The 62,215-nt window shown below is 44.9% G+C and overlaps 1 protein-coding gene across 1 annotated transcript; it reads left to right on the forward strand.

The window, feature by feature from the left end:
* Positions 1-19,279: 19,279 nt before the first annotated feature.
* On the forward strand, positions 19,280-48,105 carry jag1a (jagged canonical Notch ligand 1a). The gene is made up of 26 exons (XM_036531145.1): positions 19,280-19,603; positions 20,173-20,472; positions 28,384-28,441; positions 30,841-31,098; positions 31,673-31,733; positions 34,847-34,977; positions 35,115-35,234; positions 36,767-36,880; positions 36,972-37,085; positions 37,716-37,829; positions 38,195-38,241; positions 38,614-38,787; positions 39,179-39,329; positions 40,231-40,395; positions 41,148-41,261; positions 41,728-41,841; positions 41,929-42,042; positions 42,345-42,461; positions 42,954-42,981; positions 43,338-43,423; positions 44,129-44,242; positions 44,632-44,741; positions 44,894-45,133; positions 45,770-45,901; positions 46,275-46,425; positions 47,136-48,105. The coding sequence occupies exons 1-26, from the start codon at positions 19,532-19,534 to the stop codon at positions 47,600-47,602; spliced, it is 3,666 nt and encodes a 1,221-aa protein (XP_036387038.1). The 5' UTR covers positions 19,280-19,531; the 3' UTR covers positions 47,603-48,105.
* Positions 48,106-62,215: the final 14,110 nt, after the last annotated feature.

Consider the following 62,215-nt stretch of genomic DNA (forward strand, 5'->3'; position numbering starts at 1 on the left):
TTTTAGCAAAGGGAATGTATTCCATGTGTCCACCCCATATGTGGATGGATCTAATGAAGTTTTCTTCAAGAGTTTTTCCAGTGTTGTTTCCCAAATCCTATGATATGAGAATGGTGAGACTGATATTCTTATTTACACGTTGGCAATGCAAGATTATGTCATACCCAATGTTTCACTGATGTTTCCTGACGTTGTTTTTTCACATTCGTCAGATTTGGTGAGTCCCAACTTAACTCTATGTGACGAAAAAAAGCAAAGCAAATTTGCGTTGTTCATCAATTCAATTTGTCTGCTCAAATCTGCCATTGAATGCAAAAAAATATAAAGGTAAAAGTACAATATGATAGTCATTTTGATGAAGAAAGTTACAACTACAGTAATGGCAAGTGTCGAGTTGTCAACACCGTAAATTAGTTGATGTTTTATCTTGTGGTTTTGATTAGATGAAAGCTGCCAGGCAGCAAGGAACATAGTAGTATCTTTGATGAGCTCTTTGTGATTGGTGAAACAGACTGACTGAGCAGAATTTCTTGAGTGGTGTCGCAGTATGGTTTGGCTGTTACACCCTTTTGGTTGCTCTGAGCTCTCTAGCACTTCCTCTATACAGCTGGGCCCCTGTGTGCACAGTGGTTACATTACAAAAAAAACACAAGCAGGGGTTTAGGTTCCAGGCTCACCAAAAGCTCACCTCCTAATTCATCAAATGAATAATTTATTCAAAGATAATGAAATTCTAACTTGTTACTAATCTTTACTGACTTTGAGGATAAGACAGATGTGAGAATGCCGATTGTGAGGGAGGAGCCTTCACCAGTCCTCCTAAAACGGTGCACACGCGTGTGTGCATGCGTACATGCATGAAGCAACCATCTGATTCTAGATGCATGTCGTTACCCTGACATATCTGCTACAAAAAGTCCACAGTCAACCGATTCTGCACAACACCAGTTGTCGAAAAAATATAGTGTGAACAGAGGTCTAACTGTCTTTCATCTCAAGACCTTTATCAAAGTCCGACCAACACAAGGTTAGATATGAGCCAGGCAAAATTATGGGAATATCGTAAAATGCTGTTTATATCTCAAGATTTAACATGATCTGTCAGTTCCAGACCTGAAAAGAATCAGTTGCTTGATGCTGGATTTGCAAGATAAATTTCCCATTTGTGCCATGTGCTGTAAAGCCCTTAGAAGGAGCCAATTCTTTATGTACTTCTCTTTCATGTTATCTTTGGTTATTTTTTCCAGTCCAGTGATATTTAACATGCATCCAAAATGTGCACAGTACTCTTTCACGTGATTCACATGCTGCTTCAAAAAAAAAACATATCTCTCTGATCAATGCATTCCGTGCAACACAATCAGACTGCCTGTCCAAAACAGTTATGTTAGATCTGTCATTATTTCTTGGCTTATCAATATTAAATGCATATCTTTTGCTATGGGAACATGCTTTTTTCTTCTTTCTTGGGTTATTTGATCTTGAAAAGGAAATCCAACACAAATTTTGACAGCAATTTAAACTGAAGATGCCTTCAAAGCAAACAAAGACACCCCAATCCTGATGACTAGATCAGTTTTCAGAATGGGTTTGGAATCCAGCAGCCACCAGGAGCAAGTAATTTTTGTTACATGGCCGTCATTTTGTGGTCACATTCCGAGCAGTGACGGGGTGTGTGCATTACTGAAACATAAACACCCGCCATACTTATCTGCCTACACTCCAACTTCATGCTTGGGCAACGTTAGGGGTTGTAATTGCATAATATAATCCATCCCATTGAATAATATAATCCATTTCCAGCTGCCTTTTTCAATCACAACAAGGCCAGAATTTTGGTGTTCAATCTTGTTGTTGAAGTCAAATATATGGGCAATCTCTCACATTCACCTCTCCAGAGGCTTTAGGGAAAATCTCATTTTACGTAGACTATAACTAGTGAAATTTCAATCCGGTACCATAGCCTAAATGTCAAAACTAGATGCTTTCCCAGCGTGTATTGAAGCATTAATATGAAAATGTTCATGGCTGTGGGACACACCAAAATTTGATGTTCTAACAAAATGTAATGTTCAAAAATTCAAGCAATGTTCGAGCTGGAATGCTACAATGCTACCTTGCACAAAATTATCTGTTTATTTAGTCTTACTTTGATTTATATCCAGTATTCAGTACTCTCCATATTCATTCATAATGCTGTATAGGGACAAAAGCCATGACTGGATTGTTTTGCTTAATATTTATGAAAAATGTTTTAGCTTTAAATCAGTAGTGTTGCAAAGACTGCGTTCATGTTGTTCCAAGATCATTTTATTCCAGAAAACACGAAGCTAATCTTGTGTCATTTTAACAGTAGCACCACCAACTTGCTTCAAACACCCCATTACTGTAAAGTACTTTCAGATTTTATGTTGTTATGAAAACTCTTGTTTGGCATCCTGTTGGGTCTGTAAGTATGCTAAATAGCATGGCCACAGCCTTACCTAAAGAGGGAAAACCAGTGATGCAGGCCTTAACGTGGGTGGTGAAGCTTCATTCTTTAAAATGTACGTGCAGTGTATGTGTAGTTGGATGGAGAAGTGGCTCCTACACATCAAAGGTGATAGGAGAGCCGTCCATAACACCAACAGCATTTGCGATTGTGATTGACTGCCTGTGAAGACCTATGCCATTAAAGCCTAAACTACCAAAAAAAGTCTGCAGGTTTATCCAACTCACATATTTATGGAATCGTAAGTGCACATAAATGCATGTACTACAGAGAATGTATCCCATCCATTGTCATGTTACAAAAGTTTCGGAGGGAACCATATAACTATGAGAACTGAGAAGGGTCACAGTGTATTACTGTATTATTCATTTCAAACTACATCCAAGCCAGACTCCTCATTTTTATTTGATTGATTGGTGAGTAATTGATGTCAACTTGCTACTGGCTATAGCCAGACTCATGTTACATTTAAAGGGCATGAATTTTAGTCTCATAAATCAGTATGTTTATTTTCGCTGCCAGTGTCCCTTTAGAAGAAGACATTTTTAAGCACATGCAAAGTAAACATTATCTCTTTTGTGAGAGACTTTCTTTTGGTTCACTTCCCAGAGGAAAGAACAAAGAAAGAATCTGTATAAATGAAGGACTGCTAATCTCTGTCCTCATGCTTACTGTACAAGCTCAGGAAAGTTGAAAAGGAGGTCATCACAGTTTCCCCTGACAAATCAAAATTTGCCATGTGAATTAGCCTGTGGTTTACAACTATAAACTGTATTCTGCCAAAATTAGTGAGGTTAGTTCACAACAAGGAACATTCTAGGTTCCTTGTTCTCCACTGGTTGTGCCATGCCATATCGAGTGAAGTATGGTAACTAGGACACAGCTTTCAGCGGCCCTGCAAACAACAGTTCTGTGGTTTTATACGACATTATTGGGAGGTCAGGTGGAAGGACAGCGCATTTGGTGATCTTTTGCTCAATTGCCACATTTGAGTGGGCTTACTTCCAGTAGAATTGTTTTAACCTCACTGTCATAGCGCTCAGATGCTTTGTCTTGATAAACTTCTCTTGTGAATCCAACAATCTTGCAAATTATGATAAAACTGAAGTCCATTGGCCTCATGATACTTGAAGCAAAACGTCTTACACAGACATGTCAGAAAATTTATTTTAAACGAAAAATTTCCACGAGGACACACACATAATTTCTGTTGCTTCCTTCCATTTTATCCTTATTCAGTCTGTATTCATGTCATTTTAAGATGAGAAGGCATGTTAAAATTCTTTCCATTTTACATGTTTGAGTGCTTCGGCAAGGGCTATTCCATGATTGGTAATGAAGTGATTGGGCTCTATGTGAAGAGTCATAAGATTAAGGTACATTATATACTATAACCACATACCACATATACCATTTTTTTTCATTCATTAACCCATCCTTTGTGGGGCAGATGAAGATGAAGATTGCACTCAAGTATCTGAGGTATTAAGTTTTTTTCCCCTGACACCAAACAGCTTTTTACCTCTCACTTGGGGTTACACTGGTGTAAAGAATTATGTAACCATTCATAATAATTGCATAGCTCCTTCATAACACCACTTGGTGTACAGATTCATGGGATGAATTCAAAAGTTCATAGGAAACCTGACAGGTTCTGCTTGTCATGAGTTAAGAATATCTCAACACTTGTGTGTAGCATTCATAAGGAATCATGAAGCATTATGGGTGAAGTACATGGCATAATGCAGGTGTTATGAGAACCCACATAACACTGTTAAGCAATGCTCTGCAAGTAGTGAAAACTGCAGACTTATTTTATTAGTAGTTTAGTTAATTCAGTCGCTCTAAAGTAATGTTATGGTTTTCACTTTCCAAGGTTTAGAAAACAATAAATTCAATCCTCTTCCACTTGCTTGAGTTCCACAAAATAGCCTTACATGAGTACATGGACAGTTTAAAGTGCAGTCCGTTCCACTTTGGCAAGTCCTCTTCCTTAAATCTGTACAAATGTTCCATGTCTCAAAGAGAGCCGGTGGATTTTGTTTTCCTTAAAACAAAGTGGAAGGTCTAAGTTAGATTTATGAATACTGACAGAAGCATTTGGAAATAATCATCGAAGTGTCATGGAAAAATGGCTACGTCATGAGCCACAGGAGATTCAGACGTTTTTTGCCAGTATCAATATTTTCATTTGGGGCTCACAATGCCTTTCCTTTGACAACATGTTTAAGTCTCCTTGTAAGTTGCAGAAATCCCCTCGGTGAAAGCACATGCTAGCACTCAGCCTTTTGTAACGCACGATGCAGGCGGATATTCATGCAACGTCTGGCTGGCTTTGCCCTCGTCAGAACAAAATGAAGGGAGGCACAAAAATAGAATTCTCTTTGGATCTCATTTTACACATCATAAATTTGATGGTCTGTTTTAAAACGTGCAGAGAAGCCAGTGTGCTATATGAGACAGCAGCCTCAACACCTTTATGGGTGCCGTTGCGTCACACAGGGGCTTTTTCCATCCACCTTCAACCTGAAACATCACTGACAAGGACTGAACCCGTCTAATATCAGCTGTTCCAAACTGGGTTATTTGTCATTAAAGAACACAGTTCGAACTGGGCTTCTTAAATTTACTCGACCTATTTAAATCTGATTTGTGTAACAGACAAAAGGTATGGAAAATCGTGTCACTCACCCCGGTGAATTTGCACTCGCTCTGATATTGACAATCTCCTGTTATGAAATTTACAGAGACAGAGGAGGTGACAGAAGGAATTCTTTCAAGCCACGATTAAACATTTATGTATGAAAGGCCAACTGAATTTTGTTTAATTGTGTCCATTAAGCGCTGCTGTTACTTTATGCATATAAGAAATGTGCATTGACAGGCTGGTTTTAAAAGCATATGAAAAAATCACCTGTTGTTGACATTGTTATGAAATATGGTCTCATATGCAAATTTGGTCATCATGGGGAATCCCCAGAATTTGGTTGTTTTTAGGTTTTGGTGGAAAAAATCCTTTATGTCAGCTGTCCAAAAGTTTGTTATCCAGTCCTTCTGACATTGCTGTTAAATGCACTTGCCTAATGGCTGGAAAAAGCCTCACAGACACGCGCGGAGCAGGTATTTCAATCCCAGCATGCTCCTGTGAGAAAGAGGTAAAAAAAAAAAACTGCTGCATTGCAGAGAAAACAGAAAAGTTTAGTGCCCTTATAAATGGGGGGGATAATTTTAGACTCAAACTGTTCGCAGCTAGCTGGGGGCCGTCCCACGTCTGAGTGAGCATGAGGAAGGGAGGCTGGCTTGTTTGACATTTCCCAGCCGGTTTCTCACGTCCCCCCCCCCCCCCCCACTCCCAGACTGACAGCACGAAGGAGAGCCTTGGGGGGGGGGGCGCTAAGGCGCAGAACATTCCCCTCCAGTCTGGACATGGCAACGTAGCTGGCTTTTTAATGGACTCTGTGGCTTGCCCCCGAATACTTCATCTTCTCTCCGCGAACAGTCCGCGTGCCCTTTGCCTGTTGAATTTGCCTCAATTTGCACTCCATTGACGGTTCATTAGCAGACTGTCTCAGCTCATTTGCTGAACAAATACACCAGCGGACGGGCACGCAGACGGTGTCGCAGCAAAAGGCAGCCACAGCTGACACAGAGCCTCTACTGGAAATCTGAGAGTCAGTCCTATTAATGCAGCCATACTTGTAATCAGGGGATTTGAGAGGGCTTCACACAGAGCAGTATTTTGAGGAAATATGTGAACCTATAGGAGCCCGCACAGCACAGATTGACACTGCAGCCTCACACCATGTGAATGGATGAAGCTGCGCTCATCTGGAGTGTTGACGACTACAGGTTTTTGGGTAGTGCTGATGATGGATATTCGGCCAAGGAACAAGGCCCTCCAGCTAGTAGGAAATGGAGGGAGTTCCAATTAAAGAACATTACATTTTCAGCTTAAGGTCAGTGCATTCACCTTGTTGACATCTGTCACACGCTTCACTGAGCCAGCTCACATTATGCCAGCGTCACTGCTTTTCCCAACATAGCAACTGGTGGTGACCATAATCAAGCCTAGAATGGACCATCTCAGATCTAATTCACACTGTTGGCCGATCAAGTCTCACCAAACAAGCTCGTTCTGCAAACAGTTTGAAATTCAAAGAATGCATATATGATGCTGTTTTTTTTTTTGCCGGTTTATTTCTTTGAGTTTGCCCCATCAAGACTCTGTCCTGCTCACTGCCCCAGCTGGAACGAGAAGGCACTGGAAGTACGCAGTGATGCTGTTTTCCCACACAGCTTTATTAATATAATTTTTCACGGTTGGCTCCAGCATACAGAGAGAGCACTTATCTTGATGAAGTGAGCATATTCATCCCTGGGAAAACAGAGAGCCAATTGATTTTCTTCCCCCTTCGCTCTTATTAAGTTAACATTTTTCGGGCCACGCCATGACATGCTTTCTATTTTTTTATTTTTTTTTTTTTGCTGAGTAACTGGGGGAAAACCAGGAGCCTGGTGACGGAATGGAACCGCAATGCGCTCGCGTGGACGAGGCCGCAGGATGGAGAGGTGCAGATCGGGTTGCGTTTTTGAACCCGAAGCAAAGCCGGAGCAGGGGGTCGACCCCGGCCGCTGCGGGCCAGCCGAGCTGCCGGGGTAGCGGAGGCTCGGGCGGCCCTCACATGTGACACCGTAAGATAAGCAGATCACCACTGCTGCGCACAGAGGTGATCTGCAGCTCAGACGCCTCGCGGGGATTAGAAGGTGTGACAGTGCAGCACGACAATCTGCAGGGCCCCATTCATAAATCTTGCCCTGCAGTCCCTTTCGCTCTGATGGTTCCATACACACACACACACGCACGTACGCACGCACGCACACATACACACACACACACACACACACACACATATACACATACACACACATGCCTGGGCTTCTGTCAGTGGGCTCAAATTATGTTTTTCAGAAAAAAAGTAAGAAATGTAAAGTACTGTATTAACATGTGTATAGGTCCGGGCACTAGTGAGTCATAGCAGTTAGGGAGTTTAACATGTAACAGAGAGGTTGTAGGTTCACAACCCAGATGGGATACTGCTGTTAGGCCCTGGAGAGAGGCATGGAAGTGCTTCAGTATGTACACAGTTGAATGAATGGGACAATACATCAACTGTACATCTACATCTACATCTACATCTACATACGAGTGTTTAGTACATAACCAAGTATATAACATGAAGTGTATTTTACGGACTAGGGAAGGAATTTTAGGGACCAGTTAAAGCTGAGGAACAACTGAGGAATTTGTTGCCTCCCCTGAGGGGAGAGTCTAAAACACAGATGTGATTTTCACAATGAATGTTGCAGTGTCAAAAGGATGCTGAGAGCCAAAAAATTTTTGTAGTAAATAGCTCATATCCAAATCTTGAGCTCAGTCCTGTTCTTTAACGCAACATGTGACCATGTCTTATGTAATTGTGGCCATTCAAAGCCTGAGGAAGGGGTCGGTATGTTGCTGTTACTATCAGATTAGAGCAGGCCTGGGGCAAAAGAGGGCTGGCTGGTGCATGTCTCCTCTCTCCCATACTAACTAGGTGGAAGTGGCAGCAAATTAGGCCTAAATTTACGACCATTTACATAACATTATCTGCTGTCCCTCCAGCAGTAGGGAGGGTGGCAGCGGGCCTGCGCCTTTAACCCCCGAATGACCCAGCTATCGTCTGCGCTCTTTAACACTAGGAGTGAAACCTTGCCAAACACAGGCGCACAGCGACCACCCAGAGCCGCCGCCAACCTTTTTCTTGCTGGCAGTTTGAGCATCTTTGGCATTCCTCACTCTGTCACGAAAAGCAGAGATGCATCTCGCTACTTAAACCATGCCAAACAAGTTTTTTTTTTTTTTTCGTTTTTTAAACAGCATGACCCGTGTTCTGTGCCATGTTTCAAATTGTATCAACAAATTGTCCCGGCTCACCGAGCCGCACAACTGCGCCAGAGGAATTGGCAGCCTTGGAAGGTTTCTTCTGCACAAACTGGGCCCCCGTCTCTCCTGTTGTCTGACATGGCAGTCCACCAATACGCTGTAATGTTTGATCTGCCGTCTCCCTGTTTCAGGTCGGAGAATGCTTTTCTGCACAGAGAGCACACTTCTGGTACAGCTGTGGATTTATACAGAAAATAATTAGAGCAGCTATGAAAAATGTCTCCCTGTTGCCGGGCCCAGCCCAGACCAATGCCTTGTCCTTACTGTAGGGTTTTCCCCGTCATAAAACTTAGCCTCATTGTTTCATGGAAAGAAAAATAAACCTGTGAGTTTAACTCTTCTTTCTTACATCCACCCCTAGACTGGTTATCATGTTTTACATAATTACTCAAAAAGGTAGTGGAGTGGTTATGTAAGGCATGCAAGACTGGTCAATCATTTTTTATAATTCGTGGGTTGGCTTCACTTTGTCGGACATTCCCTGGCTTGGTGAATTATCAATAGTCAAAGTCAATGTAAGTCTGACTCTGGCACTGGGAAAATTATCCAGAGTAATGTAAAATGGCCTTGCAGGATCATTTGTGCCTGGAACAGCTTGTGTAAAAGGCCACTTTCCCAAATAAAGACCAGATTCTTCCGCCCTGAGATACACTGGAAGCTCACAACAGCTGAGGACCATCTTCCCCGGCACTCCCTCACTCTCAAAATGTCATTTGGTTTACAATCAGTCATCTGGCCAGCTTCACCGCTGACGTCCCCACCTTCAGAGGCACCCGGAGAACAATCGCCTGGGGAGTAAGGTGCTCCAAGACAGGCAGGGGGTCAGTTCACATACGTGGTCCCCTCTGCTGTGGGCTGAGCCCCTCGTCTCCAGGATACTGCTCACCATCCCACAGCACATTCAGTTAAAGCTGCATTTGGCTGGCCTTGAAAAACACAATGGTCCTCTCACAGAGCAGCCTGAGAACTCTCTCATTGGAAAGGACATATTAAATATACACAGGCGCGTTATTTTTGGAGCGTGATTTGTGCATCACAGTTTCCGAGAGATATTCCTATTTTGTAAATCCCCTTTTTAATTGGATTTTTTTTTCTATTTGTCTGCCAGCAATTCCCCCAATTCCTGTTTCCTTAAGTCCAGATGCCTGTGTTTTTGAAGCCACTGATGCGCCAACTCATATTTCCCAGTATTTATTGTCTACAGCCAGCCAGCGCGACAGAAGCCCTTGCCAAAAAGAAGGAGAAACTTGTTAAGCCTATCACATCCGCACATGTCTATAGAGAAAAAACACAAATCCTGCAAGTGAGGAGTTCTTAGTGGAGCGGCTAATTTACCAAAACGGAAGAAAATCAGACAGTCATCTTTCTCTGTGGCTTGGAGGGAATGCTCTGTGTTCTGTCAGTGTACATCACTGCTAATTAAATAAATACCCTACATTAATAATAAGAAAAAAAAATCCTTTCTTGCTTTTTTCTATGACTATAATAGAAAAAACCTGCCTGTTCACATCATGGTGGCTGGACAGTCAAAATGGATTTGGGGAATATGTTCAAAAATATAGGAAAAGCAAGTTTGTGCTCGTGTGACGCTGGGGTTATCCCCTAACCTCTTCCTAATTAGTACATCTTTTTGAAGTCTTTGTTAATTGACAAATGAATCGACAACTGAATGCCCTACCAAACAGCCCATTATTCAAAGCTCCCTTTTTATTGTAAGGTCTGCACTGTCTTCACTGCTGGCTGCAAGCCACAGGCAGCCAAGCAAATTTTCAAGAGCCAAATCCAACGCACATCACCCACTATCACTGGCACTAAACCGTTTCCTGTCTCAGTTCTTCCAATACATTCATAAGATCCTCAAAAAGAGTTGACAGTGATTCTGCCAAAAGGAGCGAGAATAAGCTTTTTCTAAACCCCAAAGGAGTCCCCGTGCCATGGTGCACACCATGCCGCCTTTTTGATCAACCGTTGCAACAAAAGCCCAAGTTCGTAGCCTAGGCATGATTCCTAGGTACCTCCAGCAAGGGGGGGGGATCTCCCTCTCATTAAGGACATAATCTGTTCCACTACATTCTTGTGAAACGGACTAATCCATTGGTCCAGCATGCCTCAGTGGCAAACGGTAAAGGGAGAGAGGGCAGCAGCTTAAGTGACCGGATTGGAATATGGTATTGAGTGTCAGACAACAAAAGAGGCCAATCTCCCCTCCTGCCATTTAGTCTTTGTTTGTGGCATGAATTTAGCTAATCATGCACACGAGTGCCGCCGGCTGCGGCGGGAGAAAGCGCCAAGCTGGGCCACAAAGGCATGCCCATCAGATGAGCCGTGAGAGAGAGAGAGAGCGAGAGAGAGAGAGAGAGAGAGAGAGAGACGCTGAGCTGTTCACACACAAGTTAATTACTGCCCAAAGGCTGCCCGCCGATGACTTGTTGATCATTACTATAATCACATTACTGCGTTGCGCCCATGTCTCATAGAAAGGATCCTGCTCTACTTCAACCCTCTCTGTCTGCCACCAGCCCACCCAATCAAGTTGGATCTCTCCGCATGCTCTACATCCATCTGAAAGACCTAGCAGCACCCTCCCCAGTATATGACATTAGACTGAGTTCAGCCTGGAAGCGCATTTGCGAACAGTATACAGAGACCTGGTGGCAGGTCTTTTAGCACGCTTAACCAGCAGCAATCCTAAAGCCAAGAGAGCTGCAATCCACTTCCTGGGTTTCTCTGCACCTCAAATGTTTTTTCCTCACAGTTGATTTAGGGTTGTTGCCAAGGATGTATCTAGGGGCTGTCAGGAGTGGATGGCAAGGATTGAGGGATGCTTGTAAATTTTCACAAATCAGTTAGGCTATGGCAAGAGGGAAGCATCGGTTTCACCTTCAGCATGATAAAGGTTATGATGGTATCATAACTGCTCAATTTGTCAAGATAAACAGAAGCATCCTCTTTTCAATTTAGGTTCAAAGGAAACAAATGTATCTTAAACTCTATAGCAGTATACTGTGTGGATTGGCACTGTGTTCACTATATTGTACTATACTGTATTGTATTATAAAGATAATGGAAATCATATGGATAATGCTTCCTGTTTTAGGTCATACCCAAAACACACACTGTCACAATCACATCACATATGCATACACATGTACACACTTGCACGCACACACACACACACACACACACACACACACACACACAAAATGCACATACACTTACACACTTATAAAAGCGCACAAACCATAGTAACCTCTCAGGTTTGATTTACAGATCCTTTTTTAATATATTTGGGCTGGGAGGGACTTTCAGACTACACTTGACCTTTAAAGCTCCTCATACCAGTCATTTCTTTTTGAAACACTGAGTTCAGTTTAGTTCACACCGTCTGGTTTAACTTGGAATAGCATGGCTTGTTTTAACATCTACACATTTTTTGTGATCAAAACAAAAATTGCATAGGTCATATCTTCAGCAGAAGCCTTCTCAGACAACTAAGCAATCTGACAAAGCAAGCAATATGTGCGCAGCCACAACCAAATCCCACGCTGAGAAACACTTTCTTCCCCCTATCAGTTTGCCTTTAATGAACCCAAGTATGCCTGTTAGAGAAGAATGATTAATCTCAAATGTCCTCAGAGACATGTGCGTAACAGGCTAATATGCGTGGGGGAACTGAATAGATATAACATCTGATGAACAGCTTGTAATGGTGTGTCATGGGCTTGATTCCTCCAGTGATTTACTGACACGTCTAGAGAGTCTTATCTCGTCATCCTCATAAGCGCACATGACCTGAACAGTCAGAGCGCCTCTGATTCACAGTGCTCACTCCCGTGGGATTACAGACCAGCACATACGCCACCTGCACAGAAACTGACATCAGCGTGGAAAGCCTGCTAAAAGCCACAAAATCCCAGGCAAAGGGCCTCATGGGCCGTTGGTTCTGTGTGGAGTCTGGTTCTGGTCCGACCGAACACTTGCCCTGAGGTTTGCTTTCAAATACATATTGACATTTTCCCTGTAATCCTTCAACTTTAAAGCTCCAAACGGATGCGTAACTTTTGGATGAACTGCTAATTCTTTTTTTTTTCCCAGAGGCAATAGGCACAGGCTTCCTGAGAGCTTCACAGTGCATTCTTTTATCTTTGTGCTTCTGCCCTTCACTTGACTGCTGGGTTTCACCTGATCCACAGCTTGGAACAGAGATGGTCAATTCTTTGTCCACTGGAGGCCTATGCATGCCAGCCAACTCCATATTGTGGTTATTCAAGATTCCGAATAGTGCAAGGGATACAAAAAAAGACAGACCTATTGACACTATTCCAACAAAGGGTATTTTACATACTGGCAGATTGATTCCGGCAGTAAAATTACAATTGCATGAATGCATTTACATTTTATGAATGAAAGGTCTTTATGTTGTTTTTTTTTTTTTTAAACTTACAGACGCTCTTGTCCAGGGCCACTTGTATAGCACACACCAGTGTTTCCTGATTCCTGTCCTGGGGCAATCCATGTATGTAGTTTTTTGTTCCAGCTGTTCCTGCTTGTTCCAGTTAGGTTTGATAAGACTGTTAACTGAATACCAGTCTTCATTGGCCATCTCTGTGCTGAATATTCTATCAATTCTCTGTCAAAAACAGACCTGTCAGACTTATCTTTGATAAAACATTAAATGAAAGTTGTTTATTCAGCATACTGTTGTTGATACCTGCCCTTAGGACTTATGTGGTGCACCTGTCTCAGTCATGCTTAACTGGTTATTGGTTGAGGATACAACATCAGTGTTCCACTCTTCAACACTTCCATTATGGGCCAGAACCACAAATGAATGGTCCACTCAATCATCATCTCTACAAGTGGCAGTGAGTAGATCCACAAGTCTTATACAAGTAAGCCAGGAACCAGATACAAGATGCATCTTCTCAAATGGCAAAGATTATTCCTTCTAAAATTGTATCCCATTCTCCTAAGCCTGTCAATAACAGTAAAGATCAATTGCCAAACGTTCATGAGCAATTCAAACAGGTGCATATCCACTTACCCTTTCAATGGTAATTACAGTCTGGTGTGTTGGCATGGCATTAATAAGCACTGGGTGGGAGGAGTGGGTACCTGCCCCATAGATTGTTCTTCCCTCACCTCAAAATGGTGCTCTCAACTGTCATGTTAAAGCAAACTACTGATAGTGCAAAGAGCATAAACAAGCTGGAGCTGAGAAAAACATACCAAACAATTGTTACCTATGTACATATTTAATTTTCCTTATCAGCCCTGGGGTTTTATCACACATTCTCACCTGCACAGCAAAGGTACCTGGCTCCACACGAACATAGAGAAACAACTTTTGAAATTGCTCTCATTCATTTAAAGTCAGTCAACAGAGCAAAACTCTCATAGTGATAAGCAGTTCCCAACGTTTCCTCTGATATTGGGTTACACGCTTTAACACAGTTCACCTGATACTAATTTCCTGGCATTGGAACAATCCCTTTTAGGGTAAACATACCTACTGCCTTTAAATTATATCAGTAAATAAACAGTTGCGTTATTGTTTAGCTGCAAAATCTGCACAACAGCGAAATCTAACACAGCAGGTGAGTAAAATCAAACAGTTGCACCAACTGTATAGATTGCTCCATTCCAGATCTCTAACTCAAGGCACACACAAAAAAGAGATTGCTGAGAAATGGTTCCTGTACCTTAAATGCCAGTTCATTCACATGGATGCAATAGAGCTGCACATACAGAAGGTTATCTAACCTGAGTCAACAAATACTTTGATCGAATAAACATGCAGAGTCACTTGTGCTGTGTTTGGGTTCATCAGAGACAAGGACTCCCACCACAAACAACAAGACTGTGAGCCTGGAGCTGGTTGGAGGGGCAGATAGAGCGAAGAGCTACCCCCCAAATCCCCCAGCTACTTTAGTTTGATGGACTGAAGCATTGAATTCTCACTGAGAAATGTAAATGAGCGTATAATTTCACAGCTATTGGACGTACAATCTGACAATCTCCCGAGGTTTAAAACGTAACCCTAATTAACCCTAATTACACAGAGAATGGGCATTTGAATGCAGCAAGTAATGTGAGATGCCTTTGGCCTGGGCATTAGAGAACGGACAAAGGCCCAGACATACCTTTTGATTTTGACCTGCAGTGGGAGGAAATAGCAAGCTTGTCATCTGAAATGTGCTCAGTACCTGAGGCCACACATTTAAATATGGGTATACTTGGTGCTGACAGGGGTGTTTCACTAGATCCGGAATGCTGGTTAGCTGTGATCTAAGAGTAATTCTTAACACATTCCGTAGAGGAGAACATCCAGCTGTGTGTTACTGAGCCTAAGACTGCCTGAACTAATGCATATATTTCGACAGCCTCAATCTCTATGTTTTCTGTCTTGGGTCATAGCCATCCAGGGATGTGCAAGAAAGCATAGGAATCAAGTCTATTTTTGTGGACAAAGCACCATTTTCAGGTCATTTTATTTTTTTAAACCTGACATTGTTTTTATTTCTAGATTTGCCATGTATTACATTAATTTGTATAAATAATCTGTTTTTGTTTTTTTTTTTGTTTTTTTTTTTTCGTGTACATGAAATATACTTTTTCCATCAACACTACACCTCAGCACAATTATCTCTTTGAACCAAGCTGTTGGGCTTCAGTTCATAGTCCATTTAAAGCCTCATACTGTAATGACAAAGCTGTTTACATAGTGTAACTCCTCTACTGTTGTTCGAAGTCTTCTCTCCAGCAGATGCGGTGTCTCTAATCCTCTCTGCCATGTTCATTTCAACAGCTAACACCTTTAGATGAAAAGACATAGCAAACTCTATAAAAATTCCTGTTGTTGCCTTTCATAAACTGTGGACAAATGAACACATTAAATCAAGGGCCAACAAACAATAGGATGAAAAGCCCATGCAGTGAGGCAACATAAACTATTTATGCAGCCTGCAAACTTGTTCATTAGCAGAAACAAAAGGTCTTCAGCTAGTAGCACTTTCCTCAGACAAAGTCAAGGAACCTAGCATTTGCAAGTAAATAGTGGCAGCAGCGTCTTGCCAAGGTGCATGCACTCCGTTTCCCTTTTCTCTGCAGCAAAAGACTGACATCTTCCTTTGCCGGGAATACACACCCTGATTCAGCCCAGTTACGGAGATACAAACATTCACCGTTGTTCATACAAGAGAAAGGCAGCACCCTATGGAGGACTGGGTTAACAGAATACCCTTTCATGCATATACAAAGACTTAACATAATTTGCACAAAACAGTTTCATTCCCTGAAGGGGGGTGTGGAAAAAGATATGTCAAAACAGCCAAGCAGTGTTGTTATGACATCACCGCAATGTCCGCTTTATGGTTGGCTACTTGTAAGGTGATCTGTGAAGCAGTGCCAGTCTCTGACAGCACAGTATGGTGGAGCACGCTGCGCTATCCTGATGAATCACGGATTGTACTGCCGACGTTCTGCAGCGGTTGCTGATTAACTTTTTCAGTTGCTGTGTCGCAACACTTCCAGTGGTGGGAATGACGCCCAGGTTGGAGAGAGAGTGCTGGGAGAGTGTTTGTCACGGCTGCCGTGACCTGTGTGTATCATTATTGATTCATCTGCTGCTGTTACGCTTTCACAGCTCACTGTTCTTCCAACTCCTCGGCTCTGTCTTGCCGGGGTGGTGAGAGAGGGGTGGGTCCTGTGGACTGTTCATGAGACGTAGGAGCATACCAGACAAGTGAGGTGGTGGAGAGCAAGGGGAACACAGATTGGGATGGTAGAGGAGGGTCAGAGAAAAGAGTACAGTAGAGTAGGGTAGAAAAGGATAGAATAGAATGTTCTTTGTCAATATAAATGTTTCAGAAGGATTTCTTTTACTTCAGCATTCACATTAAAATTAAACTTTCACAGAGATCATAAACATAAATCATTACAAGGGAGAGAAAAAAGGCATGTAAATCGTTGGGGGTAAAAGGAGACTATGAGGGCATCTAAAATACAAGTGACATCACATGTTCCCACCCAAGGGCTCACGGAAACAGACTAATTACTAATAGGAGGATGAGTGGGAGAATGTGAAAGAGAACAGAGGGATAAACTAAAAGAGAAGGGAGTGGTAAAGTTAAGGTGAAATTGTGTCTATGGGAAAGCCAAAACAGGCTGCTGAGTCACGTTGTGAGAGACTGGGACATCTGGAACGTTGAAAAATTGGTCTGCCACAGTGAAAGTTATCTCAATAGGGACTGAAGGTTTCCCTTGGGGGAGCTCAGAAGTGGTGCAGATGGACTCCATATCCCACAGCCACAAGGGGGCACTATAGGTGAAGAGGGCAAGTTCCCCAGCACTATATTCACAATTCGATAATAAAGGTTAATCTACTATAGCGTGTTCTGATGGGGGCACAAAAACACCAAAGACAGAAAGAAATCAGGCTTGATGTACAGTATGTCGCATACAATTTGATTTCACAATAAAGGTTACACTTCAGCACCAGTTCAAAACAACAGTTTACACACACCTCAACTGTGGACATCCTTAGCAATTCCTCTCACATAGCAAATCTTTGAAATGTTAAATATCTTTACAGCAATGCTATACCAAGGCTATGTTTTTCTCTGGGGAACTTTTCGCAAGTGGTGTACAGTACTTCCCACATCCTCTGATAAGAAACTTAATACCTTCTTGTGTTAAAGAAAAGTCTGCAGCTACTTTGGTTAAGCCAATAAATGTGTGGCAGGACTTCACATGAAATAAGAATTACAGTATAATAAAGCTGTGAGTTTTATGGTGGTGACTCTTAGCATTAGCTTGGCAAAAATATCAGTATAGAAATCTTTGTATTCCTCTCATGCTATTTCTGAGGGTCTAACCTGATGAGCCTTCATACTGATGGTATGGTTGCATTGCTCTTTCCTACATCATTTGCAAAGCTTATTTTGATCAGCATCAGCATCTTAAACACTTTCTTCTCTGTCAGTAGATCACTAGAGACTATCAGCCTTTTTAAGCATTTATTCTTTCTTTCTTTTTTCCAAGACACCTGCTGTCACAGAGATGGTCCGATTGAGCAGCGCCCCAAGTCTTTAAAATCGGGCACACGAGCAGCTGTCTGTTCTGTAATATCATTGACTTAATCTATACAAATACGAAGCCCATTTTGCCTCATTAAACCTCCTTCTGTCATTAAAAGCAAATGTCGAACGATTATTGCTGCAACATTATCAAACGCCCATGGTTCTCTTCCAAAAGTTGATATCTATTCATTGCGTTCTTTTGGGAGAGTGCAGCTGCTCTAATTTGAGAATAAAGACGGCCCCTTTTGTTCTCCTGAGTCTCGATTTCAGAATGGGACTACCCCCTTCTTCGATTCTTTTCAAACTCACATTAGGGACTAAGAATGACCCTTGAAAGAGTTCTGCCGAGAGAGATGGACTGTAAGCTCAGAGTCTTTCTGCTGCTCTTCAATTGCAATTTGTTGCATTGATTTAACGCTAGTCATTCAGCAGCTGTGGAGGAGGCAAGTTTTTCTGCAGCCTTCACAATGGCATTCATACCTGGGCTAACCAAGCAAGAGGATGATTTCAGCACGTGTTAGCAACAAGCTATAAAATTTTGTTGATTGGTGGAGAGTGAAAAAAAAAAAACAAAGAATGAAACAACCATCTCACCAAATGAAAGATAATACACACAAGCCTCTATTCAACCCCTGTAAATTGATTCAAGGATGAATCATTTTAATGCTGGTGTTTTTTTTTTTTAATCCAAATGGAAATTGCATCATCAATTGGCTAATTTACTAATCTGAACATGAGATGTAAATTGCCAATTGCATTTTGAAAGTGTCTAAGTTTTGTGATAGCCACTATTGGATATATATATATATTTCCGGAGCCCAATATACCTCACTGGATGTGTCAACTACTTTGGATCTATTTCACTTTGGCTACCTATAAAGATCCAAAATATTCCATTTCTGCATTACATGGTGAATGTACTCAAGATCCTTTGCTGTATTTATGCATCAAATGAAATTTGCATTTGGTCTGTTTGTCTCTCTCAATATTCTGGATCTTTAATTTCGTCACTGGGTAAGATTAAAAAAAAAACAAGTGACGGAATTAAAGAAATTCTGACATTTTTTTTTTTTAATCTCCTCCAGTTCACCAATGTACTAATTGTGACTCCCACAGGAGCGGGCACAAAGCATAAGAATATGTCGAATGCCGTAGAAAAAATGTATAAATATATATATATTTCGCAAATTAATTAATACGCTAAAATAACCAAATGTGTTGTCTTTAATTTACTGTATTGACAACAGCGACATTGTGACATAGCGTTAATAAGAATGCAGACAAAGAAATTAGAAATCTGCCTTATTTCACATATTACACGTATCAGTTATCAACGGAACACAATTTTTAGAGGCGAATAAACCTTAAAGAAGATTATACTCAGATGGTGAATATCGATTCTGATTTCAGTGAAAGACTGTGGGAATGAATCCTTTTTGAATTTCACGGAGACAGTTCTGCCCATGTTATGATTTCTCTTAAATTTCTCTGCTAATCTGTCGATCTGGTTTTGGCGAGACATGTGAAATTCCGAATCTATTCACAATTTTCTTATGGTTTATCTCCACTATGAGCTATTCTCTGTGGAAGACAAGAAGACTCAAGGAAAGGGTGGGGTTTGTATGGGCCGACCTCCCTAACTCTTGAATATTAAAGAGACGCATGCGTTGCCCCCCACCCCCTCCTCCCTGAACTTGCTGTATAGAACAGTCAGTCACTCGCAGACGGCGTTTCTTAGCTCGTGGGTATTGTTGTACTGCTGCCGAGTAGAAAAAAAAAGAATAAGAACAATAATAATAATAGCTGTGGAAGAATAAAGTAATAAAAGGAGGCAGGCTATTTTGCATTTGAAAATCTATGCTCTTTTGAAAAAGTGTTGTTCTCCACTCGTGCATGTTCAAATCGGAGGAGTATATCAGAGCCGTGAGTCGGCCAGACTTTTAGTTTCTACGCGAGCGGCAATACAAGACAGAAGGCATGATTTTGAGACGGAGTTCAGTCTTTGCTGGTTTTCTCTTACATGCATTTTTACTATGCTTGCGAACTAAGGTACGTGGATAACTACTCTTTGTACTGGACGACTTTTAGGCATCGTTAACAATATTCTGGTTTAACCTTTTTTTGTATCTCGTAAATATAATGGGATTTTAAAAGAAGGTTGCACCATGTAGACGGTGCGTGGGTTCATTTTCGCTGTCATATTTATTTATTTATTTACAAACTCATTTACTTATCTGGTGTGTTGCCTAACATTTTGCATTGTTTGATTAAACGGCGTGCAGCTCCTTTACCAACGAACTACCAAGTTCGCCATAATATTTGTTCGAACTCAGACCTTAGCCCTTTTTAACTGACTTGTTAACAAGCTTGCTCACTTTCTTACTTTGTATTGATTATTCAAGCAATGGATATATTTGATTTTAAACACGGACATGTCCCCTAACCATCGATTGCTAGCAAGCTAGCTAGATTACCGCTATATCGTTAAATCTGTTTGCTGCAACGAGGAAGCCCTGCTCATTAACTATCAACAGAGTTGCTTAGTGTTGATTCATGTCTGACACTCGAGATGATATGCAAAATACATTTTAACTGAATTTTACTCTTTGTTTTAACAGGTGTCTGTTGCATCAGGACACTTCGAATTACAAATCGTTTCGATGCAGAACGTGAATGGCGAATTGCAGAACGGGATGTGTTGCGATGGCTCTCGGAATGCAGCAGATCGAAAATGCATGAGGGATGAATGTGATACTTATTTCAAAGTGTGCCTGAAGGAATACCAGTCCAGGGTTTCTGCAGCTGGGCCTTGCAGCTTCGGAACTGGATCTACCCCTATCATCGGAGGGAATACGTTTTCTTTGAAGAACAACATGAAGAGCTCCAGGATTGTATTGCCTTTCAGCTTTGCGTGGCCGGTGAGTTGATGTACTCAGTTAGCTGCCCGCATTTTTCTATCTAGGTAGCTGGTGTCTTGACTAAAAGGTTCTCTTAAAACGAGGCGCACGGTTCTTTTTTTCTTATTGCGGCTAAGTTACATTCGTAGTCCACGTGGGAGTAGTCAGTTGGGCTCATGTAAAGACGCTAACTAGTTAGCTACTATAAGTATTAATTGATCAACTGGGTTGAAACGTAGAAATTAATGCGTGTAGATGTGCCAGAAGAGCTAACCTCCTGTATTTCAAGCGGAATGGCGTTATTATTTGTTACCTAAATGCTTGAGTGATTTGAAGTGCCCATATTCTGCCAACTTGGTTCGCTAGCTATCCGGTTCCCAGTCTGAATGACAGCATCAGTTCAAGCCAACGATATTTGGAAGTTTGCGATGATCGAAAACCAATGGCTGGCTGAATGGAATTGGGCATTTCCAGAAATCTTTTTCCTCTCAGAGCGATGCCAAAAATTAGCTAGCTAGTTTATTATCATCACATTCGCAGAGTACATTAGCAGGGAACATTAGCAGTAAACAGTTTATTTAGCCAGTTAGCAAGCTTGCTTGAAGCATGGACAAGTGCCCGGTTTTCTAATTTAGTAGCACTGATTGTTTGAATGTTACTTTTTGTCTTACCTGGGTGACGTCTAATCCAAATTGTCTTTCATCAGGGTCATTTTCCCGTTACTGTAGTGAGTAATTTCAGATCGTGTCAATTTGAAAGCTACATCTTTCAGAAAGGATGAGGGTCAAGTTATTAGTGCCCCCATTCGCTAGCGGAGTTAGCTAGCTACCTAACAGTGGACAGTTGCTGTTGTGTTAACGTTTAGCTAGGATAGGTAGGTAACGTCATACATTATGTGTCAACGAGGGCATTCTTTAACAAGTACGTGCTTAATATTGTATTTTATTAATTAATTTGACGTACAATTAAATCTTCCTTATGGCCTTATTTAGCTAACTGATACCTGTTGATCAGTATTAATGTAGTTAACGTTACCTGGCTAGCGACTCTGCAAACATTCAAGTGCTGCGAAGTCCGACGATTTCAGCTCATAACTGGGGATGTTTAGGAATGCGTTTTGTTTATGTACACTGCGCCGGCACTACATTTTTCAGTGTCTAAACGGAATGGGTAACGTTAGCTATGTAAACTAGCGACCAGCTAGTCTTGAATTGTTCCTTATCATTTTATCAGTTATAGCCTGTAACCCAAACTGCCGTTCTCTGTTTATCAAGGAAGAGGTTCTAAAGGATGTTTGCTTTCTCGTCCTTAGAAAATATAGCTAGCAGGTGAAACAATGGTGAAAAGGGTAGGCAGGCGTCCGCAATAAAATAAAACCGCGGCTATCTACTTGAGGCATTTAACATACAATGCTGTGGAAGAAGCTACTTCGTTCAACCCAATTTATGCAAAACGAAGCGCCGCAAGTGGCAAGTGACTGCGCTGTCCTCTGTTAACCCTACCGATACAAGATGCATTTCACCACTACCACAAGCATGACTTTAAATAGACCATCCCGTTTGCCATAAATCAGAACTTTACCATGTCAAAGTCGAAATGTTATGGCGCTTAATGCTTTACACCTCCGTGTCCTTTCAGCTCCGCTAAACGCATGTATCTAAGCCACAAAAATGAAGAACCATTTCTGCTGCAAGACAATGGTTTCTGATAATTTAGTAAGTCTTCAGAGTAGCAGTTAAAAGTTGAAATATGAAACGTAGTGGGGTTATTTATTTATTTATTTTCTTTCTTTTTTTTTTGGGGGGGGGGGGGGGGGGCAGAACAGTTAAAAGAGAAATGGGAGAGTACGTGTGTTTTTATTATTGTGGATGGACTTTAATGAAGCACTTATTCCAGGATAAATTAATTTGCCATCGCAGTCTTAGAGGATTAGCTGTTGAAAAGAAGCATTCTTGGCAATCAGAACTTATTGTTATGAGGGTCTGTTGCCTTGGTAACTAGTTCTTAAACATATAGCCCCTTTCTCTAGACTGGCTCCAATATTCCTTTCAGTAAGACTTAATTAGACATTTTCATCTTGCATACTTCCTTTTCCATCAGATTTCTACCTAGCAATTGGCGGTAGGTTAGCGGTCAACTTGTATCAGACTGGCAAAGAACATGCGTGTATTTTACAAGTGGTTCTTTTGTTTTTTTATTTTACATTTGCTTTAGCAGTGTTAGATGTTTCTTATCCCCTTGAATGATATATATGTTAGTACTCGGCAGTAAATTGAAGAAATTGATTGGACGTTTGAATAAGTTGCTAGGTAACAGACTTGCAAGGGGAAGGAACTGAGCATGCCAAGAGGACTGCACCTGCAATAGCCGGGTTAGTTTCAAGGAGCCAAGTTTTCACTCCCTCTTGGAAGTCTTCTACTTGTTTTTTTAGAAGGAATGAATGAGAATTGAGTGACTGTGTGGGGTTTGAGGGGGGTGGGGTACTTTGGGAAGGCATTTTTCTCATAAAGAAATCCATGAATTGATTTTAGGTGGTGGTGTGGGTGAACAGCAGGAAGCATAAAAGATAGAAACATGGGATTAATTTTGACATATGTGCAGCCAAATATCTGTCTGTCTGTCGATATGCTGACGGGGGACCTTGCACATCCAATTTCATGTCCCAAACCTGCAGAGTAATTTCTCCACAGATTTCAGAGATTTTGGCTGATTATTAAAATGTGCTGTTTGGAAGGGGGATATTTCAGACAGTGTGCACCTGAGCAGAAGAATAAAATTACTTTGGCTGGTGGCCCTAAAATTAGGAGTGGTGTGAATGTATTCATGCTTCTTTTAAATTCAGCCATATAGCACAGTTTCTTCTACACATCTGACCTCATACACAAACAACATTAACCCCCCTGTACACATGGGGATGCACACATACACATGCACACAAATACACATAGACCTGTCATTTGGCAACACATGGGTTTGTTGTGAGTGCTCTCCCTAGTGTGAGATTTATTCTGTGCTAGTTATTAATCTTTTCTTTTTTTTTTTCCTTTTTGGACTGAGCTGCCATTTTTTTAAAACCTATGCAGTATTTACCAGATAGTTATGAAATGTCTGCAGTTGAGATTTATCACCAAAGGCAAATAAATTAGATCATAGATACTGGATCTCTGAGACCTGACATGCAGAAAATGCAAGCAGAGGTGCAATAAAAATATATTGACCAATCGCACATAAGTTGTAATGAATTTCAGACTGGTGCATTGGTCCTAATCACATAAGAAGCTACACCTGATCACAGGTTTAACTTCAGAAGATCACTGCAAGCAGAAATGCCTCTGAATAATTAGTAATTAATGAATAGCTGGGCAAATGCATGTAAATTTCTGCCGCTGTTTTTTTTTTTTTTTTTTTTTTATGAATTATGAACATGGCTGTAGCGAAAGGTCTCAGCTGTGAGCTGGCAGCCACTAAATGAGAGCAGCCTCTCGTAATGCCCTGTTGGAATTGCTAGAGGTAACACACCTCACTTGTTTTACCTCAGAAATTGAGTGGCTGTCATGGACAGATAGTGGAGCAGAAGGGACGTAGATGTCGGCATTGGTTCATAAAGGTTTGGAGTCTCTTCCAAGCCCAACCCAAAACGGCCAGTAGAAAGGCCTCTTGTTCAGGCCTGGTCATTGTGAACCTGGTGTTGCGCTCGACTGGACACTAGGCATTCCATCTTTTAACCTTGCCACCCATAGTAACTGGTGTATTTAATGAAGCTATCATCGTGCTTTCAAAGTCGGCACAAGCTACAGAGCAGGCAGGCAGTTCCATGTGCTTAAAGTGCAGGGAAAAAAATGAATAATTTGGGCGGGCTGCAGAGAAGACTTTCCAAAGCACAAATTATGTTTTCAGCACAAAAAATATGAAATTCCTCTTGGGAGCGGATGTACTTTTCCCCCGTTTTTTTTCCCTCCCCCAATGTGCTCTCCGCCTGTACTTTTAGAGTTTAGAAAACGTTACGGTCTGGCCACCCAGACAGAAGCAGTCACAGCTAATATTAACCAAGAACAATGGCATGCCCAAACTGACTACAATGAGGATTACAGCATATAATGGGCCTCAACCAGAAATAATGCTAGTACAGGACAAGCAACAGGAAGCAGCGGTAGACTCAGCAGAGATCGGCTCCCAGACAAACCCTGGTGTTACTTCACATAATGGCGACTTCAGCATATTACATATTCGCATAATGCTCATTATTCCCAAAGGCCCAGTCGGCCACTCATCAGCGCAGTCCAATAAGACCAGCACGCTCGGTTTGAAAGCTGTTGTCGCTCTCTGTCTCTCCCCTCTCTGTTTCCTCCCATGAGTCCATCATCTAACAACAGAAAGACAACTGTTCCACAGGGGGTGGTGACACAGAGAGGAAGGGCCTGGTGAGTGGTCTGGCATTATAGCCTTGAGGGAAAAGTCCTCTGGCAGCAGTGGGGAGTAATGACAGGTTTGCTTCATGTACTGCTCTCAGATGTGGTGTTTAAGCGTAAATCACTCCACTGAGGGAGAGATGTATTTTCCCATGGGTTGAATCTGGGAGCTCGTTCAGAAGCACTGAAGTAGCATTGGCACTTTAAGATGGTACCTCCAACTGAAAACAGCTTCTCAAAATCACATTGTTTACAGGTGACTTTTATTCAGTGCTGTACAAATGACACAGCTGGTCAGGTAGGCACCAAGTGATTTTGTTTCAATACACAATCACTCATGAAATGGTCAAATGAGAATAAAAAGAGGAAAATCAAATACTTGATGTAGTACTTGATGATTATAATTGTTGACAAATTAATGGAAAGTCTTGGAGTTCTTATTATTGCCTATAATGCAATGCTGGCAAATGGATAAAGATGGTTAAAGGCCTATTATCAAGGAGTGTTCCTCATTAAGGCACTTCAAGAGACAGCCACGACCCCAGTTGGCCCCAGAATCACCAGAGTCGCACTCCTTTGTTTTGATAGGAGGTGCTCAGCAAACAAGGTGTTCCTCTCATCCATCAGAACCCACAGCATCTGAAGAGATTGTGAAAGTGCCTTTCCACTGACAGTCTGGGCGTTTAGTCAAACAAGCTTTCAGCAAATGCAGACAGTTTGGCTACCCAGGAACGGGAGGCGTGATTGACAAGGAGCAGGACTGTGATTTAATCCAGCAAGTGCCTTTCGTGGGTCCACTGTTTACACTTTTAGTCATGGGCAGGTGCGTCGCACGACTGTATACACCTTGTCAAGGGTTCCTAATGACTGAAGGTATGTACTCCTGTATCCCTGCTTTGTGTGTGTGTGAATGACAAAACAAGGTGAGTGAAGAAAAGCAGACGCTGTCAGAGAAACTTAGTATCCAGGTGTACCTATTATTCTAGAACTTCTTTTTTCAGGCAGGAACAGATAGCATTTGTGCAACAGTCGATGCAGGCCATTCAACTGCTTGCCAGCACTTTTAAGAGAGAAACAGCTGACTGTCCCTGTGACTGTTCACCGTCAGCTCTAAGTGAGGGCCTAGACTGGTGTCATCAGATTTCTGTGTATTGAGAGATGGCATTCAGACAAGAGCGGGGCGTCACTTGCACACATGAGAAAGATAAACCTAAAGGGGCCATACACTTTCAGGACTGATAACCAGATTGTGTTGCTCCTGTTGTGCTCCTACGACTGGTGATAGAATTTCGTCCTTAAGAGTGTACCAGTCTGGCAAGAGTGTTTTTGTGCTCGGCACATCAGAATCAGGATTATGCCAAGCCGGCACTGTAAAGGGCTTGAGAATCAAATACATTTTTACAAAGGGGTGGTTTGTGTGCCATGCTCCTAATCCGTTGATTTGCGTTTACCTCACTGGTTCCCTTTCTGCAAGTGGCACTGGTTGCATGTTCAGACCTGTCCAGATTCATTTGTGTTCAGAAGATTTTCCCACCATTAGCTGCTGGTGAAAGCACTGCCTCATTCAGTATGGTGCGGAACACGGACCACTTTATCAAAGTAAAGTAGATTGCTGTGCCACATTTCAATGATGCATCCGAGAGCCACGGATTCACTTAGAACAGGCACTGCATTCACATTAAGGAGCTATTTACTTTCTCCTTAAGTTATGAGTGTGCCCCAGTCCAATCTGGGGTCGGAGAGATCGTGCCATAGAGCATACAAAATGCAAAGTGAGGCTCAGTCCTGCAGGCGAGCTGATGGAAGTTAGCGCAGGTATGCTCTGCTTGTTTAGATGGAGGGGGCAGAGCTGTGAGGTCATGAACCAAGGCAAGAGCTTGGCAGAGCTCCAAGCCAGAGCTGGGGGGTGGGGGGGGGCAGTGGTTTGCAGCTCTAATTCCCCTCCTCCCTCTTCCCATCTTATTTTCGGAGCACCATTGAGCCCCTCTGCAAGAGAGAGCAAGTGTGTGAATGTGGCAAGTAAGTGCTGCAAGGTACTCCAGGCCGCTGGGTGGACCCGTATACACGCACGCGCACACACACACACACACACACACGCACCTCCTCCCCACTTGCACAGTGGCTGTCCCCTGTCCGTCACCCGATACCGGTGAGAGCGACGATGGTGTTAAGATAGACAAAGCATTTCAAAGAGGTGCTGAAATAAAAAGAGGGCCTCCGGAGGTTTGCCCTACTGAGGTGCCAGGCTTGGGCCAGTTTTCCCCCCCTCTCTTCCAGGACCCTACTCCTCATTCACCTCTGCAGGGAAAAGAATGGAATACACCCCTCCCCCCAACGAGACACAAAAGAGGGGGGGGGGGGGGGAAAGTGCTTTATCAAATGTGGATTTTTGGCTCTTGAATACTGGGAGGTGCATATAGGAGGAGAAGGAAAGGAATGTGGGGTGTTCTGAACAATGCCATGGGTTGCTTTTTATCACCATCTTTAATCTGTGTCTGTAGGGCGAAGTGGCTGTTTGTATTTTGGGGCGTGTTATTCCTGTATTAAGCACCCGGGGGGTATTAGCCTCTACTTGGAGGAGCTGCAATAAGAGAGATATTGCATTAAGTCTACCTGGATCAGGGGAATTGAGCTACTAGACAATCCGCTAAACTGTAATCTGTAACATACTAAGAACTGGCTGTGTACACACTGACAGATTTTTCTTTCTCGTACGTGCTTTTGCATATCATATTACATCGCAGTGTTTTCGTGTTTTGTTCCAAGGCCTTGTAATTACCTTCGATCGTCCGAGTTCCTTATGAAGGTTGTGCGTGCCAGCAAAGCCTTTCTTGTTGCAGTAGTGAAACTTAAAGCAGTCGGCATTTACTGAGTTAATTCGCAAAAGGATGTACAGAGGACACTAGGGTTGAGATGGGCATTTTTTTTTTTTTAATTACTGTATATTTTAGGAAAGGTGCACGAAAGCTCCTTCATGCTATGTGGAAGCAGGTTAAGCAGATTAAAGGTAATTTGAGGTGCGCCGCCTTTGGAGGGGATTGCCCCTCCCTAACATAAAGGATCGGTTGAAAAATCAGACGGCCTCCTGCAGCTCCAAGAGTATCAGACAAGATTGGGGATGGGGAGGACGTTATTTATGATATATTTTAAATTGTCAGCACAGAGGCTTCCTGGAGGAACTGCTTGTTTTGCCACAGATAATCAGATTACATCCGGAATGGCAAAATCATTTTGCATTACCCCACTGGGAGGAACTTCTCCATAATGTTTTCCTAATGCGGAGGGCCCTGGAGCTGCAGCGCCACTAGGACGGGCTAACAGGAAGGTCTGGACAGGGGTTACGCTGTTGTAACACAGGAGAGAATTTTTGGTCTGCCAACAGCATCACGGATCAAAGCAGCGGTGCCATTCAATAGCCTTTCATGTGTGTTCACTGAATTCTTACCTCTTTTTTTTTTTTTTTTTTTTTTTTTTTTTGCTTGCATCTATTTGACGTGCGTTTTCCCCCCCTTGTCTCCTGCAGAGGTCATACACATTGATAGTGGAAGCCCTGGACTTCAATAACGACACCAGCGGCGGCAGTGAGTATTCCATCTCCTTTCCTTTGGCACGGCTCAGTTCGGTTAGAGATTTCGCAAGCATATGGGCCTCAGCCAGACCTTTTCTACCCTCAAACCCCACACATTCTGGGATGGGGCACAGGAAGCAGGTTGCTGTCTTTCGACACAGTTGCCAGTTATTCTTTCCGCTGGCCCTGCTGGATTTTTTTTTTTTTTTGGTGGGGTGAGGGTACCTTACTAACGCTTGGAAGACCAGAAATGGAAGTTTGTGTCTCCAGTGTCTGTGGTGTCCCACGTTAAACAGAGCATGCTGACAGGCGGCTGTGACAGGGCCTGGGCAGGAGAGAGGGCTGCAGGGAAGGGAGGGGGAGGAGGGGGTGTTACATGCTTATGAAAATGTTTTTATATGCTTGATGTCCAGTGGCAGGTGCGAGCCAGGGTCATTTAATCGGGTGCCCTTGGCTGTAAAGCAGGGCCGACAGTCAGAGAGTGACCCGCCTGAGGCTGGCTTTCATATGCAAATGCTGCATCCCGCACGTAACCCATTGAGAGCCACATGCTGGCTGCTATCGATAGATCAGCAGATAAATGGATCCAGGAAAGCCAGGAGAGGACGAATAGGGCAGCCTTGTTTTTTTTTTTTCCTCTGTCCCTCTTTCCGTGTATTTGGCTCCTTTTTTTTACGATTCGGTGCTCGGATAAACCGAGCCTTTCGTAGCGCAACAGAACTATCCTCCCCATTCAGAAAAGCGAGAAGCGCCATGGTCAGGGAAAGCAGGAGATGTGGCCGCGTTTGTTTAAGAAGGACCGCTGTGAGGTCAGCGGGATCCGTGGGCTCACTCTGTATTTGGCATCTCCCAGAGAGCCATTAGGCAGCGGGTGTGAAAAGTGTGCTTTTCAAAGAGCCATGCTAAGCTGGCCTAGTGGGGAGGAGTCAGCACCACACTGTTAGGACGGTAGGTGTGAAGTTGTACTTTAGAGTCTGGCAGGCTCTAAAGAGGAAAGCACGCAGGTGATTACAGTAAGGTTGAAGTCTCCCCTCCCCCACCCACCCTACATCCTATTAGATCAAGATCAATAAAGATAAGCGCGGCAGGCCTCTGTAGATCAGTCAAATATTGACTCCACCTCTGCATTTCAGCAGCACCTCATGGCACGAGGGGAGCAATAACTGTCCTCGTTAAAACTTTGAAGGAGTTAATGATGTAATGTTCACCAGATGAACTTCTATTAGAATCTCTCAAGTGGCATCTCACCGTTGTTTTGATTACCTTTGCGTATATATCTGTTCCTATTGATAAGTCGGCTGTGGAAGGCCAATGAGAGATGCGTTGCAGAACTTAATAAAGCCTAATAAATTGGAAAAGTTTTAGGATGGAGGTTTTGGGCAGTCTAGAGAATCCTGTGTCTGAAAGCTGCCACCTCAGCACTATTCCTGTGGTCAGACGCAGGTGAGAGCTCTGCCGTTTTTTTTTTTTTTCGTTGTGGGCATACGATAAAAGGCATCTCAGGGCCCTGTCAAGATTCACCATTTTATGGGAAGGGTCCAGAATATTCCATCTGCCAAACGGCTCCGGCAGCAGGTAGTAAGAAAGCGTCACTTCGCTCCGGCCACACGCTGCAGCCCAGCAGCGAAATACCACAGAGGACCTCAGGATTCTAGACTTACATGAAATATTATTGCCCGCCCCCCCCCACCAGCCTCCGGGTAATTTAACCTGTCTCCTTTTAGAAGGTAGTAAATAAAGCCCGCCTCTTCGTCCTCCCCCCACTGAACTGTGGCCCATTGTGCATCAAAAAAGGAGGCCCGGCGGAATTCGGAGGGAAGAATGTGACTCTGTCAGAGGGACGGGCTCCGAGGTAGAGAGGCGCTTGATTGGCTCTGGATTTCTGCGTTTGCTCATGTGGAAAAGCTCATTAGAGAGCCATGGCCCCCAGACCAGCGGGGCCGTCTGTCCCACCCCCTCCCGCTGCCGCAGTGGTCTGAAGCAGGTCCTCTTCCCCTGTTTGGGTGCGTGAGACAGCGGGGAGTGAGAGGGCTCGCGTGCATACGAGGCGTCTGCCGCCAAAAAGGCTTGGCACCGGACGCTTTCGCTCTCCCAGCGATGGGCAGTCTTGCAGCAGCGTGTCAGCCACAGCTTGCCATTGTGTTGCTGCTCTGTAGTCCAAGGTTACCTCAGTCAGGTGTCGAATTTACAAGCCTAGAGAGCGAAATGGAACACAGTTATCAAACCTGAAAGAGGAGCAAAGGGGAGGGAGGTGGCGTTGCTTACGACGTACAAGGTTTTACGAATCAGTTTGTGCGGTTTCGGCTTCCTCACAGTTGTTTACGGTTTCCTGCGTGACCGAAACTGAGCGGAAGTTGTGTACCGCTCAGCTTGTTGTCCCCTCATCACGAACCCTGACCCTGTGTTCCCCAGGTGGCTCCGGAGAGATTATCGAGAAGGCCGTCCACTCCGGAATGATCAATCCCAACCGCCAGTGGCAGACCCTGAAGCACAATGGTCCCGTGGCCCAGTTCGAGTACCAGATCCGGGTCACCTGCGACGAGCACTACTACGGCTTCGGCTGCAACAAGTTCTGCCGGCCGCGCGACGAGTTCTTTGGGCACTACACCTGCGACCACAACGGCAACAAGACCTGCCTGGAGGGGTGGTCTGGGCCAGAGTGTAACACAGGTACGCGGAGTCCCCGAGCCCCCGCTGCCATTGTAGGGAGGGAGCGGAGCAGTCCAAACTGTGTGTGTGGAGGGGAGGGGGGAGGAGGGCAGCATTCCTGGCCTTTAAGGGCAGGATGGCACTAATGAAGCAATGCTGTTGCTGTTTGAGTATGAAGTGATGGGTAATAAAGATACGGGGAGTGTTAAATGACCCAGACCAGGGAATAGGAGGTATGATGTCAGAGTTTTGAAAGCACGCACCCCGGGTAAGCTGACTTCTTCCCTCTTTGACACCGAGGTCTTACACCAGCATTTTTCGGCCCCCGTCGCCTATTTATAGTGCGGTGGGCTATTGTTGGTGGTTGAATTGGTGGATTTGTGGCTGCAAGGCACCACCTACCCCAGTTTGTTTCCAGCAGGACGATGGCAGAGCTCAGATAAATCTTGGATTTTGTAGGATTACTGCTCCGGTAGGAGATTAGAACATTCCCACGAGTGTGGAGATGGGGGGGGGGGTGGGGGGAGTGGGGGGTAGGGGGGTGAACAGAAATCATGCTGACGCTTGTGCATCTCTGTCCCTCTCTTTGCTCCAGCTATCTGCCGGCAAGGCTGCAGCGCAGAGCACGGATCCTGCAAAACACCTGGAGAGTGCAAGTAAACAGCTTCTCTTTCATTATTAAGTTTTTTTTTTTTTTTTTTTTTTTCCCCCACACGTTCTGACTTGACGCTTAGGTTTTAGATTTGTACAGTTTTTTTTTTTTTTTGTCATGGGAAAGGTGCTCGGTTTTGATGGTCGCCGTGTTTTTCCATTGGTTTTCCCTCAGGTGTGTGAGTTGCTATGGAAGTGTGCTATCCTTAAGTCCCAGCCCCTTGTTCCATGTCTTAAGTCATTAACGGGCTGCAGTTTCGTCTGTTGTGGCTTTGCCCCTGTCATCTGATGAGTGGTGCTTTTAATCCCAGGTGTGGTGGCTCTGGTTCTCGGGGGTGGCACACGGTGAGCCGAGCCCCCCTTCCAGTCACGTGACTGGGAAGCCCGTGTCCTTGCGACCCACACCTTCCTCCCTTATTGCCACTCCATCTCCCCCAGCACACCGGTAGAGTGAAATCAGCCAGGGGCTCCATAGCCCCTGTGGCCCTGCCCGCCATAGCCCATAATGGCCGTGGGGAAATCAGAGGACACTGACGAATTTGGCTTTTTCATTTTTTTTCTCGTTCCCGCTCTTTGATGCCGCTCCCCCCCCCCGGCCAAGAAGCAGTGAAAGCCAGAACCCCCGAGATCTTCCCCCAAGCATTTTCACGATTAGCATGACGGAGCTCGGAATTACAGTCCAGGAGAGTCGGGTGGACCTTGCCCTGCTCGCGGGGCCTCTGGAGGCAATGGGACGCTTAATGAGGGGAAGCAAAACAAAGTCGGGACTGTTGAAATTCATGAGCTCATGGTTTTCTTTTTTTTTCCCCTTTCCCATTGGACGTTTGAAAAAAAAAAAAAGAAAAGAAAAAAAAATTGCATTCCAGCAGCAGCCCGTGTTATCAGACGATCTTGTTTAACTCTTTTTTGTGAGCCTTAATGAATTACTTCAGGAAGCCATTAACAAAACAACCAAGAAGGCCCTGCCAGCACAGAACCTACCCATAAGGAGGAAGGGCAGGGCTAGGGAGGGTCAGGGGGGCGGTTCCCAAGTCAGGAATGGGGCGGAGTCTGTTTTTAGGCGTGATCCTACCCCTGCCTCACCACTCGCGCACTGTCCGGACAAGCTCTAGTGCTCTTATTTGTCGAAGGTGCAGTTTTCCCACAGTGGAATCGCATGACTACACACAGACTCGCAGACAGCCTGCTTGGAGCCACCGTCTGCAGCCCCTATCCACCTGTGCAGCAGTGTCCCAGCACCCAGCCACAGGAGAGCATTCATTACATTACGTTATCTGCATTATTGACATTTAGCAGACACCCTTATCCAGACCGACTTACATCGGTTACAGTTTTTTTTTTTTTTTTTTACAATGTTATCCATTTAAACAGCTGGATACTTAGTGAGGCAATTCTGGCTTAAGTACCTCGCCAAAGGGTATAGCAGCAGTGCTCAAATGGGGAATCGAATCGAGCATTCACTTCAAGCCCCCCCCCCCCCCCCCCAAATTCCTGTGTAACCCCCAGGCACCCCCTGTTTGCGTCTGCCCTCCACGAGGGGGAAAGTTTCGTCACCGGGGCCGTGCCAAGCACCAGAGGGCTTGCTGATCGGCCCCTTTAAAGACTGCTCTCACAGACAAGACCGGAGCTGCGCGTGAGTCATCGGCTCTCGGCAGCAGGCAGCCATCAGATTTCTCACGAGAAAGACGCACTTCCTAGCACCAGGGAAGAGCTGGTCCGGCCTGTACGGGGCGGCTGTTATGATCAACCTTTTGTCTCGCCTTGATTTCGTTCCAGATAAGTGTGCCGCTTGTTTACTGTGGATGAGGCGGGTTTTTTTTTTTTTTTTTGTTTTGTTTTTTTTTTGAAGAAGAAGAAGAAGGATGCAGGATTTACCGAACAGCAGGTTCTCATGTTAGAGCTCCTAAAACGTCGAAAAGACACTACATCACCATCTTACCCGAACCCAGTACTGTAAAAGCATTTCAACTGAACCGTCCACAGCCAGAATTCCAGAGAACCACAGATGGTCCTGTTCTTCTCTGGTGTAAGTCGAACGTTTTAGGACCTCAGCTAAAGGCTGAGGTCTCCCTAATCAAATGATGAATTCGACTTTAGCCCTTTACACTTTGTGGTTAGGGCCGCACGTACGTATCAGTGTTTGGATGCGGACTCCTGATGGGAAGAGGAGGGGCGGTGCAGGGCTGGAAATGTCAGGACTGTCCCAAAGTTCCCGCAGGCTGTGTTTCCCACTGTGCCGTGCCCTGGGTGACACGGGAAAGGAGAAGCTGTGCGTTATCTCCGAAGGCTGTTTGTAAACGCGCTAAGAGCACATTCAAGGGGAGGGGGGGGGGGGTAAACAGACATGCCCCAGGCTGCCCATGCAGCAAACTGTGAAAGGCAAATGTGCCATTTTGCTGGGTTTTCTTTCTTTGGCTTTTTGACGTTTTTTGCGCCTTTAGAATCTACCTCGCAGTGCAGCTTACACCGGTGTTTGATATCCACCGGACTCTGTGCTAGCGTTAGCATGGTTGCAACCAAGCACAGGGCGGAAAAAGAATGCCTTGTTTTGCTAACCTCTAGCTTCATATGAAATGGTTCACTTGACATTCGCCATGCATTTTATGCTTGAGCTGCTGTTTGAAAGATGTTTGTGCACAGCACAAACAGGAATGTTCTTCTTTTTTTTTTTTTTGTGTGCACATTATCTTTTGTTGCATAATGTTTGTCCTGTTTGTGTCAAAAGTTTGAAAGTGTTGTTTGGCAGAAGAAAAAAGTAAATGCTTTTTGAGTGCTTAGCTACAAGTGGTAGATGCTTGGACTTGAAGGTCTTTTAAATTTTTTTTATTATTATTATTTTTTAATGGATTAGACTAATTTCCATTCCAACCTTTTGTGTTCAGTGCTAGTTGGCCTGCAGAATACTGTAGGATATTTACCGAGCTGTATGGCTTCATACAGTTTTCAAAGAACAGTTTGACAGAATCAAGGAAATTTGTTAGAAAACATGGCCATGCTTTTTTGGCATTGATGGGGGCGGCAAACTGATAAACAGCATGGAGTGGAGTACTTTTTTTGGAATGGGGGTTGACACCCTGAGCACGCGAGTGAAATGACCCTGAGGCTGTCGTCCTTGCAGATGCCTGTACGGTTGGCAGGGGGAGTACTGTGACAAGTGCATCCCTCACCCGGGCTGCGTGCACGGGACCTGCGTGGAGCCCTGGCAGTGCCTGTGTGACACCAACTGGGGCGGCCAGCTCTGCGACAAAGGTAGTCACTTCCCCTCCCCCTCGCCCGCCTCCTTCAAGGCACTAACTTAACATCCCCCCCCCTCCCCCCTCTCTGGTTTTGTTTGTTCTCTCTGTAGCTAATTATTTTTTCTCACCCGTTTCCAATGGTCTCCTCAGATCTGAACTACTGCGGCACTCGGCAGCCGTGCCTGAACGGGGGGACCTGCAGCAACACTGGGCCTGACAAGTACCAGTGCACGTGCCCAGAGGACTACTCCGGGGTCAACTGCGAGAGGGGTACGTACCCTTAATCCAGGGCTCAGGGTGACTTTACTCTTGTCTGTAGTGGCTGTTAGCATGCTTGATGTTTGTCGGATCGTGTGATGCATCCAGGAAGCAAATTCACTTTTGACCGAAATGCCTTTTTGTTGATATGGTGCTTAACCGCCTCAGCTTAGTTAGAAGCTGTTCAGACCTGAAGCAGGCAGGATTCATTTATTGCTGTCAGCTCCTAGGCTACACTGTTTACAGCATGCATTAAATTCAAACATAAAAGTTCATGCACTGTAATGGAGCTGTAAACCATGGACAGCAATGTACATTAAAGTAAAAGTCCTTGTTTCATAGTAGTCCTGTTTTCATGTAAAAGCGACATGATAATGTCATGGTCTGTTGGGTGGCAAAGGGGTGGCCGCTTTACTAAATGAGGGAAAGAGATATTGAACCCGATGAAGCCTGCGTATGGATTGTAGGGCTCAATCGGGTGTCTCACACTGATAAACCTGTCAGGGTGAGACCCCAGTTTTGTATTTAATCCCATGGAACTAGCCTAAAGCGTTCTAGAATGTTCTCATGTGTCACTTATGTAATCCTGGCGGGGGGAGGGGGGAATGACCGCATTCAGTGTCATTACAAGTGGCAAAAATGACCAGGAGGAGTTAGCAACTAGATACCTGTCAGCGCGCTTGAAGACCGATCCCGGTCACAGCCCGGATAATCTGCTGGTCGACACGCTTGACTTGTATTTCTGGGGCTGCCCTGTTGCGGGAGAGCAGGTTCTGACAGTAATGCGGTAGATGGACAGAACGCCCCACACTGCCGTTATCCTGCTGTCTGGACGCCCAGCGCTGAAGTCTTTTCCCATTAAAAGGATGACCCCCGGGCGCTGACAGGTTTACTGTTTAATTTATCGGGTGTCAGGGAAAGTTTCCCTCCGTGTAGTGAGACAGGGGGCTACAGGGGATTAAGGCTCGCTGTCAGTCATGCGAGACTCCGCGAAAGCAACTGGCCAAAATTAGACTCCACCTCCGTGGGTCGGAGTTGGGGAGCCACAGGCCTAGTCTGTGAGAGTCATTAATTGATTTGCTGACGAATTTGTCCTGACTTGCAAAAATGCCTTATTGCTCACTTCCCCCTCACCGCCACCACCCTTGTGCCCCTCCCCTCCGCCTCCTCTCTGAAGATGAATCCAGGGCAGTCGGGTGGAAGTCACGGTGCATTGGTCGGGTCAACTTAGCATGAAAGATGATTTCCTGCCTGTGCATGCTGGCGCGGGCCTAATGAGAACGAGATGGGATTTGCTCCGGGTTCTCTGCTGGACCCCGCACCTTCACACGCCCGGTGTGGTCCGGCGGGGGGGGAGGCGGGCGGAGGGACAGCAGGGCATAGGGGCTTTCCCAAACTGGAGGTGCAGCCGGGAGGGTGGTGTGGCAGGGGGAGACTCGCCACACACACACACACACACACACACACACACACACACACACACACATACATACACTCACATTGTGAGAGCTGAGTTTTAAACATGCCGTTTCCTTTCTCTGCAGCGGAGCATGCCTGCCTGTCCGACCCCTGCTCCAATGGGGGCAGCTGCGTGGAAACCAGCCAGGGTTTCGAGTGCCAGTGTGCCCCGGGGTGGAGCGGCCCATCTTGCACAATAAGTAAGATGGCGCTCCTGCTTCTTGCCCGTGGGGTTTATCTTCCATTCGAAGGTTCGCCAGTGTTACCGACACTCTCTCCGTTGTTTCTCAGATGTCGACGACTGCGAACCGAACCCCTGCAACCACGCCGGCACCTGCCAGGACCTGGTCAACGGGTTCAAGTGCAGCTGCCCGCCGCAGTGGACAGGCAAGACGTGCTTGATCGGTGAGTCCTCCATTGCGAGGCGGGTAGAGCTTGGGAGCAGTCTCTAAGTTTCCAGTGGGGTGGAGTGTTTCTTGGCAGGTCCCGGCAGCTGCTCCAGAGCCGAACGGACACCCAAATTCAGCACGATCCCAAGGTCCCAAACTTTCCACTCCAACACCTGTACGCCCAGCCCTTTTCACTAGCCGCAGTTGCAGCGAGAGCGAGCCCGAGTCCCAGAGTGGGTCAGAGAAGCCTGACTGACTCCATTCACTCTCTCTTAATCCCCCTGCTCCCCACCAACACATACACACACACACACACACACACACTTCTCTCCCTTTTGCTCACCCACTCGTTCACTCTGGCTTTGGGTTGCCAGTTTGTGTTTGTTTGTTTTTAATTTGAGTGTGAATGTCTCCTCTCCACGGCAACCGGCTCCTCTCGACTCGAATGCGAACTGGTGCACCACGGCTCACCCTCTGCCACTAGGCACATTCCTTTTCAAGCTTCCTCTCTGGATTGTGTACCCACAACCTCCCAGAAGTGTCCATTTTCAAAACAAAATCCTCTGGTCACTCTGTGCAGTTGCTTTCTCTGGGTTTTTCTGTTAATGTTTGAGCTTTGCTTCCGTTTTTTTTTCTCCCCCCCAAGATGCCAATGAATGCGAGGGCCGGCCCTGCGTGAATGCCAACTCTTGCCGCAACCTGATTGGTGGATACTTCTGCGAGTGCCTGCCTGGTTGGACGGGCCAAAACTGCGACATCAGTGAGTTTAGGAGGCTGGCAGAGTCTAAACGGTGGAGGAGTAGGCCAAGTGGCCAATGTTTTCCGAAAGGGAGTAGTCTGCCTGGAGCAAAAATATACAATTTTATCAGAAGACATTAGTCCACTGCACTGCTAGTTCCCTGATAAGAGCAGCCGAAACAATCATGTGAAGTTCTCGCTCACCGCAGAGTGAGAGTCACTCATTTTCCCACCCATTCTAAGGGGCTTATCAAAAGGAAAGCACACAGGAAATATAACAAAGGCTTTATCAAACCTTGCTTCAGTAGGCGCAAATTTTGTACATAATTCTCTTCTTAAAAAGCCTGTGGACTTTTTGTAACATGGAATCTATGATTCTCTCTGCAGATATCAATGATTGCCAGGGCCAGTGTCAAAACGGAGGAACCTGCAGGGTAGGTCAATGACATCTCTGCTTGTTTGCACATTTTGGTTGTTTTTGGCCCCCCAATTCTCCTTTTAGACATTTTAAAAATAGAAACTGTTAACGTGTAGCTGGTACTTTCAGTCCCTCACAAAACACGCATAATGAAGTTGTTCTGGCAATCTTAACAAAGGAAAAAGAGAACTAGTAGGGGGGAGGGGGGACGCCAGGGCTTCTTGACTACAATAGATCGAATTACCATAAACATTCTTGTCCTATGCCACTGCCAGGAAAAAAAATGTCTGGTTATTTTGGAGCTGTCCTTTATAATGCTCTTTTTCCCCTCTTCTCTCCCTGTTCACACCCCTTTGCCACCCCCTCTCTCCATCTCTGTCTCTTTCAGGATTTGGTTAATGGTTACCGTTGTGTCTGTCCACCTGGGTATGCAGGAGAGCACTGTGAAAAGGATGTCAATGAGTGTGCCAGCAGCCCCTGTTTGAATGGGGGTAGCTGTCAGGACGAAGTCAATGGATTCCAGTGCCTGTGTCTGGCCGGTTTCTCAGGCAACCTCTGTCAGGTGGGCAGTGCCGAAATCCACCCCCCTGCTTATCATTCAGCCCTGTCTTTTATTTCCTCCTTGCTGTTGCCATTGTTTCCCTCCATTTTTTGTGTTATGTTTGTTTTCATCCATTTAAGTTGCACCATAAGCGCTTGTTGCTCAGTGATGTGCAATTTGAACCTGGAGCTTTTGTTGAGCTGCTAACAGGGGAGGCTGGCATATGAAATATTTGTCTGAGTCCACCTCTTTGATTCCTCCCCCCGGCAAGCATTTGTTTACAGTTTCCTGGCAGTCTCTGCCGAGGAGAGCACAGCGGGTTGTGCTGGTAACAAAAGAGGGGAAAAATGCAGACAAAATGTCACGCATCACTTTTGCCGCCATTATGCTCAACACCGCCATCTCCTTCCAGCTGGATATCGATTACTGCGAGCCAAACCCCTGTCAGAACGGAGCGCAGTGCTTCAACCTGGCCACCGACTACTTCTGCAAGTGCCCCGAGGACTACGAGGGCAAGAACTGCTCACACCTCAAAGACCACTGTCGCACAACGCCCTGCCAAGGTAGGTGTCAGTTTTTTGTAACCCGCCCCCCTCTCCCGTGAAGCGCTTGGAACAGGACAGTCACTTTTGGCCTTCCGCGCTGTAAGACAATCCTCCCGCGGAGGGCCGTGCTGACATTTTATTGCGTGCCATTGTGTGACACCGGGCAGTGCAGAGCCTCGCTGCTAACCGATTCCTACAGGCCCCCAGGGGGCTTGTTACCAAGGTTCAGGTTTTGTTTCATGTTTTTCAAGCTCCGTAGGCAGTCTGTGACGGGCCACACTCCTGCCTCTCGACAAATGCCTTCCCTTTACCTACCAAAAACATCTCCCATCCCCCCTTTTTTTCCCTCCTTCCCCTCTTTCTCACTCTCTTTCTGTCCCTCCCTCTCGTCTCTGTAATGCTTCTGAAAATCTGACGAACTGTAAACAGCTCCATGTGTGGTGTTCACGGTAATCGCTTGGTGGGCTTCCCTCCTCTGTGCCACATGAGGTGCGGACTGGGGTCCAGACCAACCATGGAGCCAGATAGCAGCCACACCTCTTCTGCAGGGGCTGCAGGGGCTGGTGGTTAATGTTTAGAAGAATGTCACAGAGTACCCTGCTCCCCCCCCCCAGCACACACACACACAGAAAAAACTGCAGAGGAGACAGGAAAAAGGAAAAGAAGGAGAAAGGGGTCTCAGGAAAGAAACATGGGTTGCTGAGAGAGGTGGTGACACTGCCAACTGACTTTCTTTTTTTAAAATCATGTTTTTCATGGTGTCTCACTCATTTTCATGGGTGTTCTGTCCATAACAGTGGGGAGGAAATGGGAAGCATTGGGGTGTTTTTTTTTTTTTTTTTAACAGAAGGTTTGTTGGTCCAAAGTTCTGCAAAGCACTCGGTGCACCCAGACACTGACACGTCCCTCTTTCCCACAGTGATCGACAGCTGCACTGTGGCCATGACCTCCAACAGCACCCCCGAGGGGGTGCGCTACATCTCGTCCAACGTCTGCGGGCCGCACGGCCGGTGCAAGAGCCAGGCAGGGGGCCAGTTCACCTGCGAGTGCCAGGAGGGGTTCACCGGCACCTACTGCCACGAGAGTGAGTGCCCTCCTTCCTCTTCATCCCCTGCAGGGGCGGGGCTTCAGGTGCTGGGCGGCTGCAGGTGGGGGCAGGGGAACCTTTGAGTGTGCTGCAGATTTTTTAAGCCTCTGCATCCCTCAGGTCGTGATCCCTGCAGTCCTTGGGGTGAAGCTTCCCCAAGAGGCAGGGTTTTCAGCCAGGCGGGAGCCTCTCTCAGGCTCCCATTGCCAGTAGGCAGGTTATCAGCTGTGCTGGTGGGTGGGTGGGGGTGGGGGTGGGGGGTCCTGTCTTGTGCTGCGGGGAGATGAATAACTTCCCCAAGGTGTCTGAGTGAAATCTGATTAATGAGCTCAGGCCTGCGCCAGGAAGTCTAACTGCCCCTGTTGTCAGCTGTGGCTTCAGGGGCCAGTCAGAAAATGAAACATTTTCAGGTATTTTTGGCTTGAGGTGGTTTTCTCTGACCTGAATGTCAGTCAGATGTTCAAAATGAGGAGTTGGTGGAGTTGGAAGAGTTGGGGGGGGGGGGGGGGGGGGGGGGTTGTGTCTGCTGTCAGGACGCACTCTTAAGTGAGGAGCTTAGCTTTTAGAGGTTCAGCACAAGGAGTGTACAGTTCTGCATTGATGGAAACAGTTGGTGTTCTGTCAGGCCTCAACTCAGTGGCTGTGATGTTCAGAAAGTTGTTTGCTGTGCTCCTTTTCAGACCTGCAGCAGCATCTCATGTCTCCTCCTCCTCTTTTTCTCTCGCTCCCTCTCACTCTCTGTGCTGCAGACATCAATGACTGTGAGAGTAACCCGTGTCGGAATGGCGGGACATGCATCGACAAAGTCAGCGTGTATCAGTGTATTTGCGGGGATGGCTGGGAAGGAGTCCATTGCGAGATAAGTAAGTCCCTCTCTCTCTCCATCACTGGTCTCCCGCCTCTCTCTTTCTGTCAGGTCACTGGTGCTTTGTTGGCAACAGTATTGGCAGACTGTTTACATACAATATACACTGTAAGTACATATAAAACGGAACAGTTAAAAACAAAATGCTTATACATACATAAGTAGGGTGTAAAATCTCTTTTTTCCTCTCTCACGCTCACTCTCTCCTCAGGTCTGTGTTTATCCCTGTTTTTCTCTCCCTCTCTCTGTCTTTCATTCTGTCTCTATATAATGAGTCCAACCTTGGCAAAAGCCATAATTACAGGTCTGGAAGCCTCTAAGGACTGTGGAGTGCCAGGCTCATCGGCAGGTTTTATCAGGCTGCCCGAGTAAATTTCAGTCTCTGCCAGATGCGCTAACAGCGCTGCGTCCTCTCCCTTGTGAGACAGGGAAAAATTGACCTGAATTGATCTGGTCTTCCTCAGATGTCGACGACTGCAGCACAAACCCTTGTCACAACCGGGGGACGTGCCGGGACCTGGTGAACGACTTCTACTGCGAGTGCAAGTACGGGTGGAAGGGGAAGACCTGCCACTCCCGTGAGTGCCCTGCCGTCTCCGCGAGTCACGTGTTGCCCCCGTCCCTGGGAAGGTTGCTGGAGTTGACGAGGTTGGGTTCTGTTGCAGGGGAGAGCCAGTGCGATGAGGCCACCTGTAACAACGGCGGGACCTGCTACGATGAAGGGGACACGTTCAAGTGCATGTGCTCGCCCGGCTGGGAGGGGGAGACCTGCAACATCGGTGAGCTTCCCCGGTTTCCGTGCCTCTCTGAGTGACCGCGGCGTGTTGGCCCGCGGCAACCCCCGCTACACCACGCCCCGTCCCCAACCACGCCTCCCGCACGAGAGCTGACAGTAATCTTCTTAAGTCGGGCCCAGGGAGATTATCCCCTCAAAAACTTTCAAAACTTTGTCAGAGTCTGTGAGAACGTTTGATCCGCGACATCTACGTGCCAGCGCTGAGCACTGAGCCCAGCAAATGGAATCGGGGCGAGTCGGTGGGGGGCGTCTAACGGTCCGCCTTGTGCCCTCCCCTCCCTGCAGCCAAGAACAGCAGCTGCCTGCCCAACCCCTGCGAGAACGGAGGCACCTGTGTAGTCAGTGGCGACACCTTCACCTGCGTTTGCAAGGAAGGCTGGGAGGGAAGCACCTGCACTCAGAGTGAGTATCCACGCCTGGGGGAGGGGGGGAGGGGTGGGAGCTGACAGATTGGAATGACCTCTTTCGCTCCAGATTCTAAAGAACTCCAGAACTGTCACCTGTGGCCCAGGCCTTCAAGGCCCCTGACTGCTCTGTGTAGGCCAGAGCTGGCCATGGGAAAGGTTGCAAATTGGAAGAGGGGAGACAGATGTTATCTCCCCCCCCCCCCCCCAGTGCATTCCTCACCCGTCTGCATCCACTCCCTCCTTCCTGTCGCTGGCTTTACCAGGAGTCCTTGTGCATGTGTCCAAAATGTATTTCCAAATATTTTATTATGGACTGGGGTGCGAGGGGGCCTGGAAGCAATTCTCTGCGCAGTTAATAACAGAGAATAATCGGGAAGGAGGGCCGGAGCGTGGCAGGGCGCCACATGCAAGCACAGACTCGCTTTCTTTTCTGTTTTGACTTTCAATCGCCTGACGTGCGCCTAACACGCAGCTTTCTTTTTTGCAGATACCAATGACTGCAATCCACACCCTTGGTAAGTCGCTCCCTAACATTTGCCGGAATCCACTGCAGTAAACAAGTCCCCCCAGTATTAGTTCCCAGAGTGAGCGAGCGAGGGCTGGCATTAGAATACATACTCAGCTGTTCAGCTGTCACTGGGAGGGCTCCTTCAGCCGGCAGTGTTCAAACTGCCAGTTAAAACGTGCATCTACACTAGCTGGACTTCATTTTGTTATGTGCGTAAATTTAAAAAAAAATAATCAAGCAGTATTTTATTATTATTTAAAAAAAAAATGAAGGTGTTTAATGGAAGTTAATGCAGACGGGGAATGAGATGTGACCCGTGGCTCACCTGTGGAGGGCTAACAGCACCTCTCTTCATCTCCATAGTTACAACAGCGGTACCTGCGTGGACGGGGATAACTGGTACCGGTGTGAGTGCGCTGCAGGCTTTGCTGGCCCTGACTGTCGGATCAGTGAGTATTAACCCTCAGGATCCCGCGCTGATCCTGCTTTTTTTAATGCCCATTAAAGTCTGCTGTGCTTAAAAGCCATTACCAAAGCTGAGGGTTTTGAGTGATATGGAGCCTGGGACAGAGGGTGTAGATATTCAATTAGAAGGGCTTTGCGGGCGTTTCAGGCCAAGGATAGGGCAGTCAGATTGCATTCTTAGGCGTAATTCCCCTAGTTTAACTCCCTGAGAGAACTGATCAGCTGTTGTGGCCAACACCGAGTAGAGAGCTTTCTTTGTAAAACTTAGCTGTGGTTAGATTAGTGGAGTCAATGGCTTTTTGAGCTGTGTAGCTATCATTGGAGCTCTAATGGTGGGCTGGGAACTAGAGATATTTCAACTGTGGAAGCAGTCACAGCCCTAGGCAAGCGATGTTTAAAACAAGATGTGGTCATACACTGGCACTGTAATATCTGTTTTCCTGTGTGGAAATCTGGCTCACGGTATTGTTTGTCCTTTGTAAGATGTAATACGAAGCAGCAGGCACTCTGAGCATTTTTAATCTGATTGTTACTGAAGGCCTTGGAGTGAGATGTATCTGGTTTCAGTGGGAAATAATACAAGTCAGAGTCGTGTGAGGCTAACTCTGACCCCAGCCGAGATAACCATGATGTTATCCACTCCGTGAAGGACCAGGGGGCTGACTCATCTCTGCGCTCCTCTTTCCCAGATATCAACGAGTGCCAGTCTTCCCCCTGTGCTTTTGGCTCCACCTGCGTGGATGAGATCAACGGTTACCGCTGCCTGTGTCCGCCTGGTAGGGCTGGCCCCAGATGTCAGGAAGGTAAGACCTCTCGCTGACCTCAGATCAGTGCCAGGTTATCTCTCAGGCTGACCGTTTTCATTACTGAGCCTTTTACACCGTGCCCCCAGATATCGCTAATGCACCACCAGCACGTCCATAAAGTGGCCTAGGTCTCTTCCCAGGCCTCCACTTAGCTGCCTTTCTGACTAATCCACGAGTCCTAAAAGTGACAAAGATTTACAGCTTGGTCAGGTCACTGTGTCTGAAGCACAGATGGTCCCTGTGGGAAGACTTCAGAGGAGGCTTAACCCTATCAGGCTTGCACTGTAGCAAGCCTGTTTCCAGACTTGCGGGTGGCCAGTGGAACTGGCTGCTAGTGCGTAATTGCCGCCATCGGCAAACCAACTTCTCCCCTTCTTGTCTCGCAGTGACGGGAAGACCGTGCATCTTCAACACCCGCGTCGCCGCAGACGGGACCAAGTGGGACGAGGACTGCAACACCTGCCAGTGTCACAACGGGAAGGTCACCTGCACAAAGGTATATTCTTACCCATTCCGACACTCAAAGACCATAGAACCTACAGACCATAGATAGTGTAGGACCATAGACATCCAGGACCAGCGAGCTGTTATATCAATCTGAATGTGCTCACAAATTTGTTCTCTGCCCCCCCCCCCCCCCCCCAGCAGATGTGGTGTGGCCCCAAGTCCTGCCGCATGCACAGCAAAGGGCGCGGGGAGTGCCCCTCCAGTCAGACCTGTGTGCCCATTAAGGAGGACCACTGCTTCGTGAAGCCCTGCCCTGGTCTGGGGGAGTGCTGGCCCGCTGGCCAGCCCCCGGTTCGGACCAAATGTCACCCCGGCTCCAATTTCCTGGAGAGCAGCTGCGCCAACATCACTTTCACCTTTAACAAGGAGACCATGCCACCTGTGAGTCATCATGGGGGGAGGACCGATTTGATTACGAGCTCTCAGATAATCTCGCTAACCCAATAGAGCGGTCCTGGGCAGTGGGGCCGCAGATGATCGGATTTGCCTCATGTTGATAGGGGTCAGTTCAAAATGAGCCCTTCTGAAGTTGAGTCAAACCTAAGTGTTTTACCATTGCCCAATCGCCGTCCATTGCCTCCAACCAAACTATGTAATGATAATTAATATGTCTTTCTGACATGGATGGATAGCCTCTTTTGTGAGTGGGTTTGCCCAAAAAGTATTTCTCTGGACAGTCATAGTGCATTGCACTATATTTACGACTGGTCAATGTTCTCTCTGGCAAAAGTATCACCTAGCGAATCTCTGCGGGGCTTCCTAAAATTGAATTATGGTAATCCTAATGTGAATATAATGTAAAATCGAACTTAAAAGTGATGGGTCATAGTGCAGCCTATTAATGTAATTTTTCCCCCCTTTAAATGGAATTACATGCTTGTGTCCGTCTGTGATCGATTCACCGACGCGACGCCTTAATGGTTGCATGGGTCAAAATCAATAGCCCACAGGGGATTTACCGAGCCGTTTCTGGAATGGCTGGATTTGGACCTTATCCCTGCCTTCCTCTGTGTCCAGGGCCTGACCGTTGAGCACATCTGTGCCGAGCTGAGGAACCTGTATGCTGTGCGGAACCTCTCGTCCGAATACATGGTGTCCATGACATGCGAACCCTCACCCACCGCCAACAACGAGATCCACGTAGCCATAGTATGTACACACCTTGCCTCTTTATGTTGGATTACTGACCGCGTTACGTATCAGCATCTGTAACGCTCTGTATTATAGCTCAGGAAGATGCAGTAATGATGCTGGATACGCTTCTGGTTCTTGCTCTGTCAGATGCATTCAATTAGGCTAATTTAGGATGTGTTAAAAGCAGGTGGTAATGTGCTCAAGTATTTTAATGTAGTGACAAGCTGAGAAAATCTGCAGGGTCATGGCACTTCAGAAACGTGACCTATCCCTGTTATAGATAGCCAGATACATAGACATAGATTGTTTGGTGCCTGTGCATTCCTGTTATGCTATTTATCAAGTTTTATCTACTTCTCAGTATAAATGTTTTTTTTTTTTATTTCAGTCAACAGAAGATCAGAGACAAGACAGAACTCCCATCAAGGAAATCACCGATAAGATCATCGACCTCGTGAGCAAGCGCAACGGCAGCAACGGCATCATCGCGGCGATCGCAGAAGTGCGAGTCCAGAGACGGCAGACCCAGAGCCAGACCGGTGAGAAACGCTCTCCTGCTTCACTCCGTTTCACAGGCGCTTAGCTCACTTGACCCAAAGTGGAAGGGAGGGAGGAAAGTGGCAAACTTTAAGGAGTAGTTTTGGCGCTGGTCCAGCATGAGCTTGAGGTGCAGAGCTCCCATCGGCAGCAGGGTGCCCGGCGCCGTTTTTGTGAGGTAAAAACACGTTAAAAATGTGAGCCAAAACCAATATGGTGCCGACTCGCCGGCTAAGTCTGCTTCATCCATTAATCTCTTCACATACCAGAATTTACTGATTGAAAAAAAAAAATGTGTCCACCTTAATGTGCTTATCCTATCCAGTGAAGGTGCTTGAACACCATCCACTGTTTAGGTCAAATTTGTACAGTATGTGTCATCGGACAAGCTGGATGTTTTGCATTTATTTGGGAATCGGGTAGCACTTGATTTATGCATCAGTCGATGACGCTACGGATCTAAGCGTATATACATTTGTTCAGTCCGAGTACAATAACGGCAGAACATCATTTGGGTCACGTACAGACTTGATTGGCAGGTTGTGGCCTGGGGAAAGTGTGAATTATTGCGTCATTGTTACTTCCTTTGTAGCCAGGTGTTGTTTTTAGGACTCCACCTTTTCGGTGTGAATGAAGCCCTGAAGGGGAGAAGCCTTATCTTAGCTTCGCTTTGTTGGACATGCTCGCCTGACTGATTCACTGTCTCCGGCAGACTACCTGGTTCCCCTGCTGAGTTCCGTGTTCATCGTGATCTGGATCCTGGCGCTGGGCTCCGCCTTCCTTTGGTGTGTGCGGCGGCGGCGGAAGCAGAGCAGCCACGGCAACGCCGGCGCCTCGGCAACGGAGGACAACACCACCAACAACGTGCGGGAGCAGCTCAACCAGATCAAGAACCCCATCGAGAAGCACGCGGCCAACAGCGTCCCCGTCAAGGACTACGAGGACAAGAACTCCATCATCGCCAAAATTAGGACAAATAACTCCGAGGTGGAGGACGAAGAGGTGGAGAAGCACCTGCAAAAGGCCCGGTTCACCAAGCAGCCGGCCTACACCCTGGTTGACAGGGAGGACAAAACGCCCCACAGCACGCCCACCAAACACCCAAACTGGACAAACAAACAGGACAACAGAGACTTGGAAACAGCACAGAGCTTAAACCGGATGGAGTACATTGTATAGCAGGCAGCCGTGTTGCCGTGCAAACAGCCCACCTCGCTCGAGGGCGGGGGGCTCCGAGTTCATAGTTCTTAAACTGTTGTGTCATATTTTTGACTCTAAGGTTATTATTTACACAGAATGCCTGTGTTAATTTAAGTTTTGACAAGCTGGCTTACACTGGCAAAGATCGTTGCTGTGGTTGGCTGGAAAACCAAGTGCTGCATTTCACGTCTATGCAAAACTAGTTTCAGGTGCCCTTTCCGTAATTGAGATGTAAATGGTGGGTACATTTAAGAGTATTTATACGCAAATTTCACCTTTCTCTTGTTTAGAAAGTGATCGCGAACAGTCTTAAGCGTTTTCTTTGGCAAATAGGAAAACAAACAAAAAAAAGTTATGTTGAATTTATGTGGGCTCTTAATTGTTGGTGTACAACTAGTTCTGTATTTGAAAGTGCCTCTGCAGCTCCATACCACAGCAACCATCACAAAGTTTATTATTTATTATTTTTATTATATTTTTGTTTGGGGGGGGGGTGGGGGGGGGGTTCAGGTCAATGTCAGCAGTTGCTGCCAATATGAAGAATTTAAGTGTCAATTTAGAATGTTGTATAGATATGTAAATATTTTTTTTAATTAATCACTGTGTATATTTGATTTATTAACTTAATAATCAAGAGCCTTAATATCATTCCTTTTTTATTTATATGTATTGTTTAGATTTGAAGGTTTTGATGGCTTTGTAAGCTTACAGCTTCTTTATTTTTTGATGAAAATTTTGTTTCATGTTTCATAAATGCCAAAATTTGAAGTGTTCTTGAAAGAATAGTTTATTTTTTAACAATAGGATGGGCATTTTTTTGCCTGGAAAAAAAACCTGTTTTGTACAATGTCAGATGTTTGAAAACCATTTCTATAGTATCATTTTTGCCAGGACTTTTTTTTTTTTGTAAGTACTAAAGGCATGTGAGAAAACAAAATGAAACAAATATAATTTTGCTGCTTTGGGTTTTAGGAAAGCGTAGTGGCAGACACATTGCTTGCCATGAAAAGGAAATACTTTAAGGGAACAAAATCTTTTGTAGCTTAGTAGTTGCATGTACAAAAAAAAGCAAGGCATCTAAGAAGGAAAAAAATACAGTTCTTTATCCCACACAATATTTGTATATCAGACAAACCACATTTAGATAAATGTATGTGTAATTACTTTCTACTTTTGCTAGCGTAATGTAATAAGCTAGACCATGAATACTTGAAGAGTAGGAGGGCCAATGAGAACACTGTAGAACTGCGACAAGATTCACTGCCTTGCAAAACAGGAGTCTGTGCTTTTGCTGTGCACATCATTTTTTTTTGTTTTGTTTTGTTTTTAAAGGCTCTTACAAACATGTTAATCTCATTCGTTAACCTTTGAGATCATGGAGAAATTTTGCGTACTTTGACTTTAGTGTTATAAACTTGAGAATGGATCTTTTTTTTTTTTTTTTTTTGAGGTGTTGTTCCTGGCAATAATTTTTTTTTTTGAAAGTAATATTTATTAAATATTTTGTATGAAAAGAGGATTAAACTTTGTTTGAAGTGGATTTCTTTGCAGCCGAGGTCATGATTAATGCATGCGGTAGACAAACAGCCGGGGGGGGGGGGACATGGTGGGTAACAGTGGTGACTTTGTTTGGACCAGACGTCTTTGTCCGGCAGAAGTTGCAAACATGTGAGATCGTTTAAAAAGAGCCGTGTGCAGCCGAACCTGCGTGGGAACCCCAAGATGAACAGCATGAGGTCTGTGCGCGAGCACATTTACAAGGAATTACGGCAAAACAAGCTGGATGTTTACTCAGGGAAAAAGTACGTGGAAAGGAAAATGTAGCTGCACATGATCCTGAAATGTGCTGCTGCTTGCCGCGGCCCATTTTGTGGTTCGAAACGAAGGGGATGTTCGCACCCGCCCCGCGCTGCAACACTGCTCCTCAACTTCATGCACAATATGAAATTGTTTTATCGCGGAAAGTTCTCTCGTAAAAGTGATTTGTTAATGAAAAAGACTGAAACGAGCTGGGCAGAGCGTTTTAAATGTGTTTTTCCTCCTTCTCAGATGGAATGATGCCAGTTTAATTATGACATCAGTTTCGGCTTCGGTGCAGGCTCGAACACACCCATCTAAGGTGGAGGCCATGCTGAGGGCTGCTTTGTGAAGGTTGCACTGCGTTCATATGGGCCATGAAAGGCTGTCAGTCTACAGCCATCTTCCCTTGTGGTAAAACCCCTTGACTTCATCAACAACGCTGTGCACTTTATTTTTGCGAACATACTGGTCATTGAACTTTCTCCAGACAGTAACAGATTATATGTGGAGGTCAAGGTAAATGAATAAATTGTACTGTAGCTGAGGGCATCTCCTGCCTTTTGTGCTAAAAAGGATGAAAGAAGCAGGGGCAAATTACCACTGTGCCATGGTCATTACTGTATCATGACACTAGGAAGTCTTTAAAATGCTGCATTTCAGTTGCACAAATCAAGGCCTCCAGAAATAAGCATGGTGATGCTTTTTTGTATTCATTGAGGCACTTTGAAAACCAGACTTGATCTCTCCTACAGTCAATTCTGATTTTTGCTCCACATTTTCAGCACCCATTGTGCTAGTATGTATAGTGTTAAAATGATCAGGTAGGTTGTATTACACTGAGGGTAATGAGAATGGAATATCAATATCTTGATTGTACCTTCAGTGAATCTGCAGGTGAACTAAAGACAACACATTGACCAATGACCCAATGATAATGGGCCCAGATTAAAAATCCATCTCCTAATATGCACTTCCCAAAATGAATGTAGGAATCACAGAGCACCCAAAGGAACGATGTGACTGAAATAACAAATGCAATCGGAGTAACAAATGCAATAAAAATGATGTTGTCTAGGACGTTGCAAAATAAACATCTTGGCGAGGTTTGGGGCAGGAAAATGGTGTAAAGCAGACAAACAAAAGGTGGGGTTAATGTTCTTATTTTTGTAAACCATTCAGACATTACTTCACGTCTCTGCTACATGCCGCAGTTCCGGTGCGCCCGTGTTAGCCTGAGAGGTCTCGTGTGCCAGACACCCCATTTTCAGCTCCTTTAAGGCAGCTTCTGAAGTCATGGCAGCTCACCTCACAATGAGTAAGGGGCAGGGGATGGTAAATCAGACCACCACTGGAACCGCCGGAAAACAAAAGCCACAGGGATAAGAAAAACAGCCCAGATTTATCGGAGTGGAACATGACCACGTATCAATGTCGTGATCCTGCATTTAGGCAACACTTGAGGGGGTCATCTTCAGGAAGGGGAAAATAGTCATCTAAAGAAATGCTTTGCGGTTTTTTGTAACGGAATAAACCAGGCTGCAGGCAGGGACATATGTGCACACACATAGCTTTTATGGCTCATGTATTTGGAGGCCCTTCGCAGTCCCAGCGGTTCGCATGAATTTGGATGGCATATGAGCCTGATCCCGTCTTTGGCACCTCGCCCTCACAGGGCCGTGGCTGGGTGGTCCCGTTTGGGGAGTGGTGGGGAGGCGCGTGATGGGCTCAGCACCACATTACCTCTGCCTTGTTCACCGAGGGAAACTCGGCATCGGTGACTGCAGCCTCCTTAATTGCCCGTCCAGAGCTCCTCCTCTTCCAGTACATGCATTCAAAGGACCTCAGCAGCGGTGCACTGTTCGGAATGATCCAGAAACAGTGCCATCTAATTCATAATCTTATATGTGTACATGCACCATTGGAGGTTAATACACAAAGTCTTAAATGCAGTGTATTTGGGTTTTTTTTTTTGCTTGGTTTGTACTTCTGCATTGACAACTGCAAAGCATTTAACTGATCTGTGCCAGAAAAAGATAGGTGGTTATGGCATTGATGATAGCATTAATTATGCCATGATTCATTGCATTTTGTTCCAGTGCTGTAAATCACGCGCCGGTCTCTGCGATGATGTGTAAAGCAAACTGGAAGGGGCTAACCCTGCACGGGGCTGCGAATGCAATCATGCCGTGATTAAACTGTCAAGAAGCGAAAAAGCTCTAACAGGGGGCGGAAAGAATCCCCATGCCTCAGCCTTCAAGCCCAAACGCCGATGCACTTACTGGCTCCTGCCTGTCTGCAACGTGGGAAACCGTGAGGGGATTTAAACGGGCCTAAACCCTCTATGTACAGTTAGTTTCGCAGTGCACTGCGCGAGGGGCACCCTTTGGAACATCGACCAAACAGTCCTTACCAAAGCGGGGAGCGCTGAAGCTGCTGCCGGAATGTAACGGGTATAGACCGCGTGACAAGCGAGAGAAAGATAAAAGGGAGGGAGTTTGGGGGTGGGGGGGGGGTGTATTCAACCAATACGGGTTCATATTGTCCGCATTTTGCAGTTTTGTGTGGTGTAAATATGTACAGAGTATTATAAGCGTCACCATGGCGGCAGGCGTCCTCTCTGTGTTGTTTCTCTCCCCCGGGGACTTGTGCCGTCATAATCTCGATTTTCTGGGCCCATTTTCCACTCCCGCTTCCCTTCCCGTCTGAAGATCTGGAGCTAATATATGAATGAGAGGATGCAGGCTTGACAGATCCCTCTTTTATACTTGCGGCCAGCCTGTTTTGGTTTGTCTGCTCCATGTTATTTTATTATTATTAGATTTTTAACGTTTTTTTTTTTTTTTCTTTTTTTCCACGAGGCCAGATTTCAGAGCGCAGACTTTTCCCAGCGCGGGCAGCACCTCCACCACGGTGGTTTCAGCTGATTCTGGTATGGGATGCGATTTGGATACTGACGGATGCTTCTCCATGGATGACTGTGAGGAAGAGTCAGCAGAATCTGTTTTCATTATTACCTCACGTGGGGATAGTGGAGCCCCTTCAAAGTGCACTTTCTTGGCACCCTATTTCCCTTCCTGAGAATCATGCCCCTACCTCCTCCTCCTGTCTCTCTCTCTCTCTCTCCCCTGGCCTTGGGTTGTGGCTGTGCTGACTCACCGCTCAGGGCCTGGACCCCGTGCTGGGACGCAGTCCGAGAGCGGCTCCGAATGATTTTGGCAGCCCCCTCATCCTGGTTATCCGGTGCCAAAGAAGAGGCAGAGCGCCACTTTGAACTCCCTTGCTCCTCGGCGCTCCTCTGAGTGCTCACAGTTCGAGGTCTCTCGGTTCGGCCACCCCGGAGCGGGTATCTCCCTCACGGGGCCCCATCTCCGTTGCCACGGGAGCCCAAAAAGAGTGGCTCTTCGCCCTGGCCTCCGTACCCCCCTGAACCAAGCACTGCGACTTGCCAGGGCACTCTCTTTTTTGCCTCTGTTCAGTTCTAAGCCGTTAAACATCGAGGCGCGGAATGATAATGTTTGTTTTGCTGCTATTATCGTTATCCCTGGCGGATTGTGCTGAAACCGCCCACACTCATATCCTTTGATGGGTGTTCCTCTTTGTTATTGTGGAGTTTTTTAATGGGTCTTGAGTTTCACAGGGGCCTGGAAAGTGATTCTGTCTTTCCTTGGCCGCTGTGTTCCATCTTTAAAAGGCAAGCAACAATCGTCTAAGCAATTATTATTATTGCTGGATTTCTTCAAAACAGTTGGTGTAATAGGAAACTGTCTCTGTCTGTGGACACTAATAAATTGTCCCTGACAGACATGACCTTTAAATGACCCGTCTTCACCTAGGGATTTCCCTGTGATTCCTCTCTCCAGCCTTAGTCACTTATTATTTTGCATATTACTGGACAACTTTTTGGAAAATGCGTATGAAGCGTGTTTACTTCTCATGAAATCCCAAGCTGTTGAGAACCACAAAAAAATCAATGGTTCCTTTTACACTTGCAAATGGCAACAGCCTAAGAAAATGACTTCAAAGCCCTTAAAAAAAGTAGAACAGGCGTCTTTGTTAAGATCTGTAACATGGCACCCTATCAACATCTAGTATGTTCTTACTGCCTTTTGTTTCATTAATCAGTCATGATTTCGACAGAAACCTGATCCTAACTTTGCTTTTGAGAAAATACATCTTGTAAGTTTCCATTATAAAAAGTCAGACATTAAACATCGGGCCGTGGAAACAGTAATTGGAGCTGAAAACAGCTGAGATGGTGAGCGGAGGAAAACAGTCCATGGTTGGTAAGACACAGCTTTATGAACAATTCTGCCCCGTGAAAAATACACTTTGAAGTCTTGCGGTTCAATAATGCTCCCAGGTGGAGACCCTCCCAGCCATAACAAAGCAGGTATGGGTTATTGTATCTCTCCGGCTTGTGCCTTCAACAACTGATAATGAAGCTTAATCAACGCTCAAGTCCTTGGCTGAGCAAGAACAGAGCACATGTTTGTCAGCTGTAGCATGTGAAGAGAAGCCAGACTTGAAAACTAATCAGTCTGGTGTAAACCTTAAAGGGGAACTCCTCTAAATATGCCACGATTCAATATGTTTTTATGTGCCTTTGTAACAGTAGGCATACTTATTCCTGCTTTCTTTTGTGGTTTGAATTAGACACAGTATTCCAGAGGCCATGCATGTCAGTATGTTCCTGCCACTGATTTCAAACTGTCTTTATATAATCTCGATGGCTCCTCCTATACTTGGTGTCTGCTGTTAGACTATCCAGATAATATGGGGCACTGTGGAACTGTGCAGGTTTTGTGACTGTGGTGCTTCTTTAAAGATTCTTGAAAGACTTCAGCTTGAGATATGAAATAAAGAAGGAGCAAGATTGCAAAAGTGTGGAACAACATATTAAATTATGTTATTTATTGATGATGTTCGACATCATATTAACAAGTATCAAACTGTTTTTAAGACGGAGCAAATGATCTGGAATTATAGGGACGGAGTGATGTTTACCTGCCTCACACAGGGGAAGACACGCTTGAATTATTCAATTGCATGGCAGTCCAGGGCAATTTACATATCCTACATCTATCCATTTAAACAGACTGGCTACCTTGCTCAGGAGAACAACAGCAATGCTGCACCCAGCATTCAGATCTGTGCTTTGTGTCCAGGGCAGGACAATACCATTAGATTACACTATACCCCTGCACAGCCAGTGCTAAATATCATGAACTGTAAGCTTCTTTGTTTAATAGAATGCCCTTGTTGTTTTTCTTTAATAACCATTGAAAATAATGAAATAACCCACACTACTTCCTCTTTATCACTTTATGAAATGCAGAGAGTGCAGTGATCCTGGGTGTGGTTGACTGTGACCGAAATGGACTCTCATCTTTCATGCCAGGTACTTTTCCAAAACTCTATCATGTTTTTTTTTTTCTTCCCACAGGGAGATGCTATCCATTTGCTGGCAGATGAACACATAATGTAGTTTTATATTGAACTACATTTCCCAATAGGCAAATAGCTAGGCAAAGCTAGGCAGATTCATTTCAATCCCTATATACAGAATATGTATGTACATTTATTCCAATTTGTCAAGGTTTTGCTGGAAAGAGCACTTTTAGCTAATTACAAACTCACATCACATGTCAAATGTGGGTACTAAGAGGTGTGGATTCTTGGGGGGTGGGGGGGGGGGGGTTAAATTTTCTGGTGTTGTTGAAGCTACGCTGGTTAAGTGGTGACTGTAAAACATTGCAGTCTTTTGTTACCTTGCAACAGCGCTGTGGTTTGTGGGAAATGAATTAAGGGGCTAAGAGAAAAGCGCATTCCACAAAGACACATCTTCTGACCTCAGCACTCTCTAAAGCATGCCCACAAATGCAGGAATTTGCCACACACATCTGTGACAAAACCCAGCGGAGGGGAAGTCTTTTATAAGTTGGCCTTTGTGCGAATTGTATCGATGTCTGTGTGGGTTACTCATGTCTGAGGGTGGCTGGGGTCTGTCTGACTTTGTCCCCCCAAGGAAGACTTGCGTTTTCAGGGACATACAGGCATACAGGCAGACAGAAAGACACACACACATGAATAAAAACAGTTTGTTCAAGATGGGGGATGGGATCACTTACATTTGTAAGCTTCTGAATTATCAGGTGTTTTCAGAGTATATAGCCCATTATGAAATTAAAAAAAATTAAACAATTGAAACGCCCCATACAGCTCCACCCTCTTTGGAGAGTAAAGCATTTTTAAAAATGAATAATTAACATGAGGAGTATGACTCAGCCTTTGAACACTCTGTGGGAACTGTGGAGCTTAAGCCGAGAGGAATGATGTAAACTCCCTAAGGCTGGAAAATGTCCATGGAGGGAGGACGAAAAGGGTCATAAATAAGAGACAATAACCTTCTCAAATGCCTGAGTCTGGGCAAGGCTGTTGTTAGGCCTGATATATAACCCTTTGTCGTGCTTGTCGTATCTTGTAATTTTTGTATGATGATTTTAGGGCATGTTTGCACAATTTTTTGCATGATAAGGCACCAGCACCCATATACACACGTAAGTACTTTTTTTTTTTTCTGAAAGCTCATAACCCATAAAAGGGGCTATAGCAAGGGGAAACATTACAAAGCCATGTTGGTGCACTGGCTGGCATTACAAAAAGAAAAAAAAAAAGAAATGAGAATACAATTTATTCTTTAATCTGCGTTGGTCATGCCCAATAAGTGTTCTGTCATCTGATGTAAGAAAAATGGATATTTGGCTTAAAAAAACACTGGGTAGAGCGGGTAAAGCATCAAAAGCAGAGGAAAATAAAAGACACGGTAAAGTTTCATCAAAGTGAGGTTCATGTGTTTTCCCTCTTGAAGCCAGGAGCATGGATATGCTTTGTTGCATTAGACCACCCCATTCCAGTAAAAAAAGTACATGTATTAAAACAATCATAGGATGGACCAAATATATTTTGACAATTCAATCCCTATGAGTGCAGATTTGGCAATAAGTCAGAAGGAGAACTTGGATGCTGCTGGACAGCAGTATTTATTTTCCTTATTTCTGTACCATCTGGACTAGGGCAAAAGCTACGTTAAAACCTGCACTAACACTCTCCATACTCAGCACGCAGTGCCTACCAGCTTCAAGAGAACGCTTACACTAATTGATGGATTAATTACTTCAATCAATAATTCAATATGGACAACAATTCAAAAAGTCAATCTTTACCAATAAATGTGATTTCTCATTTTCTCAACAGATGTTATAATGAGAACTTCACACGCCTTGCATCAGAAAGACATAAATTGAGAGTTCTTCTGTAGTTCAATAGTCCTTCTGCTAGGTGTAACAGTTAGCAAACAAACAGTCAGCTAAAGCAGTTTCATTGGTCCATAGGTGGTGTATGAACAGTTACACTTACACCCGCAAAACCATATTACAGCTAAAAAATAGCACAAATATTGATAGTTTTCCTCCAATATGTTCAAGGACTTAAAGTGCTGGTGATATCACAACTTCATCTGAAATAACAAAAATTTACCTTGATCTTTCATCGAAGATGTCTGCAGGTAGATAAAATGTACAGGTCCCACTACAAATGTCACCTCCTTGCCAAAGATCGATGACATGTATGAACAAAGAACATGAAAAAATATGCTTTTATTCCCGTCAAGGTTATTCACGCTAGACGCTTTCTGTAATTTCCTGGAACTGGTCATTATTTTGTTCAACTGTGACTGCCAACAGAGCCATAAAAATTATAATCATGTCATTAAAAAAGCTGGTAGTGCTCGACCATAAGTAAAGTTGTTGTTGATTACCATGTTATTCCTTATATTAGCAGGATACTAATATCCTTCTGTTATTTATGCAAGTTTACAACATTTGTGTGCAATACGGTGATATGGTACTTGCAAAAACAATCACACACAGAATATACAAGTCAGGATCCTTAAAAAGGGACTCCTATTGTCCATGTTGTCTTAGCTTACAATTTACAATCTACAATTTGGAATTTCACACACGCTTTTAAACCAAAGCTTAGTTACCATGCTACCCACAATATCAACTTGAATCTTGCCTTCTTCATCAACCAAAGATTTTCTGTTATTATTATTATTATTATTAGTAGTAGTAGTAGTAGTAGGAGTAGTAGTAGTAGTATTAGTAGTAATAGTAGTAATAGTAGCAGTAGTAGTAGTATTAAAAAACTTCTGCATTCTATTATAATGCACTGTGCCTTCTATCTTGCCCTCAGTCACCCAGCTTGGTGTATTTGTTGGTCACTTTGTACAATTACTCCAGCAGAGTACCATCAGCAGCCTCTCAAAGCACCCTCCACAGCTTTAGTTTGGTTTTATGATTTATGATTTATGAACTTTCTTTACAAAAGCAGCATTTTCTTTCTCAAGTATTCAGAGATTCTCATGTACTGAGCCTCTGCTGCTGAGAAGGAGCCTCATCAGGAAGGCATGTTCTACAGAGACCCAGGGTCCCAACAACCACTCTTCTGCTTCGCCCAAAACAGAGTAAACACGCTTTTCTCAGAACTAGCTCTCGGCCTTTCTCTTTTCAAGTCAAATTAGGTAAAGAAACATGCAAGCCTGAAAGCAGACGGGTGAAAGAATTTGAAAACAAGATAACGGGGGTCAGGTTAAAAATTAGGCTTTTGTGCTGGTCCAAAGTTGCCCCAGACCCCGGGGTCAGGTGATCAACTTAAGAGGCAAACTGGGCCTACAGAGAAGCAGAGAAAAGCGGGGCTCTGGTGAGAGAGGAACTGCGACACAGGGTCTTTCCAAGCATGCTGCAAGGAAAGGAGGAAGTGGTCTCATACAGGGAACAAAATCACACAGATATGAAGGCGTTCCCAAAAAGAACGGGGTTATGAAAACACCTCTGACTTTCCTTTTGTTTCTCTGTGCCCACAGCATGCTGTAGCACACGGAACTCCCCAGTCAGGCTCCTTAGTCAAACCCCAATCTAGCCTTCAAAGAAACAAATCTTGCCCCCCACCCCCACACACACACACACGCGCACACACACCTCTCAAATTCAAATTGTGCTTCATTAGCATAGCAAAATAAAACAAGGTGAAATAATAACAAAAATGGTGTCATTTAAATATAAATACATTATCACAATTAAAACGATAGTAACAGTATCGGTAATCTCTGTCCCTTTTCACGGTCCTGACAGATCAGGACAGTAGTGTGCTCAGTGACCCCTTGAACTGAGGGGGTCATACCCTCAGTGCCCCCTGGACAGAAATGCTGAGCTGTGCACATTTCAGTCCATTTCAGACAGATCCAGTCGCCCGGGCTTGACGTGATCCTATGTGAAAAAGCAGTTGCTTTGTGGCAATTTTTTTGGAAGTTTTTTGCTCTGCACGGTTCATATTAGCATAATGTCAGTTAGACAATAACCAAAAGCTCTGAGTTTGGAATTGAAAAGCAGCTATTTTGTTGCGTCACCTTTATTCCACACTTATGTCTCTTTTGTTGCTGTTTTCATAGTAACTCATTGGCCTAACGCCCCCCCCCCCAACCCCCAACCCTGCTGTAAGGTTTCATTGCAACATAAATGACCCAATCTGAAAAGCCCCTTTTCTGAAAACCACATTTCAAGATCTGTCCACACTTTCTACCCACTTCTTTAAAGACAACGGATGTACAGAATCATGGAAAAGTGATTCAGATCTGTCCCGCATTGCTGTCATTAACTTGGAAATTTGGCATAACTTCTCTGCTAGGCTTAACTCATTGACCATTCAAAGTAAACCTGGGAAGAGAAAAATAACGCTGTTTTGACTGACTTGTTTTAGGAAATGGCACAGTAGTGCCACAGCAAAAACTGCACATAGAACTCTAATATTGCTTGGAAACAAGCTACACTTATTCCCAAGTAATGTTTTGCACTGACAAGAGATTAGCATGTGAGAGAGAGGCAAGAAAATCTCCACCAGTCTAAAAATAAGCAACAATATGATCCTCCTCAAACTGCATTTTTCGCATAATTTTTTATGAAACTTGTCTTTCACTGTAATTCATGTCATGCAACTATGTATTCTCTTCCTTCTCATTCAAACAGACCAGAACAGATCCAAATATCTGACAGATGAGGACAAAATGAATGAGGTAAACAAATAATTGTTTTGTCATGTGACAAAATCCAACTAGCTTGTCTGGTATCCCTCACTCTTTTACCAAACCCTCCAAGAGGTTATGAGAGTGAGAAGCTCACCACAAGACCTCCACCCACTCACCCAAACACTAACCCCCCCTACCCCCACCCCCCCCACCCCAGCTCACAGAAGACAAGAAAACCACATCCTGAAAATGAGAAAGTTAACAAAAGCTATGGTTCCCTCAGCTGGAAAATTAGTTACACAATCTGAACTTTTCACTAACGACGGCACTGCTCTAAAAATATGGCAACTGTTGCTTTTCTTGAAACCCAAAAAAAGAAAACATAATAATAATAATCACTCAAACAAAACAATAGTAAAAGCTTCCACTGAAATTGCCAATATGGATCATGGGACAAGCAAAATGGAATTCTTTGATGTCCTTGCCAAGGTAAGAGGCTCCTCATATTTCCCACCAGTCCCACGAGGAGAGTGGACAAGTTCAAACGAAAGGCCCTGAGGATGCCGGCTCAGCGGACAAGCGAACTTGGACAAGCGAGGCCTGGACAGGGGTCCAGTAGGGGTCAAGTGAACAGTACTGACCCGATTCTTCCCCTCCGAGGGCCTGCTTCCGAATGTTGTCCATTTGAATATATTTGATGGCTGCGAACAACACCATGTCGTAGGAAATCACAGGGAAAGGCTCCCATTGGAGTGCATGTCATACTGATTATTTATCTGAAGTCTGATTATTTATCTGATTATCCTCTGAAGTTATTTGCATATACAGATTAGGTAAATACATTTGGCCTGGACCAGTTGAAAACATTCTCTTTGTGGTCAAAGTAATACCTAAATCATTCTTGAACAGTCATTCAGTGTGTGCACTTGTCAGCTGTACATTTTGTGCTAATTTTGTGCTGTGCTACTACAACTTCCTATTTTGTTATCCTTTTATTTTATTATCTCGCAGACGGAGTTGTAGGTTGACACATTCACAGACTGAGGAAGTGAGCGGTTCCCTCAGGAGTAAATGAAGTACTTTGTTTTACCACTAGGTGGTGGAAAGCTAGCAAAGTCACTGTGCCATCAACAGTGCCTGTTCACAATTTCACTCATCTGGATATACACAGCGCCGCTCACATTCATCCAAAGGACAGATGACATCACTATTTGGTCTGAATCAGATGTGGTATTCTGTTTCACTGCTGCTCAATAAACAGCCAGTGTGAGATTGTTTTTGGAAAACAGGTGAGAAAATACATGTCAAAGCTGTCTGATTTATTTAACCAAGATGCCCTGTTTTGCTAGTAAGGACAGAATTCATGCTTTGTGTCCACACCCAGCCTTCATTGCTAAACAGCCTTAGAACCTTGATGTACTCTAGTCTATAGCAGCTGCCCAAGGGGAAGACAAGATAAAATGAAACACCAAGCTGAAACAGTCCTCTCCCATAAACTTTTTAGATGAATCCCAAAGACGATTTTACCAAAAGGGGGCCCCTGGTGCCTCAGTCCATTTCCTCTTCAATATTTGAATTTAATATCCCAAACAAGTGGGCGGGCAAGGGCCCAGAAATTATTGCCCATTCAGGAGCCTCCTCGTAAATACCATCACTGAACCAATGTACAACTTGGCAGTGCTGCTTTGTTATAACACACAGGGCCCTGTGAGATTTTGCCAAGTCGTTCAAAGAGGAAGTCCACATTATAAACAGACCACAGGATGGTCCACGTCTCTAGTGTTCACCAACATGTTGACTGGACGACTTGCACACATGGTGAGGTGCCTATGAGACACGTCCAAATCACAACAGACATCACTCCAACTACTTGAAATCACCACGAGTACCAGTTGTCACGATAACTACTGTCAGTCCTATCTAAACTACCATTCATGCATTGTTGTGAGTACCATTTGAAAGAGACTTTTAGCCAGCCAGCTTTGTTCAATATACTGACACTACAAAGCATGCTTCTTTTAATTGTATGAACGCTCCTCAGCAAAACATGACTACAAATGTCTGCTTTCAGTTGTTTTTGTCTGCGTGGATTGTTTGCTATTGCTTTCAATTTACTATAGGATAGGCCACTCACTGTCATTGTGAAATGAGATAAATTTAATACAGGATGTTCTGTATTTCTGCCTCATTTTTGGAAGGGTTCATTCCAAAGGTGCATTAATGATATAAAGTAACATTCAGATAGTGCTTGAGATGCTGAGTTTAATATGAAAAGTCTGTTTCACAGACTCCTTTTTGTTGGTCCTGAAATGGGGAGGTTCCAGCAATGTCAGATGTCAAAAGCAGGGCATGGTGAACTGCAATCAATAAGGCACCAAACCGTAATAAGCGGCAAGCAAAACAAACCGCATAATGTATTCCTATTTATTCTAATCCACAACTCAGAGAATTACCCTGAACGATGTGAATACAAACCAAATTGTTAGTCAGCTCTTTTGCCTTTTTTGTAGCTCATAATTGACCAGTTCTGGGCAAAGGCATCAATTACTTACTGCAACTCTTATGAAACAGTTATATATAAAATAGGGATATATGCTCTTAAAAAAATACAAGGTTTGCAATAGAACATCAGGCCAAGGAAAAAAAAAACTAATTAAAACCCTCTAAGTAAAATAAGTGAAGGTTGCCAGTTGCCTGGTAGTCGAACAGCA

The sequence above is a fragment of the Megalops cyprinoides genome, chromosome 1, assembly GCF_013368585.1.
Source record: "Megalops cyprinoides isolate fMegCyp1 chromosome 1, fMegCyp1.pri, whole genome shotgun sequence".
Taxonomy (NCBI): Eukaryota; Metazoa; Chordata; class Actinopteri; order Elopiformes; family Megalopidae; genus Megalops; species Megalops cyprinoides.

What these genes read in the sequence shown, in the direction of transcription:
- jag1a (XM_036531145.1), top strand. Translation starts at nt 19,532, where the DNA reads ATGATTTTGAGACGGAGTTCAGTCTTTGCTGGTTTTCTCTTACATGCA. An exon ending in GGGCCAAAACTGCGACATCA is followed by an intron (nt 37,830 to 38,194) that starts GTGAGTTTAGGA and finishes TTCTCTCTGCAG; the next exon opens with ATATCAATGATTGCCAGGGC. An exon ending in AAAACGGAGGAACCTGCAGG is followed by an intron (nt 38,242 to 38,613) that starts GTAGGTCAATGA and finishes TGTCTCTTTCAG; the next exon opens with GATTTGGTTAATGGTTACCG.